Source organism: Triticum aestivum, chromosome 1A, assembly GCF_018294505.1.
Source record: "Triticum aestivum cultivar Chinese Spring chromosome 1A, IWGSC CS RefSeq v2.1, whole genome shotgun sequence".
NCBI classification, from domain to species: Eukaryota; Viridiplantae; Streptophyta; class Magnoliopsida; order Poales; family Poaceae; genus Triticum; species Triticum aestivum.
Genome location: NC_057794.1, coordinates 495,321,373 through 495,393,461, shown reverse-complemented (window position 1 = coordinate 495,393,461; position 72,089 = coordinate 495,321,373). Strand labels below are relative to the sequence as shown.

The window sequence follows — 72,089 nt, the reverse complement described above, 5'->3', positions numbered from 1 at the left end:
GATCATCAAAGCTGACATCTGGGCTGTCAAACCACTCATCAATAAACTTGTTTAAGATTTCCACATCAAAGAGAGGAAGATCATTGAAGATTTCCGCCTCTTGCTTGCTCTTGATCAACTGCTCAAGAGCGTCATCACCAAGATCGTCATCGCTAGACAGATCAATGGCATCATTCTCATTTCTCAAGATAGTAGCAGGGGTCAGTGCGTGACCAGTGGGTTGCATGGGCTTTTTCGACTTGGCAGACTTGGAGATGCGTGAGAGATCTTCAGACTGCACACTGACTTCAGGAGGTGCAGTGGCCAAAGGCTTCACCCATGAGACCTTTGGTGCAGATGAGGGTTTTGAAGCCTTTGGTACTGAAGAGGGCTTTGAAGCCTTGGGTTTCATTTGCTTCACAGGCTTCGATGGTGCAGGCGATCGTCAGAATCAGTGTCGTCTGCAGGTTGATCCATGTCTGCCCCTTAAACCATTATGTGAGTGATGAGACCTTCTAAGTTGTAGAAGGGCCCAACAAGATTGGGTTCAGCTTCTCGTGTGCCGTCGGCACGTGGTGCAGAGGGGCCTGGGTTGAAGTCTAATCCCAAAGACTTCTTGTTTTCCTTGGCCGAGTTCTTTGCAAACTGATAGTTGCGCTTGAAGAGATTATCTTCTCGACACCATAACAGAGAGGATGGGTCGGCATTAGCAGGCTGAGGTCCACGAATCATGCAGGGGTAGAAGCCTTGAGCAATGGCTTCGGACTTTGACTTGGGCTGAAGACCTTTGTATATTATATCTCCCCAGGGCCCTTGACGGCACTCTTCTTAGCATATTCATCGGTGACGAATCTGTACTTGAACCATTCCTCTGCCCAATGTCTTCGAATCCATTGGATTCGGTTCTTACGTTCTCCATAGGTCTCTTCTGGATCTGACTTGTATAGCTCATAGAGATCCGGTGGCAGGTCCTTAGCAGTGTTTCCACGGCGCTGTCTACCGCCCTTCCTGGCTGATTTTTCTGTCGGCATGAAGTTTAGACTAAAAGGCTTCAACACTGTCAAAGTCTTCCGTCTACTGGTCAGACAAGAACTGGCTTCAGGAGAATTTATATGATGCTGTAAGAACTCTGCAAATGAATGCAGACTATGAGAACCAAGGGATTCTCCCACGGACATGTACCTGTGACAGCATTAAAGGTGCGAGGGAAGGGGAAGAGGTCATATGCATTCTCAGAAGACTTTCAAGATAAATCAGTTTAGAAGACATTGACCTCATAGTGCGAAGACATTCACTCATATGTAGAGAGTTGGTTCTAGATTTGTACGAATCCACGAATAAGTACAAGTGAGGAATCTAACTACTTTGTGAAGCATAAGTGAACATACTAGGCATGCTATGAGATGCATAATGAGATAGATCCAACTTGTGGGAACAGAAACCACTTGTGGTTGAAAAGGATGAATCTATTGGATCAAAAAGACTGTAAAAAGAGGTTTTATTTACCACACGAGGCCGAGCAGTTCGATCTTCCGTGCCCTAACTTGGCGATGGAGGACACCTACGGTGACGGCGGAGAAGACGATGTCCGCGGCCGGCGTGAGGATGGTGTCGGTGAGGTCGCGGCAGCTAAGCGCTTCGTCGCCGGTGTCGTCGAGGGCTAGCGGTGGCGCTAGGGTGAGGCATGTATTTATAGAGACAGGGACGGCACAGCGTTATTACGCAAGTGCCCCTGGCAGTTCACACCTGAAGGACATGTGGCGATCATGCAACACATTGGAGGTTGTTCCACATTCCCACGCACGCCTGGATTGTCGGGTGGTCGTTCCCACTTCTCCGGGTTTCAGGTAAAAAGGATTGAACATTGAAAACAGATTAATGTTTGTCTCTGTGTCTCCTGCTGACAAGGACTCAGCGAAGACATTCGACAGTTTCAATAGAATGCATATGATTTGGATAGATAGACTTGAGACGGGAGCATAGAAAGGCTAGGGTCCGATCACATTCACTTAGTTCAAAAGATTCAACGTGAAGACATAGCTATAAGTGAATGCTGTAGAGGACAGAAACCAAATCAGTACATTTGAAGATAAACATGAGGCCATGTTAACATTGAAGACAAACAAAATGCGAAGACTTGCAAATGTAACGCCATGAGAAAACCACTTCTAAAAGAAGAATTTGGTGGTAGCGTTACCCACCATATAGGAAGTATTAGACCCAGACACGGCGCACAATTATCGTGGCGCTCCGAAGTCAAAATCCACGTTAATGTATTCACACTCAGAATGTAAGTCTTCATTGATTGAAGATATACTTTACTTCATGTGTTGCACATCTAAGTCTTCAACATGCATAAGTGTTAGGATGTGTGCCGGATCACAGGACATTTGAGGATTCCAAGATATTTAGCTCACACCGTAACTTGCAAAACCTTTTCTCATCCAAGGGCTTTGTGAAGATATCTGCCAGTTGCTCTTTAGTGTTGACATGTATGATATCAATATCTTCCTTCATGACATGATCTCTGAGAAAGTGATGACGAATTTCAATGTGCTTTGTCTTCGAGTGCTGAACTGGGTTGTTAGCAATCTTGATGGCGTTTTCGTTGTCGCGGTAGAGTGGCACTTGCTTCAGATGAATGACATAGTCTTTGAGTGTTTGCTTCATCCATAGAAGCTGAGCGCAGCAAGATCCAGCAGCAATGTATTCAGATTCAGCAGTGGAGAGAGATACACAGTTCTGCTTCTTTCAAGACCAACATACAAGTGATCGTCCCAGAAAGTGACATGTGCGTGATGTAGACTTGCGATCCACCTTGTCACCAGCATAATCAGCATCCGAGAATCCAACTAGATCAAACTCTGAGCCCTTTGGATACCATAATCCTAGTGTTGGGGTGTGAGCCAAATATCGAAGAATTCGCTTCACAGCTAAGTGATGCGATTCCTTTGGTGCCGCTTGGAATCGGGCACACATGCAAACACTAAGCATGATATCTAGCCTAGATGCACATAAATAAAGCAAAGAACCAATCATGGAGCGGTATACCTTTTGATCGAACTCTTTACCATTGTCGTCGGGACCCAGATGGTGTTTAGCTGGCATTGGCGTCGTGCAACCTTTGCAGTCTTGCATTCCAAACTTCTTCAGGCAATCTTTGAGGTATTTCTCTTGAGATATGAAGATGCCGTTGCGTTGCTATTGTATTTGAAGACCAAGGAAGAACTTCAACTCTCCAATCATGGACATCTGATATTGCTCTTGCATCATGTATCCAAACTCATCACTGTATTTCTGATTAGTGCAGCCAAAGATAATGTCATCCACATATATTTGGCACACTAACAGTTCACCATCATATGTCTTCATGAAGAGTGTGGGATCTAGGGAACCAGGTTTGAAGTCTTTGCTCTTCAGGAAGTCTTTGAGAGTGTCATACCAAGCACGAGGGGCTTGTTTGAGGCCATACAGTGCCTTGTTGAGCTTATACACCATGTCAGGATGTTTTGGATCTTCAAAGCCAGGCGGTTGTGCAACATACACTTCTTCTTGAATCTTGACATTGAGAAAAGCGCTCTTCACATCCATTTGATACATAAGAATGTTATGATGATTTGCATAGGCCAGCAGTCTGCGTATAGCTTCAAGCCTAGCCACAGGAGCAAATGTTTCATCGAAGTCAATTCCTTCAACTTGAGTGTATCCTTGAGCAATGAGACGAGATTTGTTTCTGACAACTTGACCATGATCATCTTGCTTGTTGAGATATATCCATTTAGTGCCTATGATATTGTGCTTACGAGGATCAGGACGCTTGACCAGTTCCCATACATTACTCAGCTCAAATTGTTGAAGCTCTTCTTGCATAGCTTGAATCCATTCAGGTTCCATGAAGGCTTCATCAACTTTCTTGGGTTCAGATATTGAGACGAATGCGAAGTGCCCACAGAAATTTGCTAGTTGTGTTGCCCTTGAACGAGTGAGTGGACCAGGTGCATTGATGCTATCAATTATTTTCTCAATCTGTACTTCATTTGCAACACGAGGATGAACAGGACGAAGATTTTGCTCTTGCTAATCATTGTCATCGTTAGAAGGATTGTCTTCAGGCTGAGCATTGTCTTCTGGTTGATCAGGTGCAGAGATGATGAGTTCCTTCTCGGGCTGTGCTTCAGATGGTATGATTTCTCCAGTTCCCATAAGCTTGATGGATTCACTGGATGAAACTTCATCTAGCACATTTGGCAGGTGCTCTCTTTGCGAGTCGTTAGTCTCATCGAACCGCACATCCACAGTTTCAACCACCTTATAGTGAAAGAGGTTGAACACTCTGTAGGAGTGCGAATCCTTTCTGTATCCAAGCATAAAACCTTCATGTGCTTTTGGTGCAAATTTTGAAGTGTGATGTGGATCCTTGATCCAGCACCTGGCACCAAATACTCTGAAGTAACTAACATTTGGCTTCTTACGAGTGAGAATCTCATAGGATGTTTTGTTCAGAAGCTTGTGAAGATAAACACGGTTAATGACATGGCATGCAGTATCAATGGCTTCAGGCAGAACTTTCTTGGAGTCTTGTAATCATCGAGCATCGTCCGGGCCATCTCAATGAGTGTTCTGTTTTTGTGTTCCACGATGCCATTCTGGTGTGGCGTGTATGGAGCTGAGAACTCATGAGTGATTCCCAAAGTATCAAGATAAGTGTCGAGGCCGGTGTTCTTGAATTCAGTGCCATTGTCACTTCTGATGTGCTTGATCTTGACGCCATAGTTGTTCATGGCTCGATTGGCGAAGCGTCTGAAGACATCCTGCACTTCAGTCTTGTAGAGGATTATATGCACCCATGTATATCTTGAATAATCATCAACAATGATGAAGCCATAGAGACAAGCAATAGTGGTAAGAGTTGAGTAGTGAGTGGGACCGAAGAGGTCCATGTGTAGCAATTCGAAGGGTTGAGTCATTGTCATGATTGTCTTCAAAGGATGCTTGGCCCTCGTCATCTTTCCAGCTTCGCAGGCACCGCATAAGTGATCCTTCTTGAACTTGACGCCCTCGATGCCTATGATATGCTTCTTCTTTACAAGAGTGTGCAAGTTCCTCATGCCAGCATGCCCTAGCCTCCGATGCCAGAGCCATCATTCTGAAGCTTTTGCAAGAAGACATACGGCAAGTTGTGGTCCTGCTGAGAAATCTACCATGTACAAATCATCTTTCCGATACCCTTCAAAGACTAGAGACTTGTCAGATTCCATTAGAACAAGGCAATGATATTTTCCAAATATCACAATCATGTTTAAATCACAAAGCATTGAGACAGACATTAAGTTGAAACCAAGGGATTCAACAAGCATCACTTTATTCATGTGCTGATCCCTTGAGATTGCAACTCTACCTAGACCCAATACCTTGCTTTTACCAGTATCAGCAAATGTGATGTGACTCTTGTCAGATGGACGTAAGGTTGAGTCCATGAGAAGACTTCGCTTGCCAGTCATGTGATTAGTACATCCACTATCAATAATCCATTCTGAAGCAGCTAGTGTCATACCCTATAGTGCAGTTAGGGGGATAGGCTTCACTAAGAGAATTGTGAAGCATAAACATTTGACGAGCAAGTGGATTATGAAAGCTTAGATCGAGGTTAGGACTGATAGGGCAAGTAGCAAGCGACTCAGGAACAAAATACATAATAAGACCATTTGGGCATTTGATCTTGCGCCCTACAAGATGTTTAAGGTCCCCAGCAATAGCTTCAGACGCATTTGATTTTTGGCTGGAGACCCTTCCTTGCAGAAAAAAGTTAAGCTTTCTTAGCCACCCACATCTTCAAGGGTGGTTTCGAAGCAATGAGTCTAAGTGCAGCATCTGAGAACTTCGGCTTTGGAGCCCTAGCAAATAGTCTTGCAGGTGGACAATAGTACTCATAAGAATAAGCAGAGTAGTTCTTAGTCTTATGAACATGGCGGTTTGATGAAACGTGCTCATACTCATAAGCCTGAGTATGGTTTCCCTGCAAAACATTTGCGTTAGTGCGACTCAGGTGAGTCCTCTGTCTGTATGAAGCCTGTGGTCTGGGGTTTGTCTTCTTCACTTGTGGTGTCATGACGACATTCACAGGAAGATTCTCCACACACTTTTTCGGCACCCAGACTTTCTTCGTAGGTGGCCCATTCCTGCAGTTAGTACCAATATACCTAGCAAACACTTCACCATTCTGATTCTTAAACAGTTTATAGTTTGCATCAAAGAATTCATCAATGACAATGGGATTAGTACAAGTGAAGCTAGATAGGGTGGATGGATCCACTGAAGGTTCCTTTGCAGCAACCCATGTGGTTTTGGGGTACTGCTCAGGTTTCCAGTAAGAGCCATCAGCATTCATTTTCCTTTCGAACCCAACACCCTCTTTCCTAGGGTTTCGGTTCACGATCTGCCTTCTGAGGACATCACATAGTGTCTGATGCCCTTGGAGACTTTTGTAGATCCCTGTTTAAAGCAATGTCTTCAACCTAGCATTTTCATCAGCAATAGCAGTGGTATCCTCAGCAGAGGGGTTAGTTACCACATCAACATTTGAAGATATTGCAACAGTAGCAGCAGTGGAACATCCAGCAACAGAAGTAGCATTGTCACGCTCAATGCATTTAAGACATGGTGGTTCAAATCCTTCCTGAGAGGAACTGATCTGTTTGGCGCGAAGTGACTCATTTTCCTTTTGAAGATCTTCATGAGCCGCTCTCAATTTCTCAAGATCTTGCTTCCTTTGAAGATAATCATAGGAAAGCTTTTCATGAGTTGTTGAGAGCGTTTCATGACGACTTTCAAGTTCCTCATACTTAACATGAAGATTTTTAATGTCTTCAATTAAGGACTAAGATCAAGTCATTTCAGCGTCTAACAGGTCATCGCTTTTGTCTAACAGTTTTTGAATATTTTCCATAGCTTTCTGTTGTTCAGTTGCAATTTTAGCAAGTGTCTTGTAGCTGGGTTTGGAACCACAATCAGAGTCATCTTCACTGGATGTTTGATAGTGAGTAGTGCGTGAGTTTACCTTGGCACCGCGTGCCATGAAGCAGTAGGTGGGAGCGGAGTTGTCCTTATCATCAGCATCGGCATCGGTGATGAAGTCATTGTCTTCAGTGTTGAAGATGGACTTGGCAACGTAGGCTGTAGCCAGACTTGCAACGCCAGAATCGGACTCCTCCTCAGACTCCACCTCCGCCTCCTCAGAAGCAGATTCCTCCTCTGAATTCATTTCCTTGCCAACAAACGCACGAGCCTTGCCAGATGAGCTCTTCTTGTGTGATGGAGACTTTGAGGAAGACTTGGAAGAAGACTTTGAGTATTTCTTCTTCTTCTTGTCGTCGGAATCATATTCCTTGCTCTTCTTCTTCTTGTCGTCGGAATCATATTCCTTGCTCTTCTTCTTGTTGTTGTTCTCATTGTCCCACTGCGGACACTCAGAGATGTAGTGACCAGGTTTCTTGCACTTGTGGCATGTTCTCTTCTTGTAGTCATGAGCAGAAGCTTCATCATTCCTTGAGCTGGATCGTGAGGACTTTCTGCAGCCTTTCTTCTTGGTGAATTTCTGGAACTTCTTCACAAGCATAGCAAGCTCCTTTCCAATGTCTTCAGGATCATCAGAACTGCAATCAGATTCTTCTTCAGATGAGGAAACAACTTTTGCCTTCAAAGCACGAGTTCGTCCATAGTTGGGACCGTAGATGTCTCTTTTCTCAGAAAGCTGAAACTCATGTGTGTTGAGCCTTTCAAGTATGTCAGACGGATCGAGTGTCTTGAAGTCAGGGTGTTCTTGTATCATCAGGGCTAGGGTGTCAAACGAGTTGTCAAGTGATCTCAGGAGTGTCTTGACGACTTCATGCTTGGTGATCTCAGTAGCGCCGAGGGCTTGAAGCTCATTTGTGATGTCAGTGAGTCGATCAAACATGAGTTGAACATTCTCATTGTCATTTCTCTTGAAGCGGTTGAAGAGGTTGTGAAGGACACTGATTATTTGATCTCTCTGGGTTGAGACGCCTTCGTTGACCTTGGAGAGCCAGTCCCAGACTAGCTTGGATGTTTCCAGAGCACTCACATGGCCATAATGTCCTTTGGTCCAATGACCACAGATGATGTTCTTGGCAGTGGAATCCAGTTGAACGAAATTCTTGACATCAGCAGCGGTGACACCTTCACCAGCCTTGGGAACGCCATTCTTGACGACATACCAGAGGTCGACATCAATGGCTTCCAGATGCATGCGCATCTTATTCTTCCAGTAGGGATATTCAGTTCCATCAAAGACTGAGCACGCAGCGGAGACTTTGATTATCCCTGCAGTCGACATAGCAAAAACTCCAGGTGGTTAAACTGAATCACACAGAACAAGGGAGTACCTTGCTCTGATACCAATTGAAAGTGATAGTGATCGACTAGAGGGGGGTGAATAGGCGATTTTTATGGAAGTCTTCAAAACATGGAAGTTTCGAAGACAAACGATAGAAATAAACCTATTACCATGCAGCAGAAGGTAGACTACACTAAGCAAGCCATAGTCAAGTATTCAATGAAATGAAAGCACAAAGACTAATAGCAGCTAGGCAGTATAGATCAGGATGGAAGATAGTATGAAGCCAATCAGAACAAGCAGTCACACAGTGAAGACAAATAGATAATGCAAACAGGCAATGACTTCACAAGGGCCAATCTGCAAATAAAGAGATGGGAAGGATAGAACCAGTGGCTCGTTGAAGACAATGATTTGTTGGACCAGTTCCAGTTGCTGTGACAACTGTACGTCTGGTTAGGGAGGCTGAGATTCAACTCAGAAGACCACGTCTTCACCTTATTCCCCTTGAGCTAAGGACACCCAGTCCTCGCCCAATCACTCTGGTAAGTCTTCAAGGTAGACTTCCAAACCTTCACAGACTTCGTTCACCGGCGATCCACAATGACTCTTGGATGCTCAGAACGCGATGCCTAACCGGCTGGAGGATTCACAGTCCTCAAGTGTAATAAGTTTTCAGATCACACAAACAGGAAGACTTCCGTGATGCCTAACACTCTTTGGCTCTGGGTGTTTAGGGCTTTGTCCTCACAAGGAATTCTCTCTCAAAGGCTTCAAGGTGGGTTGCTCTCAAACGACAGAAGCCGTATACTAACTCTGAGCAGCCAACCAATTTATGGTGTAGGGGGTGGGCTATTTATAGCCACTAGGCAACCCGACCTGATTTGTCCGAAATGACCCTGGGTCACTAAGGAACTGACACGTGTTCCAACAATCAGATTTGAAACACACACGACAACTTTACTTGGGCTACAAGCAAAGCTGACTTATCCAGCTCTGGATAAGATTTGCTCTCATCGTCTTCGCTCGAAGACATAGGATTTTGGTTAAGCATCACATCAGTCATTCTAACTGGTTCACATGGACCCCACTTAATAGTATGATGGTTCCTATGACTCAACAAAGAAGAAAACGAAACAACGAAACAACTAAGTCTTCGCGCTCCATAGTCTTCACAAAATGTCTTCTCTTGTCATAGTCTTCAATGTGAACACCTTCACATACCACCTTTGTCTTCAATGTCTTCATACATTTTTAGGGGTCATCTCCGGTAGGTAAACCGAATCAGTGAGGGACCACTACATGTGTTATCCTGCAATTCTCACAAAAACATTAGTCCCTCAACCAGGTTTGTCGTCAATACTCCAAAACCAACTAGGGGTGGCACTAGATGCACTTACAATCTCCCCCTTTTTGGTGATTGATGTAAAACTGGTTGAAGTTTTCAACGGGGAACAAAATATGTGAAATTGTAAAGGATAGGGTATTGTTTTCATAAGTGGCAAAGGCTCCCCCAGAAGATGTGCATATAAGTAATTTGCTTTTGGAATGCAAATGCACATGGCAGGTTGTACTTGTGGAGATCCTCTTCAACTTATGATGACAATTCATCATGCAAGATTTGATATTACAAAGATAATGACAACCAGAGTGAGATCCGCACCAGAGTGGTAAGGTAATCCTGTTCTGGAGGTCATGTTAGTTGACCATGACGAACCTACGAACTATGAGGAAGCGATGATGAGCCCAGATTCCGCGAAATGGCTTGAGGCCATGAAATCTGAGATGAGATCCATGTATGAGAACAAAGTATGGACTTTGATTGACTTTCCCAATGATCGGCGAGCCATTGAGATTAAATGGATCTTCAAGAGAAAGACGGACGCTGATAGTAGTGTTACTATCTACAAAGCTAGAATTGTCGCAAAAGGTTTTTGACAAGTTCATGGTATTGACTATGATGAGAGTTTCTCACTCGTATCTATGCTTAAGTCTGTCCGAATCATGTTAGCATTTGCCACATTTTATGAAATCTGGCAAATGGATAAACAAAACTACATTCCTTAATGGATTTATTAAAGAAAAGTTGTATATGATGCAACAAGAAGGTTTTGTCAATCCTAAAGGTGCTAACAAAATATGCAAGCTCCAGCGATCCATCTATGGACTGGTGCAAGCATCTCGGAGTTGGTATATACGCTTTGATAAGTTGATCAAAGCATATAGTTTTATACAGACTTGCGGTGAAGCCTGTATTTACAAGAAAGTGAGTGGGAGCACTACAACATTTCTGATAAGTATATGTAAATGACATATTGTTGATCGGAAATAATGTAGATTATTCTGCAAAGCATAAAGGAGTGTTTGAAAGGAGTTTTTCAAAGAAAGACCTCGGTGAAGCTGCTTACATGTTGAGCATCAAGATCTATAGAGATAGATCAAGACGCTTGATAAGTTTTTTCAATGAGTACATACCTTGACAAGATTTTGAAGTAGTTCAAAATGGAACAGTCAAAGAAAGAGTTCTTGCCTGTGTTACAAGGTGTGAAATTGAGTAAGACTCAAAGCTCGACCACGGCAGAAGATAGAAAGAGAATGAAAGTCATTCCCTATGCCTCAGCCATAGGTTTTATAAAGTATGCCATGCTGTGTACCAGATCTATTGTATACCCTACATTGTTTTTTTTGGCAAGGGAGTACAATAGTGATCTAGGAGTAGATCACTGGACAGCGGTCAAAATTATCCTTAGTGGAATAAGGATATGTTTCTCGATTATGGAGGTGACAAAAAGGTTCGTCGTAAAGGGTTACGTCGATGCAAATTTTGACACTGATCCAGATGACTCTAAATCTCAATCTGGATACATATTAAAAGTGGGAGCAATTAGCTAGAGTAGCTCTGTGCAAAGCATTGTTGACATAGAAATTTGCAAAATACTTACGGATCTGAATGTGGCAGACCCATGGACTAAACTTCTCTCACAAGCAAAACATGATCACACCTTAGTACTCTTTGGGTGTTAATCACATAGCGATATGAACTAGATTATTGACTCTAGTAAACCCTTTGGGTGTTGGTCACATGTCGATGTGAACTATGGGTGTTAATCACATGGTGATGTGAACTATTGGTATTAAATCACATGGCGATGTGAACTAGATTATTGACTCTAGTGCAAGTGGGAGACTGAAGGAAATATGCCCTAGAGACAAGAATAAAGTTATTATTTATTTCCTTGTATCATGATAAATGTTTATTATTCATGCTAGAATTGTATTAACCGGAAACATAATACATGTGTGAATACATAGACAAACAGAGTGTCACTAGTATGCCTCTACTTGACTAGCACGTTGATCAAAGATGGTTATGTCTCCTAACCATAGACATGAGTTGTCATTTGATTAACGGGATCACATCATTAGGAGAATGATGTGATTGACTTGGCCCATTCCGTTAGCTTAGCACTTGATCGTTTAGTTTGTTGCTATTGCTTTCTTCATGACTTATACATGTTCCTATGACTATGAGATTATGCAACTCCCGTTTACCGGAGGAACACTTTGTGTGCCACCAAACGTAACTGGGTGATTATAAAGGTGCTCTACAGGTGTCTCCGAAGGTACTTGTTGGGTTGGCGTATTTCGAGATTAGGATTTGTCACTCCGATTGTTGGAGAGGTATCTCTGGGCCCACTCGGTAATGCACATCACTGTAAGCCTTGCAAGCATTGCAACTAATGAGTTAGTTGCGGGATGATGTATTACGAAACGAGTAAAGAGACTTGCCGGTAACGAGATTGAACTAGGTATAGAGATACTGGCGATCGAATCTCGGGCAAGTAACATACCGATGACAAAGGGAACAACGTATGTTGTTATGCGGTTTGACCGATAAAGATCTTCGTAGAATATGTAGGAGCCAATATGAGCATCCAGGTTCCGCTATTGGTTATTGACCAGAGACGTGTCTCGGTCATGTCTACATAGTTCTCGAACCCGTAGGGTCCGCACGCTTAAAGTTCGATGACGGTTATATTATGAGTTTATGTGTTTTGATGTACCAAAGGTAGTTCGGAGTCCCGGATGAGATCGAGGACATGAAGAGGAGTCTCGAAATGGTCGAGATGTAAAGATCGATATATTGGACGACTATATTCAGACATCGGAAAGGTTCCGAGTGATTCAGGTATTTATCGGAGTACCGGGGAGTTAGGGGAATTCGCCGGGGAGTGTATGGGCCTTATTGGGCTTTAGGGGAAAGAGAGAGAGGCAGGCTACGCACCCTCCCAAGGCCTAGTCCGAATTGGACTAGGGGGAAGGGCTACGCCCCCTCCTTCCTTCTCTTCTCTTTTCCCTTTCCTTCTCTCCTACTCCTACTACTTGGAAGGGCTCCTAGTTCTACTATGAAAGGGGGAATCCTACTCCCGGTGGGAGTAGGACTCCCCTAGGGCGCGCCATAGAGAGGGCCGGCCCCTCCCCTCCTCCACTCCTTTATATACGTGGCCAGGGGCACCCCATAGACACAACAATTGATTTGTTGATCTTTTAGCCGTGTGTGGTGCCCCCTCCACCATAGTCCACCTCGATAATACTGTAGTGGTGCTTAGGCGAAGCCCTGCGTCGGTATAACATCATCATCGTCACCACGCCGTCGTGTTGACAAAACTCTCCCTCAACACTCGGCTAGATCAGAGTTCGAGGGATGTCATCGGGCTGAACATGTGCTGAACTCGGAGGTGTCGTGCGTTCGGTACTTGATCGGTCGGATCGTGAAGACGTACGACTACATCAACCGCGTTGTGCTAACGCTTCCGCTTTCGGTCTACGAGGGTACGTAGACAACACTCTCCCCTCTTGTTGCTATGCATCACCATGATCTTGCGTGTGCATAGGAATTTTTTTGAAATTACTACGTTCCCCAACATCTTCAAGGGTACATGACCATAAAAGATATTACTCATATAAATAGAACAACCATTATTCTCAGATTTAAATGACTAACCGTCTCGCATCAAACAAGATCCAGATATAATGTTCATGCTCAATGCTGGCACCAAATAACAATTCTTCACGTCTAAAACTAATCACGAAGGTAGATGTAGAGGTAGCATGCCGACCGCTATCACATAGACTTTGGAACCATTTGCCACGCGCATTGTCACCTCGTCCTTAGCCAATCTTCGCTTAATCCGTAGTCCCCATTTCGAGTTGCAGATATTAGCAACAGAACCAATATAAAATACCCAGGTGCTACTGCGAGCATTAGTAAGGTACACATCAATAACATGTATATCACATATACCTTTGTTCACCTTGCCATCCTTCTTATCCGCCAAATACTTGGGGCAGTTCCGCTTCCAGTGACTAGTCCCTTTGCAGTAGAAGCACTCAGTCTCAGGCTTAGGTCCAGACTTGGGTTTCTTCACTTGAGAAGCAACTTGCTTGCCGTTCTTCTTGAAATTCCCCTTCTTCCCTTTACCCGTTTTTTTGAAACTGGTGGTCTTGTTTACCATCAATATTTGATGCTCCTTCTTGATTTCTACCTCCGCAGCCTTTAGCATCGCGAAGAGCTCGGGAATTATCTTATCCATCCCTTGCATATTATAGTTCATCACGAAGCTCTTGTAGCTTGGTGGCAGTGATTGAAGAATTATGTCAATGACACTATCATCCGGAAGATTAACTCCTAGTTGAATCAAGTGATTGTTATACCCGGATATTTTGAGTATATGCTCACTGACAGAACTATTCTCCTCCATCTTGCAGCTGTAGAACTTATTGGAGATTTCATATCTCTCAATTCGGGCATTTTCTTGAAATATTAACTTCAACTCCTGGAACATCTCATATGCTCCATGACGTTCAAAACGTCGTTGAAGTCCCGGTTCTAAGCCGTAAAGCATGGCACACTGAACTATCGAGTAGTCATCAGCTTTGCTCTGCCAGACGTTCATAACATCGGGCGTTGCTCCTGCAGCGGGTTTGGCACCTAGCAGTGCTTCCATGACGTAATTCTTCTGTGCAGCAATGAGGATAATCCCCAAGTTACGGACCCAGTCCCTATAATTGCTACCATCATCTTTCAACTTTGCTTTCTCAAGGAACACATTAAAATTCAACGGAACAAAAGCACGGGCCATCTATCTACAACAACATAGACATGCAAAATACTATTAGGTACTAAGTTCATGATAAATTAAAGTTCAATTAATCAAATTACTTAAGAACTCCCACTTAGACAAACATCCCTCTAATCATCTAAGTGATCACATGATCCATATCAGCTAAACCATGTCCGTCATCACGTGAGATGGACTAGTTTTCAATGGTGAACATCACTATGTTGATCATATCTACTATATGATTCACGCTCGACCTTTCGGTCTTAGTGTTCCAAGGCCATATCTTCATGTGCTAGGCTCGTCAAGTTTAACCCGAGTATTCTACGTGTGCAAAACTGGCTTGCACCCATTGTATGTGAACGTAGAGCTTATCACACCCGATCATCACGTGGTGTCTCGGCACGACGAACTTTCGCAACGGTGCATAATCAAGGAGAACACTTATACCTTGAAATTTAGTGAGAGATCATCTTATAATGCTACCGTCGATGTAAGCAAAATAAGATGCATAAAAGATAAACATCACAAGCAATCAATATAAGTGATATGATATGGCCATCATCATCTTGTGCCTTTGATCTCCATCTCCAAAGCACCGTCATGATCACCATCGTCACCGGTGCGACACCTTGATCTCCATCGTAGCATCGTTGTCGTCTCACCAACTATTGCTTCTACGGCTATCGCTGCCGTTTAGTGATAAAGTAAAGCAATTACATGGCGGTTGCATTTCTTACAGTAAAGCGACAACCATATGGCTCCTGCCAGTTGCCGATAACGCTGTTACAAAACATGATCATCTCATACAATAGAATTTAGCATCATGTCTTGACCATATCACATCACAGCATGCCCTGCAAAAACAAGTTAGACATCCTCTACTTTGTTGTTGCAAGTTTTACGTGGCTGCTATGGGCTGAGCAAGAACTGTTCTTACCTACGCATCAAAACCACAACAATATTTCGTCAAGTATGTGATGTTTTAACCTTCACAAGGACTGGGCATAGCCACACTCAATTCAACTAAAGTGGAGAAACTGACACCCGCCAGCCACCTGTGTGTGAAGCACGTTGGTAGAACCAGTCTCGCGTAAGTGTACGTGTAATGTCGGTCCGGGCCACTTCATCCAACAATACCACCGAACCAAAGTATGACATGCTGGTAAGCAGTATGACTTGTATCGCCCACAACTCACTTGTGTTCTACTCGTGCATATAACATCTACGCATAAACCATGCTCGGATGCCACTATTGGGGACGTAGTAATTTCAAAAAAATCCTACGCACACGCAAGATCATGGTGATGCATAGCAATGAGAGGGGAGAGTGTCGTCCACATACCCTCGTAGACCGTAAGTGGAAGCGTTATGACAACGTGGTTGATGTAGTCGTACGTCTTCATGATCGATCGATCCTAGTACCGAACGTACGGCACCTCCGTGATCTGCACACGTTCAGCTCGGTGATGTCCCACGAACTCACGATCCAGTAGAGATTCGAGGGAGAGTTCTGTCAGCACGACGGCGTGATGACGGTGTTGATGAAGCTACCGACGTAGGGCTTCGTCTAAGCACCGCTACGATATGACCGAGGTGGATTATGGTGGAGGGGGCACCGCACACGGCTAAAAGATCAATGATCAACTTGTGTGTCTATGGGGTGCCCTCCTCCCCGGTATATAAAGAAGTGGAGGAGGGGGAGGGGGCTAGCCTCCTAGGCGCGCCCTAAGGGGAGTCCTACTCCCACCGGGAGTAGGACTCCAACCCTTCCAAGAGTAGGAGTAGGAGGGAAGGAAGGAGGAGAGAGGGGGAAGGAAAAAGGGGGGTGCCCCCCTACCTTGTCCAATTCGGACTAGAGGGGGAGGGGGCGCGCGGCCTGCCCTGGCCGCCCCTCCTCTTCTACACCAAGGCCCATGAGGCCCATTACACTCCCCGGGGGGTTCCGATAACCCCCCGATACTCTAATATTCATCCGAACTTGCCCGGAACCCTTCCGAAGTCCAAACATAGTCATCCAATATATCGATCTTTATGTCTCAACCATTTCGAGACTCCTCGTCATGTCCGTGATCATATCCGGGACTCCGAACTACCTTCGGTATAACAAAACACATAAACTCATAATACCGATCGTCACCGAACGTTAAGCGTGCGGACCCTACGGGTTTGAGAACTATGTAGACATGACCGAGACACATCTCCGGTCAATAACCAATAGCTGAACCTGTATGCTCATATTGGTTCCTACATATTCTACGAAGATCTTTATCGGTCAAACCGCATAACAACATACGTTGTTCCCTTTGTCATCGATATCCTACCTGCCCAAGATTCGATCATCGGTATCTCAATACCTAGCTCAATCTCGTTACTGGCAAGTCTCTTTACTCATTCTGTAATACATCATCCCGCAACTAACTCAGAAGTTGCATTGCTTGCAAGGCTTATAGTGATGTGCATTACCGAGAGGGCCCAGAGATACCTCTCTGACAATCGGAGTGACAAATCCTAATCTCGATCTATGCCAACTCAACAAGTACCATCGGAGACACGTGTAGAGCACCTTTATAATCACACAGTTATGTTGTGACGTTTGGTAGCACAAAAAGTGTCCCTACGGTATTCAGGAGTTGCATAATCTCATAGTCATAGGAACATGTATAAGTCATGAAGAAAGCAATAGCAATATACTAAACGATCAAATGCTAAGCTAACAGAATGGGTCAAGTCAATCACATCATTCTCTAATGATGTGATCCCATTAATCAAATGACAACTCATGTCTATGGCTAGGAAACTTAACCATCTTTGATTCAACGAGCTAGTCAAGTAGAGGCATACTAGTGATGCTCTGTTTGTCTATGTATTCACACATGTACTAAGTTCCTGATTAATACAATTCTAGCATGAATAATAAACATTAATCATGATACAAGGAAATGTAAATAACAACTTTATTATTGCCTCTAGGGCATATTTCCTTCATTCAGTTGTATAATAATGGATTCACTTGTGTATATCATGTTCTTATCAATTGCGTCTATTTTGTGTATGCAAAGTTTCTTTGTGGATACATATCATGATTATGATTGGCCACTCCAAAATTTCTTATACATGAGAAGTTCATATCTTTCCTTGATATCATTTATTCCTTGCCGGCCACTTCGTTTGTTTCCTCTTATTATTATGGTGGCTTCGGTAAGAGGTTGTGTCATGAGTGCTTGTATGTGTGGCATATAATCTTGCGCACTCATGTGTTTTGACTATTTTCCTCACATGTCTAATGCTTGTTTTCATATCTTCATATCTGGTTGCATTCTATAGATTCTGAGCTCCTCAAATTGTTCATTATTGAATATGTGCATTTGCGTTCACTCACATTTTGTGATATGCACACATCAAGGAGGAACTCATACTATATTGGTCTTCTAGATGTTTTGTCTTCCATTTTGGCATTTGTTGCCGATGGGGGAGAAGTTTAGAGGGTTTAAGATAAATATCTTTTGAAGTTCTTGTTGTCATTCATGCATATCCACCCTAGTCATATATGCTTGTTGCATGAATGAATATATAGAGAAATCTCCAACTAGTTTATATCAACCAATATATGCAATGAAATTCAAAGTTCATTCACGCATGCATATATTGTGGGGGAGCTTGCTCTATATATTGCAGTCTTACTAACATCAAATGTTTGTGTAGTATTTTGATGTTAGTATGACTAGTTTTGATAAACATCAAGTTTCTTTGTGATAATTGATGATATCAAAATCACCACAAGTATACAATTTATCCTCGAAAAAATTGTGATTCATTATGTAAACCCTCTTGTTGAGATTGTCATCGATTACCAAAATGGGGGAGATTGAAAGTACATGTAGTCCCCATGTGTGGTTTTGGTAATTAATGACAATCCTTATGGACTAATGTTTGCACTGAGATATACATTTGAAGGTTAGTCCCATTGGAAAATGATTGAATAATAATGGAAGACAACTCCTTTGAAGCAACAATTACATTGAGATGATCAAAATGAAGTTCATTGGAGTATCTTAAGGGTTGCCATGCCTAGAGCTATGGTTTGAGCCATAATGGATCAAGATCTTAAAAGGATGATTTGAATGATGAATTCTAGGAGTGGCTCAAAGATATGATCATAATGGACTCATGTGTTGAGTCATGATTGATCAAGTATTCAAGCAAGCTATTCAAGTGAAGAATTCAATATACCCTTCAAGACGTCAAGATTAAACATGAAGTAGAGATATAGGTTGACCAAGATGAAGCTCAAAGACTGAACTCTAAATGGTCAACACACGAGCGCAAATGATGCACCACATAGGATCTTGTGGTATGATAAGAAATTATCAATTGCACTCTGTGTACTAACCCATACTATGTGTTGTCTATGTTTTTGAGGGTTAGGTGATTCTCATGGGCTCGCACCGTGAGAGAGAGAGAGATATATTTCAAGTGTCTATGAGAGGATGACATCAAGTGTTGGTGATCATGGTTGACAAGGTCAAGTTCAAGATAACCATCCAAAAGGATTACATGATTGAAGCTTGTGGATGATCACATGATGGACAAGTGAAGATTAATGCAAAGCAAAGCTTCCCACATTGTGTATGGGGGGGAGACTTGAAGACTTCACCAATGTCTTTCCTTCATCTTGAGCCAAGAAGAACATCAACATCAAGCTCAAGTGAACGGCTCGTATCAAAGGTATTAGTTCCTTTGACGTTAGTGTTGTGGAGTGATGACCACCAAAGAAACATATACACTCAAGAATGGATTCTCGATAGCTATGTAGTGTAGATCTTTTATGATTCTTGAGTTATAGGGATCCCGCACTATTAAGAGGGGGATCAAAGGGGTTTGTGATGGATTTGCTCAAGTCAACATCTTTTATACACAATTCCACTCATATCCTATATACCAAAGAAAAGCCAAAGCCAAATAGTTTCCCAAAATATATGATCTAACATTTGCATACTTTGCACCCTCCATTTTGGTTTATCTTGGGTGGTTCTCTATGTGAGGACCTGGAGTTTTCCATAGCTTCAAAACGAGCCCAAGATCATCAAAATCGGAGTCCGTATGTAGAAGTTATGCTTGTTTCAGTTTCAGGTTGCGTGCTGTTTTCTTACTGGCCGGATCATCCGGGTTCCCTCCCGGATCATCCGGGCTCCTCGTCATAGAAGCCTATTCTAGCTAGCCGGATCATCCGGGTTCCATCCCGGATCATCCGGGTTGCCAAAAACAATCATCACAGAACCTTATCCTAGCTAGCCGGATCATCCGGCTACCTATCCGGATCATCCGGGCATTGTCCGGATCATCCGACTACGTCCCCGGACATACAGGTTTCCGCTTCACCATATTGTATATTGACCTTCCCAGACATCCGGACATTGCCCGGATCATCCGGGTGTGCGTCCAGATCATCCGGGCAGGTCAACAACTGCAGGAAACGGCTCTATTTTCTTGGGGGTATAAATATCCCTCTCCCACTCTGGGAGAGGGTTGACCACTCCATACAAAATCGCCCCGAGAACACAAGCGGCTCCCTCTCACTTCTCCTACACCAAATCTTAGATCCCGGAGAGATTAGTGTGTGTTCTTGAGAGTTGTTCCAATCAAAAGACAGATTATCCCCCTCTCCCTCTTGTGACCAAAGCAATTCGTGATTTGAGCAAGTCTTGAGCATTTCCCCCTTGATCTTGTTACTCTTGGAGGTTGGAGACTCCTAGGCGGTAGGAATGCTCCGGTGAGGAATCAACTTGTGATTTGTCCCCCGGAAAGTTTGTGAAGGTTTGGAGGCCGCCTCAAGGTCTACCACTAGTGGTTGGGAATCGCCTTCGTGGTGATATCTCAAGGAGAATAGGGTGAGCCTTCATGGCGTTTGTGTGCCTTCGTGGTAACATCCACCTCTCTAACGGTGACTAGCTTCCCTCCAAGGAAGTGAAAATCGGGATACATCATTGTCTCCGTGACTTCAGTTATCCCTAACCCTAACTCCTTACTTGTGGTTTACCTTGGTCAGTGTTGGGGAACGTAGTAATTTCAAAAAAAATCCTACGCACACGCAAGATCATGGTGATGCATAGTAACGAGAGGGGAGAGTGTTGTCCACGTATCCTCGTAGACCGAAAGCGGAAGCGTTAGCACAACACGGTTGATGTAGTCGTACGTCTTCACGATCCGACCGATCCAAGTACCGAACGCACGGCACCTCCGAGTTCAGTACACATTCAGCTTGATGACGTCCCGTGAACTCCGATCCAGCAGAGTTTCACGGGAGAGTTCTGTCAGCACGACGGCGTGATGACGGTGATGATGTTGCTACCGACGCAGGGCTTCGCCTAAGCACCGCTACGATATGACCGAGGTGGAATATGGTGGAGGGGGGCACCGCACACGGCTGGGAGAGATCAACAGATCAACCTGTGTGTCTTGGGGTGCCCCCTTGCCCCAGTATATAAAGGAGCAAGGGAGGAGGAGGCCGGCCCTAGGAGGGGCGCGCCAAGGGAGTAGGATTCCTACTCCTAGTAGGATTAGGTTTCCTCCTTTCATAGTCCAACTAGGAGAAGGGGGAAAGGAGGGGAGTGGAGAAGGAAGGGAGAGGGGAGCCACGCCCCAAACCCCTTGTACAATTTGGACTGGGCTTGGGAGGGGCGCAAGCCACCTCCTGGCTGCTGCCTCTCCTTCCCACTAAGGCCCATTAAGGCCCAATACTATTTCCCCGTATTCCCCTAACTCCCCGGTACTCCAAAAAATACCCGAATCACTTGGAACCTTTCCGATGTCCGAATATAGTCGTCCAATATATCGATCTTCACGTCTCGACCATTTCGAGACTCCTCGTCATGTCCCCGATCTCATCCGGGACTCCGAACTACCTTCGGTACATCAAATCACATAACTCATAATACAAATCGTCACCGAAACTTTAAGCGTGCGGACCCTACGGGTTCGAGAACTATGTAGACATGACCGAGACATGTCTCTCGTCAATAACCAATAGCGGAACCTGGATGCTCATATTGGTTCCTACATATTCTACGAAGATCTTTATCGGTCAAACTGCATAACAACATACGTTGTTCCCTTTGTCATCGGTATGTTACTTGCCCGAGATTCGATCGTCGGTATCTCAATACCTAGTTCAATCTCGTTACCGGCAAGTCTCTTTACTCGTTCCGTAACACATCATCCCGCAACTAACTTATTGGTTGCAATGCTTGCAAGGCTTAAGTGATGTGCATTACCGAGAGGGCCCAGAGATACCTCTCCCACAATTGGAGTGACAAATCCTAATCTCGAAATATGCCAACCCAACAAGTACCTTCGGAGAAACCTGTAGAGCACCTTTATAATCACCCAGTTACGTTGTGACATTTGGTAGCACGCAAAGTGTTCCTCCAGTAAACGGGAGATGCATAATCTCATAGTCATAGGAACGTGTATAAGTCATGAAGAAAGCAATAGCAACAAACTAAACGATCAAGTGCTATGGTAACGTAATGGGTCAAGTCAATCACTTCATTCTCTAATGATGTGACCCCGTTAATCAAATGACAACTCATGTCTATGGCTAGGAAACTTAACCATCTTTGATTCAACGAGCTAGTCAAGTAGAGGCATACTAGTGACACTCTGTTTATCTATGTATTCACACATGTATTATGTTTCCGGTTAATACAATTCTAGCATAAATAATAAACATTTATCATGAAATAAGGAAATAAATAATAACTTTATTATTGCCTCTAGGGCATATTTCCTTCAGTCTCCCACTTGCACTAGAGTCAATAATCTAGTTCACATCGCCATGTGATTTAACATAAATAGTTCACATCACCGTGTGATTTACACCCATAGTTCACATCGTCATGTGACCAACACCCAAAGGGTTTACTAGAGTCAATAATCTAGTTCACATTGTTATGTGATTAATACCTAATGAGTACTAAGGTGTGATCACGTTTTGCTTGTGAAGGAAGTTTAGTCAATGGGTCTGCCACCTTCAGATCCGTATGTATTTTGCAAATTTCTATGTCAACAATGTTCTGCACTGAGCTACTCTAGCTAATTGCTCCCACTTTCGATATGTATCCAGATTGAGACTTTGAGTCATCTAGATCAGTGTCAAAACTTGCATCGACGTAACCCTTTACGACGAACCTTTTGTCACCTCCATAATCGAGAAACATATCCTTATTACACTAAGGATAATTTTGACCAATGTCCAGTGATCTACTCCTAGATCACTATTGTACTCCCTTGCCAAACTCAGGGCAGGGTATACAATAGGTCTGGTACACAGCATGGCATACTTTACAGAACCTATGACTGAGGTATAGGGAATGACTTTCATTCTCTCTCTATCTTCTGCCGTGGTCGGGTTTTGAGTCTTAATCAACTTCACACCTTGTAACACAGGCAAGAACTCCTTCTTTGATTGTTCCATTTTGAACTACTTCAAAATGTTGTCAAGGTATGTACTCATTGAAAAACTTATCAAGCGTCTTGATCTATCTTTATAGATCTTGATGCTCAATATGTAAGCAGCTTCACTGAGGTCTTTCTTTGAAAAACTCCTTTCGAACATTCCTTTATCATTTGCAGAATAATTCTACATTATCTCTGATCAACAATATGTCATTCACATATACTTATCAGAAATTCTGTAGTGCTCCCACTCACTTTCTTGTAAATACAGTCTTCACCGCAAGTCTGTATAAAACTATATGCTTTGATCAACTTATCAAAGCGTACATTCCAACACTGATATGCTTGCACCAGTCCATAGATGGATCACTGGAGCTTGCATATTTTGTTAGTACCTTTAGGATTGACAAAACCTTCTGGTTGCATCACATACAACTCTTCTTTAATAAATCCATTAAGGAATGCAGTTTGGTTTATCCACTTGCCAGATTTCATAAAATGCGGCAATTGCTAACATGATTCGGATAGCCTTAAGCATAGATACGAGTGAGAAACTCTCATCGTAGTCAACACCTTGAACTTGTCGAAAACCTTTTTGCGACAATTCTAGCTTTGTAGATAGTAACACTAATATCAGTGTCCGTCTTCCTCTTGAAGATCCATTTAATCTCAATGGCTCGCCGATCATTGGGCAAGTCAATCAAAATCCGTACTTTGTTCTCATACATGGATCTCATCTCAGATTTCATGGCCTCAAGCCATTTCGCGGAATCTGGGCTCATCATCGCTTCCTCATAGTTCGTAGGCTCGTTATGGTCAAGTAACATGACCTCCAGAACAGGATTACCGTACCACTCTGGTGTGGATCTCACTCTGGTTTACCTACGAGGTTTCGGTAGTAACTTGATCTGAAGTTACATGATCATCATCATTAGCTTCCTCACTAATTGGTGTAGTAGTCACAGGAACAGATTTCTGTGATGAACTACTTTCCAATAAGGGAGAAGGTACAGTTACCTCATCAAGTTCTACTTTCCTCCCACTCACTTCTTTAGAGAGAAACTCCTTCTCTAGAGAGGATCCATTCTTAGCAATAAATAACTTGCCTTCAAATCTGTGATAGAAGGTGTACCCAACATTTTCTTTTGGGTATCATATGAAGACGCACTTCTCCGATTTGGGTTTGAGCTTATCAGGTTAAAACTTTTTCACATAAGCATTGCAACCTCAAACTTTAAGAAACGACATCTTAGGTTTCTTGCCAAACCATAGTTCATACGGTGTCGTCTCAACGGATTTAGATGGTGCCCTATTTAACGTGAATGTAGCTGTCTCTAATGCATAACCCCAAAACGATAGTGGTAAATCTGTAAGAGACATCATAGATCGCACCATATCTAATAAAGTACGGTTACGATGTTCGGACACACCATTACACTGTGGTGTTCCAGGTGGCGTGAGTAGTGAAAATATTTCACATTGTTTTAACTGAAGGCCAAACTCGTAACTCAAATATTTTACTTCTGCGATCATATCGTAGACACTTTTATTTTTGTTACGATGATTCTCCACTTCACTCTGAAATTCTTTGAACTTTTCAAATGTTTCAGACTTGTGTTTCATCAAGTATATATACTCATATCAGCTCAAATCATCTGTGAAGATCAGAAAATAATGATACCTGCTGCGAGCCTCAATATTCATCGGACCACATACATCAGTATGTATGATTTCCAACAAATCTGTTTCTCGCTCCATTGTTTCGGAGAACGGAGTCTTAGTCATCTTGCCCATGAGGCATGGTTCGCAAGCATCAACTAATTCGTAATCAAGTGATTCCAAAAGCCCATCAGCATGGATTTTCTTCATGCGCTTTACACCAATATGACCTAAACGGCAGTGCCACAAATAAGTTGCACTATCATTATTAACTTTGCATCTTTTGGCTTCAATATTATGAAAATGTGTATCACCATGATTGAGATCCAACAAACCATTTTCATTGGGTGTATGACCATAGAAGGTTTTATTCATGTAAACAGAACAACAATTATTCTCTAACTTACATGAATAACCGTATTGCAATAAACATGATCCAATCATATTTATGCTCAACGCAAACACTAAATAACATTTATTTTAGGTTTAACACTAATCCTGAAAGTATAGGGAGTGTGTGATGATGATCATACCAATCTTGGAACCATTTCCAATACACATCGTCACTTCACCCTTAACTAATCTCTGTTCATTCTGCAACTCCCGTTTCGAGTTACTATTCTTAGCAACTGAACTAGTATCAAATACTGAGGGGTTGCTATAAACATTAGTAAAGTACACATCAATAACATGTATATCAAATATACCTATGTTCACTTTGCCATCCTTCTTATCCGCCAATTACTTGGGGTAGTTCCGCTTCCAATGACCAGTCTCTTTGCAGTAGAAGCACTCAGTTTCAGGCTTAGGTCCAGACTTGGGTTATTTCACTTGAGCAACAACTTGTTTGCCATTCTTCTTGAAGTTCCCCTTTCTTCCCTTTGTCCCTTTACTTGAAACTAGTGGTTTTGTTTACCATCAACACTTGATGCTTTTCTTGATTTCTACCTTCGTCGGCATCACGAAGAGCTTGGGAATCGTTTCCGTTATCCCTTGCATATTATAGTTCATCACGAAGTTCTACTAACTTGGTGATGGTGACTAGAGAATTCTGTCAATCACTATTTTATCTGGAATATTAACTCCCACTTGATTCAAGCGATTATAGTACCCAGACAATCTGAGCACATGCTCACTGCTTGAGCTATCCTCCTCCATCTTTTAGCTATAGAACTTGTTGGAGACTTCATATCTCTCAACTCGGGTATTTGCTTGAAATATTAACTTCAACTCCTGGAACATCTCATATGGTCCATGACATTCAAAACGTCTTTGAAGTCCCGATTCTAAGCCGTTTAAGCATGGTGCACTAAACTATCGAGTAGTCATCATATTGAGCTAGCCAAACATTCATAACATCTGCATCTGCTCCTGCAATAGGTTTGTCACCTAGCGGTGCATCAAAGACATAATTCTGTTGGAAATATGCCCTAGAGGCAATAATAAAAGTGTTATTATTATATTTCTTTGTTCATGATAATAGTCTTTTATTCATGCTATAATTGTATTATCCGGAAATCGTAATACACGTGTGAATACATAGACCACAATATGTCCCTAGTGAGCCTCTAGTTGACTAGCTCGTTGTGATCAACAGATAGTCATGGTTTCCTGGCTATGGACATTGGATGTCGTTGATAACGGGATCACATCATTAGGAGAATGATGTGATGGACAAGACCCAATCCTGAGCATAGCACAAAGATCGTGTAGTTCGTTTGCTAGAGCTTTGCCAATGTCAAGTATCTCTTCCTTCGACCATGAGATCGTGTAACTCCTAGATACCGTAGGAGTGCTTTGGGTGTATCAAACGTCACAATGTAACTGGGTGACTATAAAGGTGCACTACAGGTATCTCCGAAAGTATCTATTGTTTTATGCGGATCGAGACTGGGATTTGTCACTCCGTGTAAACGGAGAGGTATCTCTGGGCCCACTCGGTAGGACATCATCATATGCGCAATGTGACCAAGGAGTTGATCACGGGATGATGTGTTACGGAACGAGTAAAGTGACTTGCCGGTAACGAGATTGAACAAGGTATCGGTATACCGACGATCGAATCTCGGGCAAGTAAAATACCGCTAGACAAAGGGAATTGTATACGGGATCGATTGAGTCCTTGACATCGTGGTTCATCCGATGAGATCATCGTGGAACATGTAGGAGCCAACATGGGTATCCATATCCCGCTGTTGGTTATTGACCGGAGAACGTCTCGGTCATGTCTGCATGTCTCCCGAACCCGTAGGGTCTACACACTTAAGGTTCGATGACGCTAGGGTTATAAAGGAAGTTTGTATGTGGTTACCGAATGTTGTTCGGAGTCCCAGATGAGATCCCGGACGTCACGAGGAGTTCCGGAATGGTCCGGAGGTAAAGATTTATATATAGGAAGTCCTATTTTGGCCATCGGGACAAGTTTCGGGGTCATCGGTATTGTACCGGGACCACCGGAAGGGTCCCGGGGGTCCACCGGGTGGGGCCACCTATCCCGGAGGGTCCCATGGGCTGAAGTGGGAAGGGATCCAGCCCAAAGTGGGCTGGGGCGCCACTTCCCTCATGGCCCATGCGCCTAGGGTCAAGGGGGAACCCTAAGGAAGAGTCCTAGGAGGGGAAGGCACCTCCTAGGTGCCTTGGGGGGGAGGGAATCCTCCCTTGGCCGCCGCCCCTTTCCCATCTAGGGCTGGCCGCACCCCTTGGGGTGGGAAACCCTAAAGGGGGCGCAGCCCCCCCTTCCCCCTATATATAGTTGAGGTTTGGGGCTGCCATACAGATGAGTTCTCTCCCTCTTGGTGCAGCCCTACCTCTCTCCCTACTCCTCCTCTCCCCTGGTGCTTGGCGAAGCCCTGCGGGATTGCCACGCTCCTCCACCACCACCACGCCGTTGTGCTGCTGTTGGATGGAGTCTTCCTCAACCTCTCCCTCTCTCCTTGCTGGATCAAGGCGTGGGAGACGTCACCGGGCTGTACGTGTGTTGAACGCGGAGGTGCCGTCCGTTCGGCACTTGATCATCGGTGATCTGAATCACGACGAGTACGACTCCATCAACCCCGTTCACTTGAACGCTTCCGCTTAGCGATCTACAAGGGTATGTAGATGCACTCTCCTTTCTACTCGTTGCTGGTCTCTCCATAGATAGATCTTGGTGATTCGTAGGAAAAATTTTTGAATTTCTGCTACGTTCCCCAACAGTGGCATCATGAGCTAGGTCTATTGCGTAGATTCTTTGCACGAGTAGAACACAAAGTAGTTGTGGGCGTTGATGTTGTTCAATATGCTTACCGTTACTAGTCCAATCTTGTTTCGACGGTATTGTGGGATGAAGCGGCCCAGACCGACCTTACACGTACTCTTACGTGAGACAGGTTCCATCGATTGACATGCACTTGGTGCATAAGGTGGCTAGCGGGTGCCAGTCTCTCCCACTTTAGTCGGAACGGATTCGATGAAAAGGGTCCTTATGAAGGGTAAATAGCAATTGGCATATCACGTTGTGGTCTTGCGTAGGTAAGAAACGTTCTTGCTAGAAACCCATAGCAGCCACGTAAAACATGCAACAACAATTAGAGGACGTCTAACTTGTTTTTGCAGGGTATGCTATGTGATGTGATATGGCCAAAAGGATGTGATGAATGATATATGTGATGTATGAGATTGATCATGTTCTTGTAATAGGATTCACGACTTGCATGTCGATGAGTATGACAACCGGCAGGAGCCATAGGAGTTGTCTTTATTTATTGTATGACCTGCGTGTCATTGAAGAACGCCATGTAAACTACTTTACTTTATTGCTAAACGCGTTAGTCATAGAAGTAGAAGTAGTCGTTGGCGTGACAACTTCATGAAGACACGATGATGGAGATCATGATGATGGAGATCATGATGATGGAGATCATGGTGTCATGCCGGTGACAAGATGATCATGGAGCCCCGAAGATGAAGATCAAAGGAGCTATATGATATTGGCCATATCATGTCACTACTCTATTTGATTGCATGTGATGTTTATCATGTTTATGCATCTTGTTTGCTTAGAACGACGGTAGTAAATAAGATGATCCCTTACAACAATTTCAAGAAGTGTTCTCCCCTAACTGTGCACCGTTGCTACAGTTCGTCGCTTCTAAGCACCACGTGATGATCGGGTGTGATGGATTCTTACGTTCACATACAACGGGTGTAAGACAGTTTTACACAGCGAAAACACTTAGGGTTAACTTGACGAGCCTAGCATGTACAGACATGGCCTCGGAACACGGAGACCGAAAGGTCGAGCATGAGTCATATAGCAGATACGATCAACATGAAGATGTTCACCGATGATGACTAGTCCGTCTCACGTGATGATCGGACACGGCCTAGTTGACTCGGATCATGTAATCACTTAGATGACCAGAGGGATGTCTATCTGAGTGGGAGTTCATAAGATGAACTTAATTATCTTGAACATAGTCAAAAGACCTTTTTGCAAATTATGTCGTAGCTCGCGCTTTAGTTCTACTGTTTTAGATATGTTCCTAGAGAAAATATAGTTGAAAGTTGACAGTAGCGATTATGCGATCAGTAGAAAGCTTATGTCCTTAATGCACCGCTTAGTGTGCTAAACCCCAAACATCGTTTGTGGATGTTTCGAACATCGAACATACACGTTTTGATAACTACGTGATAGTTCAGTTAAATGGTTTAAGTAGAGGCACCAAAGACGTTTTCGAAACGTCACGGAACATATGAGATGTTTCGAGGGCTGAAATTGGGATTTCAGGCTAGTGCTCACGTCAAGAGGTATAAGACCTCCGACGATTTTCTTAGCCTGCAAACTAAGGGAGAAAAGCTCAATCGTTGAGCTTGTGCTCAGATTGTCTGAGTACAACAATCACTTGAATCAAGTGGGAGTTGATCTTCCAGATGAGATAGTGATGTTTCCCCAAAGTCATTGCCACCAAGCTGCTAGAGCTTCGTGATGAACTATAACATATCAAGGATAGAGATGATGATCCTTGAGGTATTCGCGTTGTTTGACATCGCGAAAGTAGAAATCAAGAAGGAGCATCAATTGTTGATGGTTGATGAAACCACTAGTTTCAAGAAGGGCAAGGGAAAGAAGGGATACTTCATGAAACGGCAAATCAACTGCTGCACCAATGAAGAAACCCGAGGTTGAACCCAAACCCGAGACTAAGTGCTTCTGTAATAAGGGGAACAACCACTGGAGCAGGATTACCCTAGATACTTGGTAGATGAGAAGGCTGGCAAGGTCGATAGAAGTATATTGGATATACATTATGTTAATGTGTACTTTACTAGTACTCCTAGTAGCACCAGGGTATTAGATACCGGTTCGGTTGCTAAGTGTTAGTAACTCGAAATAAAAGCTACGGAATAAAACGGAGACTAGCTAAAGGTGAGCTGACGATATGTGTTGGAAGTGTTTCCAAGTTTGATGTGATCTAACATCGCACGCTCCCTCTACCATCAAGATTAGTATTAAACCTGAATAAGTGCTCTTGCACCTAAAGGAATGGTTTATTGAATCTTGATCGTAGGGATACACATTTTCATGCCAAAAGATATAAGATAGTAATGATAGTACCACTTACTTGTGGCACTGCCATGTAAGTCATAATGGTATAAAACGCATGAAGAAGCTCCATGTTGATGGATCTTTGGACTCACTCATTTTTTGAAAAGTTTGAGACATGCGAACCATGTCTATTGGTATATATGCATGAAGAAACTCCATGCAAATGGATCGTTTGGACTCACTTGATTTTGGATCACTTGAGATATGCAAATCATACCACATAGGCAAGATGACTGAAAAGCCTCGGTTTCAGTAAAATGGAACAAGATAGCAACTTGTAGGAAGTAACACATTTTGATGTGTGCAGTCCAATGAGTGCTGAGGCATGCAGTGAATATCGTTATGTTCTTACTTCACAGATGATTCGAGTAGATGTTGAGAATATTTACTTGATGAAACACAAGTCTGAATTATTGAATGGTTCAAGTAATTTCAGAGTGAAGTAGAAGATCATTGTGACAAGAGGATAAAATGTCTATGATACGATCATAGAGATGAATATCTGAGTTACGAGTTTTGGCACACAATTAAGACATTGTGGAAATTGTTTCGCAATTAATACCGCCTGGAACACCATAATGTGATGGTGTGTCCGAACATCATAGTTGCACCCTATTGGATATGGTGCGTACCATGATGTCTCTTATCGAATTACCACTATCGTTCATGGGATAGGCATTAGAGACAACCACATTCACTTTAAATAGGGCACCACGTAATTCCGATGAGATGACACTGTATGAATTATGGTTTAGAGAAACCTAAGTTGTCGTTTCTTAAAAGTTTGGGGCTGCGACGCTTATATGAAAAAGTTTCAGGTTGATAAGCTCGAACCCAAAGCGGATAAAATACATCTTCATAGGACACCCAAAACAGTTGGGTATACCTCCTAATTCAGATCCGAAAGCAATATGAATTGTTTCTAGAATCGGGTCCTTTCTCGAGGAAAGGTTTCTCTCGAAAGAGTTGAGTGGGAGGATGGTGGAGACTTGATGAGGTTATTGAACCGTCTGTTCAACTAGTGTGTGACAGGGCACAGGGAGTTGTTCCTGTGGCACCTACACCAATTGAAGTGGAAGCTTATGATAGTGATCATGAAACTTCGGATCAAGTCACTACCAAACCTCGTAGGATGACAAGGATGCGTACTACTTCAGAGTGGTACGTAATCCTGTCTTGGAAGTCATGTTGCTAGACAACAATGAGCCTACGAGCTATGGAGAAGCGATGGTGGGCCCAAATTCTGACGAATGGTTAGAAGCCATGAAATCCGAGATAGGATTCATGTATCAGAACAAAGCATGGACTTTGGTGGACTTGCCCGATGATCGGCAAGCCATTGAGATAAATGGATCTTTAAGAAGAAGACGGACGCGGATGGTAATGTCACCATCTATGAAGCTCGACTTGTGGCGAAGAGTTTTTCACAAGTTCAAGGAGTTGACTACGATGAGATTTTCTCATACGTAGCGATGCTTAAGTCCGTCAGATTCATGTTAGCATTAGCTGTATTTATGAAATCTGGCAGATGGATATCAAAACGAGTTTCCTTACCAGTTTTCGTGAGGAAAGATTGTAGGTAATACAATCAGAAAGTTTTTGTCGATCCTAAGGATGCTAAAAGGTATGCTAGCTCCAGCGATCCTTCTAAGGACTGGAGTAAGCATCTCGGAGCTGGAATGTACGCTTTGATGAGATGATCAAAGATTTTGGATTTATACAAAGTTTATGAGAAACTTGTATTTCCAAAGAAGTGAGTGGGAGCACTATAGAATTTCTGATGAGTATATGTTGTTGACATATTGATGATCAGAGATGATGTAGAATTTCTAGAAAGCATATAGGGTTATTTGAAAGGTGTTTTTCAATAGAAAACTTGGATTAAGCTACTTGAACATTGAGCATCAAGATCTATAAGGATAGATCAAAATGCTTAATAATACTTTCAAATGAGCACATACCTTGACATGATCTTGAAGGTATTCAAGATGGATCAGTCAAAGAAGAAGTTCTTGCCTGAGTTGTAAGGTACGAAGTTAAGACTTAAAGCTCGACCATGGCAGAATAGAGAGAAAGGACGAAGGTCGTCTCCTATGCTTAAGACATAGGCTCTACAGTATGCTATGCTGTGTACCGCACCGAAAGTGTGCCTTGCCATGAGTCAGTCAAGGGGTACAAGAGTGATCCATGAATGGATCATAGGACAGCGGTCAAAGTTATCCTTAGTAACTAGTGGACTAAGGAATTTTCTCGATTATGGAGGTGGTAAAAGAGTTCGTCGTAAAGGTTACGACGATGCAAGCTTGACACCTATCCGGATAGCTCTGATCAGAGATACCGGATACGTATAATGGAGCAACAATTTAGAATAGCTCCAAGTAGAACAGTTATTTGGAATGGCTCCAAATAGAGCGTGGTAGCTGCATCTAGGAGATGACATAGAGATTTGCAAAGCACAGACGGATCTGAAAGGTTCAGACCCGTTGACTAAAACCTCTCTCACAAGCAACATCATCAAACCCTAGACTCTTTGGGTGTTGGTCACATGGTGATGTGACCTGTCAGTGTTAATCACATGGTGATGTGAACTAGATTATTGACTCTAGTGCAAGTGGGAGACTGTTGGAAATATGCCCTAGAGGCAATAATAAAAGTGTTATCATTATATTTCTTTGTTCATGATAATAGTCTTTTATTCATGCTATAACTGTATTATCCGGAAATCGTAATACACGTGTGAATACATAGACCACAATATGTCCCTAGTGAGCCTCTAGTTGACTAGCTCGTTGTGATCAACAGATAGTCATGGTTTCCTGGCTATGGACATTGGATGTCGTTGATAACGGGATCACATCATTAGGAGAATGATGTGATGGACAAGACCCAATCCTGAGCATAGCACAAAGATCGTGTAGTTCGTTTGCTAGAGCTTTGCCAATGTCAAGTATCTCTTCCTTCGACCATGAGATCGTGTAACTCCTAGATACCGTAGGAGTGCTTTGGGTGTATCAAACGTCACAACGTAACTGGGTGACTATAAAGGTGCACTACAGGTATCTCCCAAAGTATCTATTGTTTTATGCGGATCGAGACTGGGATTTGTCACTTCGTGTAAACGGAGAGGTATCTCTGGGCCCACTCGGTAGGACATCATCATATGCGCAATGTGACCAAGGAGTTGATCACGGGATGATGTGTTACGGAACGAGTAAAGTGACTTGCCGGTAACGAGATTGAACAAGGTATCGGTATACCGACGATCGAATCTCGGGCAAGTAAAATACCGCTAGACAAAGGGAATTGTATACGGGATCGATTGAGTCCTTGACATCGTGGTTCATCCGATGAGATCATCGTGGAACATGTGGGAGCCAACATGGGTATCCAGATCCCGCTGTTGGTTATTGACCGGAGAACATCTCGGTCATGTCTGCATGTCTCCCGAACCCGTAGGGTCTACACACTTAAGGTTCGATGACGCTAGGGTTATAAAGGAAGTTTGTATGTGGTTACCGAATGTTGTTCGGAGTCCCGGATGAGATCCCGGACGTCACGAGGAGTTCCGGAATGGTCCGGAGGTAAAGATTTATATATAGGAAGTCCTATTTTGGCCATCGGGACAAGTTTCGGGGTCATCGGTATTGTACCGGGACCACCGGAAGGGTCCCGGGGGTCCACCGGGTGGGGCCACCTATCCCGGAGGGTCCCATGGGCTGAAGTGGGAAGGGATCCAGCCCAAAGTGGGCTGGGGCGCCACTTCCCTCATGGCCCATGCGCCTAGGGTCAAGGGGGAACCCTAAGGAAGAGTCCTAGGAGGGGAAGGCACCTCCTAGGTGCCTTGGGGGGGAGGGAATCCTCCCTTGGCCGCCGCCCCTTTCCCATCTAGGGCTGGCCGCACCCCTTGGGGGTGGGAAACCCTAAAGGGGGCGCAGCCCCCCCTTCCCCCTATATATAGTTGAGGTTTGGGGCTGCCATACAGATGAGTTCTCTCCCTCTTGGTGCAGCCCTACCTCTCTCCCTACTCCTCCTCTCCCCTGGTGCTTGGCGAAGCCCTGCGGGATTGCCACGCTCCTCCACCACCACCACGCCGTTGTGCTGCTGTTGGATGGAGTCTTCCTCAACCTCTCCCTCTCTCCTTGCTGGATCAAGGCGTGGGAGACGTCACCGGGCTGTACGTGTGTTGAACGCGGAGGTGTCGTCCGTTCGGCACTTGATCATCGGTGATCTGAATCACGACGAGTACGACTCCATCAACCCCGTTCACTTGAACGCTTCCGCTTAGAGATCTACAAGGGTATGTAGATGCACTCTCCTTTCTACTCGTTGCTGGTCTCTCCATAGATAGATCTTGGTGATTCGTAGGAAAATTTTTTGAATTTCTGCTACGTTCCCCAACAAATTCTTCTGTGCAGCAATGAGGATAAATCTCAGATCACGAATCCAATCCGCATCATTGCTACTAATATTTTTCAACTTAGTTTTCTCTAGGAACATATCAAAAATAAAACAGGGGAGCTAAACGCGAGCTATTGATCTACAACATAGATATGCTAATACTACCAGGACTAAGTTCATGATAAATTTAAGTTCAATTAATCATATTACTTTAAGAACTCCCACTTAGATAGACATCCCTCTAATCCTCTAAGTGATCACGTGATCCATATCAACTAAACCATGTCCAATCATCACGTGAGATGGAGTAGTTTCAATGGTGAACATCACTATGTTGATCATATCTACTATATGATTCACGCTCGACCTTTCGGTCTCCGTGTTCCGAGGCCATATCTGTTATATGCTAGGCTCGTCAAGTTTAACCTGAGTATTCCGCGTGTGCAACTGTTTTGCACCCGTTGTATTTGAACGTAGAGCCTATCACACTCGATCATCACATGGTGTCTCAGCACGAAGAACTTTCGTGCATACTCAGGAAGAACACTTGTACCTTGATAATTAGTGAGAGATCATCTTATAACGCTACCGTCAAACTAAGCAAAATAAGATGTATAAAATATAAACATCACATGCAATCAAAATATGTGACATGATATGGCCATCATCATCTTGTGCCTTTGATCTCCATCTCCAAAGCATCGTCATGATTTCCATCGTCACCGGCATGACACCATGATCTCCATCATCTTGTTCTATATCAATGTGTCGTCACATGGTCATCTCGCCAACTATTGCTCTTGCAACTATTGCTAGCGCATAGCGATAAAGTAAAGCAATTATTTGGCGCTTGCATCTTATGCAATAAAGAGACAACCATAAGGCTTCTGTCAGTTACCGATAACTTCAACAAAACATGATCATCTTATACAACAACTTATATCTCATCACGTCTTGACCATATCACATCACAACATGCCCTGCAAAAACAAGTTAGACGTTCTCTACTTTGTTGTTGCAAGTTTTACGTGGCTGCTACTGGGCTTAGCAAGAACCGTTCTTACCTACGCATCAAAACCACAATGATAGTTTGTCAAGTTGGTGCTGTTTTAACCTTCGCAAGGACCGGGCGTAGCCACATTCGGTTCAACTAAAGTTGGAGAAACTGACACCAGCCAGCCACCTATGTGCAAACCACGTCGGTAGAACCAGTCTCGCGTAAGCGTACGCGTAATGTCGGTCCGGGCCGCTTCATCCAACAATACCGCCGAACCAAAGTATGACAACATACGTTGTTCCCTTTGTCATCGGTATGTTACTTGCCCGAGATTCGATCGTCGGTATCTCAATACCTAGTTCAATCTCGTTACCGGCAAGTCTCTTTACTCGTTCCGTAACACATCATCCCGCAACTAACTCATTAGTTGCAACTCTTGCAAGGCTTAAGTGATGTGCATTACTGAGAGGGCCCAGAGATACCTCTCCGACAATCGGAGTGACAAATCTTAATCTCGAAATACGCCAACCCAACAAGTACCTTCGGAGACACCTGTAGAGCACCTTTATAATCACCCAGTTACCTTGTGACGTTTGGTAGCACACAAAGTGTTTCTCTGGTAAACGGGAGTTGCATAATCTCATAGCCATACGGATATGTATAAGTCATGAAGAAAGCAATAGCAACAAACTAAGCGATCAAGTGCTATGCTAACGGAATGGGTCAAGTCAATCACATCATTCTCTAATGATGTGACCCCGCTAATCAAATGACAACTCATGTCTATGGCTAGGAAACTTAACCATCTTTGATTCAACGAGCTAGTCAAGTAGAGGCATACTAGTGACATTCTGTTTGTCTATGTATTCACACATGTATTATGTTTCTGGTTAATACAATTCTAGCATAAATAATAAACATTTATCATAAATTAAGGAAATAAATAATAACTTTATTATTGCATCTAGGGCATATTTCCTTCAGTCACTTGACCGTGCATTCACTATTCTTGTTGACCTCATTATATTGTGTTGGTTACCATATCATAGAGATTATTTAGGCCAACACTTTATAGTCCGCAATTCATACTTCCTACTATTGTTCTATCTTGTGTTTAGTGTGAATTGCTAGCTTCTAACATTCATTTCCATATCTTGTAACATAACTTGTGTAAGCTTGTAGTGCTTACTTGAGTTTGCTTGTATCATTCAATTCCATATATTGTGATACAATTTGTGTAAGTTTGTATTGCCTAGTTGTGGGTGTGTGTATTATTCATTTCCATATCTCGTGATATACATTGAGTAAGTTTGTGTAACTTGCTTGTGCTTACTCATATCCTCGTTGTTCTCATCTTGTTTATGCTAAGTTGTTGGTGCACTTAGTGAGCCTAGTATATTTAGGATTTGTGCTTGAAAAGTATCCGCTTAGTTTATTTCCGCATTAGGATATAGCCAAATCCGTAAAAGATTTTAAAACGCCTATTCACCCCCCCCCCCCCTCTCTAGGCGACATCGTGGTCCTTTCACGCGCGGGGCGGCAGCAGCGGAGGGTGGCCACGGCCGGGCGCGGGCGCTGAGCAGCTATAGCGCGGGGCCAGCGGAGGCGAGGAGCGGGACTACGGGCAGGCGGGTGTGCGCACGCGAGGCAGGGGCGCGACGAGGTGCTGCATGGACGCGCTGCTGGAAGGCGACGCGTTCGACGGCCTCGCTTGGGGGTGGAAACGGCTGGAGATTTTTTTCATCTCCAAGCCAAAAATTTCGCCGGCAGCCCCCCAAATGGCGAAAAAATGCCTTCTGGGGGCTCAATAGCTGGAGATGCTCTTAACTACCAGTATATACTAGGGCTTGAGCTGCACCTCTATGTCTCACTTGCAGACGAAATACACGATCATCCTGAGCTCTTTCGTGCTCTTTGCCCGTTCAAATAGGGCGACGAATTTCTTCCAGCCAATACAAATCCACCTCATACCATTCTTATCTATTACTAGTGTGGCTGGCTGCTCCGTCGTGCTTCCCTCCGACTGAAGCACGAAACACATTCTTCTGTTTATGTGTGGAATGTATCTTGAACCGTATTCCTTGCGGACGTCCTGATCAGCAGACATGCACATGTGTTGCATGAGAGATCAAAATTTCAGATCAATGTCTACTTTAAGTGGAATGAATGATTCACACGTACAGTACAGTCGGTGTTTATGTATTAATAGATGAATTTTGCTGTACTTTTAGATGAGAAATTGGTCGTGCACAGGGTTTTCTAATGTAGTGATTACACAAGTAGGTCTCAAGATTATTTCGTTAACAAATCAACGCAATCTATCTACAAGCAATAGGTCAAAGAGTATGTATTTGAACTCACCAAATGTTGGCATTAATCCGTCTTTTGGTCATTACTGCCACAAAGATAGGAAGTTTAGATTGAATCGCTTGAACTTTCTTCTTCTCCACACTAGTTAGAGGTGTCCTTTCGTCAGATAAAACGTAGGGATGCTCAGAAGGCCCCTTGAGATTGCTGGTGGAGCTATGAGGTTCCAAATCGATCCCAAACTCCACAGATGCTCGCTCATTCAGCATGTGAGCTTCATATCCTGAAAAGCTTGCACGACCCTCATAAGATAAGCATAACATAACCAGAAGCAATTTGGAAGTTGATAAAAGGAAAAATACACACGTAAATATAGCGCTATAACCTAATTTAGCAGCAGATGGGGAGGATGCTGAAGCCATCTTTTGAGCTTTTGCACAGTGACTAGGTGCCTGCTTCTGCTGCCTACATGATTTCCTAGTGCCTTCTTCCACAATATAATGAGCATTGGAACAACTCACATAGTAGCATGATTTTCTAGTGCCTTCTTCCACAATGTCACCAGCATCAGAACTACTCACATAGTAGCATGATTTTCTAGTATCTTCTTCCAGAATGTCATCATCATTAGAACTACTCACATAGTAGTCTGTACGAGGGGCTGGTTGTACTTGTTCTACATATCAAATACATTGTTACAATGACCAGAAAAGCATAGTACTCCCTCCATTTTTATTTACTCCGCATATTAGTTTTGGTCAAAGTCAAACTTTACAAACTTTGACAAAGTTTATAAACAAAAATATTAACATATACAATAACAAATCAATAGCATTAGATACGTTGTTGAATGTACTTCCACATCATATAGATTTGTTATGCTAAATATTTGTATTCTTTTCTATAAATTTGATTAAATTTTACAAAGTTTGACTTCACTCAACTCTAATATGCGGAGTAAATAAGAACGGAGGGAGTACAAGTAGTATTCGACTTTACAATTCCAATTAATCTTACCATTCAGCTCATGGCGATCGCAAGTAGCGGCAGGTGGAACACCTCCAAAGCTCTGAGAAGATGGTTGACAATAGGCCTTCTCATGACCGTTGGGATTAAATATATGAACCTTAAATGTAGAGTTCCCACGGTATATGTCTGACTTGCGGACGAAATAGACGTTCATCTTGAGCTCTTTTGTGCTCTTTAAATGTTCAAAGAGGGCGATACCCCCCTCCCGCACGTCATTGTCGGCGACGAATTTCTTCCGGCCACTACGAATCCACTGATCTATACGCATCTATTACCAATGTGGTTGCCTGCTCCGTTATACTTCCCTATGCTTGAAGCACGAGAGCCTTTTTTTTCTTTATAGGTGGAATATATCTTGAACCGTATTCCTGGCAGAAGCGCTGATCAAACATGCACAAGTGTTACATGAGAAATCAAACTTTAAGATCAATGTTTAGTTCAGTGGAATGATCCACACAATCGGTGTTTATGTATTAACAAATTTTGATGCATTTTTAGATGAGAAATTAGTTATGCGCAGGATTTGTAATGTAATTGCAGAAGTGGGTCCCAAAATTTCGTTAACAAATCAACGCAATCTAAAAACAGTAGGTCAAAGATTATGTATTTGAACTCACCAAACTAGTGTTATTAACCCAGGTTGTGGTCATTACTGCCACAAAGATAGAAAGTTCAGTTTGAATTGCTTGGACTTTCTCCTCAACTTTCTTCTTCTCCGCAGCACCTAGAGTTATCCCTGCTTCAGCTAAAATGTAGGAATGCTGGGCTTTGAGATTGCTGGAGCTATGAGGTTCCAAATTAACCCCAAACTCCATAGATGCTCATTCAGCCTGTGAGTTTCATATCCTGAAAGCTTGCACAATTCTCATAAGATAAGAATAGCATAACTAGAAGCAATTTGGAAGTTGATAAAAGGAAAAACGCACGGGTAAATATAGCGCTATAACCTAATTTAGCAGATGGGGAGGATGTCTAAGCCACCTTTTGAATTTTTGCACAGTGACTAGGTGCCTGCTTCCGCCCACATGATTTTCTCAAACACATTAGTACAATTTTATACTAAGTTAGTACAAAATTAAGACATTTATTTTAGAACGGAGAGAGTATCAAACTAAAAATAGCACTAATGATAGATCAGCCGTGTGCTAATTATCTCCGTAAGATAGCGTGCTTGGGTGTGTTGCCACCGCAAAACCCTCATAAAAATTTGTACCTCCTCCGTTCTAAAATAAGTGTCTCAATTTTGTACTAAGGTTGAGACATTTATTTTGGAACGGAGCGAATAGGAGAGAGCATGCTCATCAAAAAAAGTGGATTGATGAGAGAAAGGGCTAAGTTAACTGACCATATTGCGCGTGAAATCACCCGAAGCCACGGCAAAGTTCTTCTTGTCATCGAATTCGCATTCCCGCCACGGCCGATGATCCGGCGAGCGAGCCGCCGCCTCCTCCCGGCCATCCCACACCGCACGCTCCCGCCCCGCCGCGGCCTCGCGGCCAGCGCGGCGCTGCAGTGGCTGGACGACGAGCTCACCTCGCTCGCCCTCCCCAAACCCGGGCCCGGGGTCGACTCGCACGCGTGCGCCAGGCTCCTGCAGGGCTGCGTCGCGCGCGGCGACTCCCGCGGCGGCCGCGCCGCGCACGGCCACGTCCTGCGGGGCGGCGGCCCGGACCTCTTCTGCGCCAACGTCCTGATCAACCTCTACGCCAAGGCCGGGCCCTTCGCCGGCGCGCGCAGGGTGTTCGACGGGCTGCCGGACCGGAACACCGTGTCTTTCGTCACGCTCCTCCAGGCCCACGCGCTGCGCGGGGAGCTCGAGGCCGCGGCGGCGCTGTTCCGGAGGCTGCGGCTGGAGGGGCACGAGGTGAACCAGTTCGTGCTCACCTCGGTGCTCAAGCTCGTCGTCGCCATGGACGCTCTGGGGCTCGCCTGGGCCGTGCACGCTTGCGCGTGCAAGCTGAGCCATGACCGGAACGCCTTTGTCGGGTCTGCGCTCATCGATGCCTACTCCATGTGCGCGGCTGTCCCCGATGCAAGGCGCCTGTTTGAAGGGATCGTGGGTAAGGATGCTGTGGCTTGGACTGCTATGGTTTCTTGCTATTCTGAGAATAACTGCCCGGAGAACGCGCTTCAGGTTTTCCGGGAGATGAGGGTGGCGGCTTCTAAGATCAACCCCTTTGCTCTGACCAGCGTGCTCAGGGCTGCCGTGTGCTTGTCGTCAGTTGCGCCAGGCAAGGGTATCCATGCCTCTTCAGTAAAAACACTTTATGATGCCGAGCCTCGCGTTCGTGGTGCGCTGCTTGATATGTATGCCAAATGTGGGAATATTGAGGATGCCTGCTTGGCTTTCGACATGGTTCCCCATGATGATGTGATACTTTGGAGTTTTATGATATCCCTGTACGCACAGAGCAATCAGAACGAGCAGGCCTTCGAGCTGTTCATCAAAATGATGCGGTCTTCTGTGGTGCCTAATGAATTCAGTCTATCAAGTGTTCTGCAAGCTTGTGCTAATATACCCCTCTTGGACCTAGGCAAGCAAATTCATAGCAATGCTATGAAGATTGGTCACGAGTCTGAGTTATTCGTTGGAAATGCACTGATGGATCTCTATGCCAAGTGCAGCAACATGGAAAGCTCACTCAAGATCTTCTCATCATTGCGGGATGCCAACGAGGTGAGCTGGAACACAATTATTGTTGGTTACAGCCAGTCTGGTTTTGGAGAAGATGCTTTGAGTGTATTCCGTGAGATGCGTGCTGCTAGGGCGCCTTCAACTCAAGTTACATACTCGAGCGTGCTCCGGGCTTGCGCGAGCACAGCATCCATCAATCATGTTGGCCAGGTTCACTGTTTGGTTGAGAAATCCACATTCAACACTGACACCATTGTAAGTAATTCACTTATTGACTCATATGCAAAGTGTGGATGCATCAGGGATGCTCGCAAGATATTTGAAACTCAGAAAGAACACGACATAATTTCATGGAATTCCATAATCTCAGGATATGCTGTTCATGGACATGCTGCACATGCCCGAGAACTTTTTGACAGGATGAACAAGAGCAGTATTGAAGCTAACGATATCACTTTTGTTGCTCTCCTGTCTGTCTATGGTAGCTCGGGTTTAGTGAGCCAAGGACTCTCTCTGTTTGATTCCATGAAGCTTGATCATGGCATCAAACCATCCATGGAGCATTACACTTGCATTGTTAGGCTTCTAGGACGTGCTGGCCGTCTGCATGATGCTCTAAAATTTATTGGAGATATCCCTTCAGCACCATCTGCTATGGTTTGGCGTGCATTGCTTAGCTCCTGTATAGTGCATAAAAATGTGGATCTGGGGAGATTTTCTGCAGAGAAGGTGCTTGAGATTGAACCACAAGATGAAACAACTTATGTCCTGCTATCAAACATGTATTCTGCAGCTGGAAATTTAGATGAAGTTGCTCTTTTGAGGAAATCAATGAGGAATATAGGTGTAAGGAAGGAGACTGGTCTTAGCTGGGTTGAGATGAAGGGTGAAATTCATGCCTTTTCAGTAGGGTTGGAAGACCATCCAGATATGCGAGTGATACATGCTATGCTAGAATGGCTAAACCTGAAAGCCACTAGGGCAGGTTATGTTCCTGATACTAACGTAGTGTTGCATGACGTAGATGAGGAACAAAAGGCTCGCATGCTGTGGGTGCATAGCGAGAGATTGGCTTTAGCATATGGGCTTGTGATGACACCTCCTGGGCATCCAATTCGGATAATGAAGAATTTGCGCTCCTGCTTGGATTGCCATGCCATGTTTAAGGTGATCTCCAAAATAGTCGAACAAGAAATTATTGTGAGAGACATCAATCGGTTTCATCATTTTGACAAGGGAACATGCTCATGTGGTGACCATTGGTGATGTTCCATTGTCCATTCATGTATTGAAGGGAGCTGCTCATTGATTCGCATCACCTTTAATATACTGGATTGCTGGTTGAAATGATTATGTTGACGATTTGATGGACATAAAAGAGCAGTCTTTGCTCAGCTGAATCATGTGCCACGTGCCAGGTACACTTTGTGAACTCATGTCCTGTGTTGATCTCTCAATAACATCTGTGCTCATCAGTTCTACCTTAATGTGCTAGGTTGGCATCAATCAGCAGGGTAATTTGAAAGAAAAAAAGGCTTGCTTGATCTGGACTGAGCAAAGGTAAGCATGCCAGTTTTTTCCCTGTACATATCTGTGTGATGTATATGTACATAATCTTTTTCTTTAGGGAAAACACAAAAGGCTTGCGATGTATTGAAAAGGTAGAAAGGTTAGTACAGCCCAGGAGGGCAAGATACAACGCACATTAGGAAAGGAGACAGAGAGAAATATTAGTGCACATCCCAATCAACTGGGTTTAGGAGCACCTGCACGAGCCGAATGGCATGCCTCCCTCCGTAAAGAGTAGTGATCTAAACACTCTTATATTTCTTCACAAGAGGGAGTAGATAGCAAACATCCTAATTTCACACGTCTGAATGATGAAACAAATTAGCGATGAAAGGCAAGGGCCCCCCTCTCCCCTTACCTTTTCCTCCTTTGCGCGGAAGGTCTACCAGAGACAAATGGTTGAAGCAAATCATTTACAGCAATTATGCTCTACCATCTCTTAAGAATACACATATGCCGACCAACAACTAAAATTAAACAATATCACCAATATGACCCGAACACATATACAGCAATGTACAAACCAAACGACACAGAGTAGCTAACTTGAACTCGCGAGACCTATTTCTTTCCACCGATCATAGGTTGACCACCACCCTTTGGACTAGGCACATTTGTCGATCTGCTTGTCTTGCCTGCTGCGCCGAAACTCTTCACATCGATCAAATCACCAAACAGATTGTCTGGCATGTAGTAGGGTTTGGGTGCTGTCGCTGGTGCTTCTTTTGGTCTTTGGTTTCCATTCGTTCGAGCATCTGGAACAATGGCAAGGGCGTTGTTTGCATGAGAAACAAAAGAGCTTTGCTGTTGCATAGGACTGGGACTTGGGGTTGGAGATGGCACATGTTGCATCAGTGGAGAAGCATAAGGTGTTGAAGGAGCCGGGTAAGGTGTTGAGGCAACAGAAGCAACAGGAGGATTCGGCGTTTGGTATGTGGCAGGCTGAAAAGGATTTACAGAGTTGGCACTTGTAGGCATGGCCCATGGCGGTGCCGGATAGGTTGATGTATATTGTGGCTGTGCCGGATAGGTTGATGTATATTGTGGAGGCTGAACTGGATATGCTCCAGTCTGTGCACTCTGTTCACTTTGGGCCCAGGGCGCAACATAATTGTTGTATGGAGTGTACCCCTGATTTATTGGATATGCCTGGTGGTTGGAAGGGTAATGTTGTCCATTCGATGTTGCAGGCTCATAGTTCGGCGGTAATTGTGACCCATTTGACACGGCGGTCTGCTGACTGTCATTTTGGCTCTGAGTTGAAGAATCTGTAGATGCTTCAGGAGGACTGTACAAGGTAAGGCTTAGAAGGTCGATCATATCCTGCTCTTTTGTCCGAGTACCACTGACAGAAGCTGACTCAACAGGAACTAGGGCATTGCTCGCAACAGAAGATGATGCTTCAGAAGTTGCATCGTCAATAGGTATAAGGGCATGATCACCAACACTTGATGATGCCTCATCGCTGCTTACCACAGATTTGTTCTTTCTACAGATACAGAACATATCACAAATAATTAGTTGTGGTTCAGGAATAAGCAGATTGCACATCAAAAGCTATTTTCAGTTACCTTTTTGCTAGCTGAGCAAACTCATCCTCTTCATCCTCTTCAACGGGGGTCTCATTTTGTGCAACCGGAGGTGCAGATGGCTGTGGTGTTGGATCCTCTCTGGGTATCTCATCTCTCCTTGGCATTTCAACAGGTAAAGGAGAACCAGAAGCGATGGCATCGTGTTTTGCAAGTACACTTTGTAAGCGGTCATTTATTTCTAGGCCTTGTTTCAGTAGCTCCTCATTCCTAAACAACAGGAACCATAAGAAGTCACACATTACATTCTGTGGCAGTGTGGCCTGAACTGCACTGTCATTTAGACGGCACAGAACTGGAAAAGAAAATGTGTGCCACGCTAATGCATGTGCATGCTAGTTCTTATGCGAAACTTCAAATTCACTTGAGGCGAACACCACGGTACACTAAGATAGGGGAAATATTCTTTGTACGTCTGTGGGAGACATGAGCTTACCCTGTTGAACTGACAAATCCCATGAGCTTTTGTTGATTTGAACGACTTTGGCTGACAAGCTCAGTAACAATTTCATCTTTAACAGCCTGGCATCACCAATAATTGAATAGGTTATTTCATGCAATTCACCAAACTAGCCATGCAATTTTCTTTTAAATATTCGGTTTACCATGCGATCAGCAGGATTCAAAGCATTCACCATATCACTCAGTAATTCTGTTGCATCTCTAATATTATCCAGATCCCCTGAACTGGAGCAGAAAAGAGATAACAAGTTATAACCATTAAATGGAGCAATAGAACAGATAGCTCAGGCAAGAAAAGCTCAAGGAGTTGAATATGGAGTACTAGAGAAGAAATGCAACCTCAGCGTTTCAACATCAGATGCCATTCTGTCATTTAGACTTCCAGTGGGATATGCAGGTGAACCATATGGCTGAGACTGATGCGTCACAGGAGGAGTAAATATTGGAGGGGCATCCATAGGACGGCGTGGGAACATTACTCCTGACCTCTGTAAAAGATGTCACCTTAGCTGATATAATTAAAGCCCAGTAGCTTGTCCCCAAAATAGTAAGACGTGAGCATTATCTGAGGCTGAACTACTTGTACTTTAAACTTTTCTCTCAGGGCATGTTCTTGGCTCCACAGAAATGTATACTGGACTGGTTCTGTTGAAAAGTGTGAGGTTTACACTGGGGGAAAATTTGCAGCCATACCTTTAGTTCAATGTATGACCAATAATACTGTGGATATTTGCCCCCAGGTCCACCAAATGCTTCTTGCCATGAGTCCAGCAGTATCAATATCTTATCCTTCACTTGCATATCGTGCTGGATATTCAGAAAATAAGCATTCCAAAAGACTTAGGACTACGTTTGATTGTTTTCCATTAGTACAAAGAAACAGAAGACAGAAATCAAAGTAAGAAATATAACCACAAAATGGCAACGCAAAATATATGATCCATTATGGATGAATCGCAGACATGACTGTTACCATGTTACCCAATAACAGTTAGCAAGTTCACCTGAAGAAGAGTGATGGTTGAGACTCAAACACACAAAATAACAGGGATTGGCCAAAAGGGTTCTTATTGTATTTGTGATTTTACCAAGTATGTCTAACATGAGAGTTCATAACATTCATTCATAAAGTTCTAAATGACATGACAAAATTATCTGTCACTAAATATTTTTTGGATAACCAAGTAAACAAGCATACAAAAATGGATGTAGCCAAATTGTGTTGAACACTGAGAAATATCTGGAAATGACTTAGAAGGATGAAGGATCAAAGGAGGGTATACCTTCTTCTGAACAATTTTAACCATTTCTTGTAAAACATGCAGCTCAGCAACTTCAGAATGAACATATTCACCACAGTTCTTCATCATTGTCTCCAAGAGCTGCAAAGAATTTTATAACCAGTGTCAACAATAAAAGTAGCCCATGAAGTTATCTTGGTGGGATAAATAACTTGACTTATTGCTTTCTTAAGTTAACAATCTTACAGTGGCAGATAAGTATAATAGTATCTGAATTACTTCTAACAAACTAAAACTGACCAGAAAAACAAATCTAGAGTTTTCACAGCAAATCATTACAGAAAACTACCAATAACACATATTATTAGAAATACGCACCGTCAAAGTGAAAAACTGAACTTTCGGGTCCTTATTCTGCAGCCGCTTCTTTACTGCTTTTACCGCATCTTTTGTTTGCCTGATAAAGGATTTGCAAATATATTAGCATCCGGTAAGGTAAAGCTTCTCTGCGAATACATAAGTTAATCTGGATGTCCTCCAATCAGTACATTTACACAAACACACCATAATCCAAAGGTTTATTTATTTGGAATCCTCTATTGAAACATAATGGCAATAAATCATAAGCAATTATATAGTAATCTGGATGCCTTCCCACATATGAATACCCCAGCACAATAGAAGTTCAAACACATTTCCATCATGAACAGCTGTGGTGCAGTTTGGTTCCGACAGATCATTGCCCAACAGGCTAGGCTAGGCATCAAAATTAGACAGGAAGTTTCTTAGTGCTATGGATAGCTTATCAATCATATTTTCTCGACCACAGAACTACTCCCTCCGTTCCATATTAGTTGTCGCCTCAAACGGATGTATCTAGCACTGAAATACATCTAGATACATCCATTTCAGAGACAACTAATATGGAACGGAGGGAGTACTACCATTAGAATCGATATCTTGATTGGCATGAATGGCAAGCAAGCTACTGTGCACACCATTGCTGGAGCCATATAATGAACGGTCCTGTATGCATATTCCGTCATAATCCTTGGCGACATCTCACCTGACGCTCCAAAAGGACCATACCTGAGCTCGAGCTTCAGTTTCTCAGCTCAGCCTAAGTTGAAGAAACTATGAAACGTGCCACCGCAAGCTAAAAGTAACCTACACGCGTCTGCTTAGTACTTGCAGCCCATATTATAGTTGCATAACAGAGTAATAACTAATAACCACTAGAAAATTGTCCGAGGTAACAACAGGCTAGAGGCCACTTCCTACCAATCAACTCAAGCCACCTCGAATCAATTAGCTAGCAAGAATTCCCAAATAGATTGCAATTTTGACCCAAAAGCCGCCCCAATCGATCGGGTCAACGGCCCCCCGAAGCCAAAAACCCCGCCGCCAGCCACGAGCGACGCAACAACAGCAAGGACAAAGCAACAAGCCTCGCGCGCGGGACAAATCCCAAATCCCCCACCACCGTAATTCTCCCCACTCAGCGGCAAGCACCAAAAGCGAAACAACCATAGCAGGAGGCGGGCGGGGGGAGAAGGGAAGGGGAGGCGACGATCAGTAGCAGTAGTCACCATCGGTCGGCGTTGAGGGTGTCGCATATTTCGAGGTTGACGGCCCAGTCGGGCCCCTGCAGCAGATGGCTGGTGGCCTTGTCCACCCGCGACGCCGCCGGCAGCCGCGACCCCGGCCGCGGGGCCGTCCCCACCGGGTACATCGCCGGAGGCCCCTTAGCTTGCCTAGCTTCGCGAAACCGCCTCCCGCGGGCAGCCTGGTCCTTCCGGCGGCGGCGGTCGCTTGGGGCTTGGGGAAGCGCAGCTCCTCTGACGTATTCTCGGCGCCTCCTTTTACGAGGAGAGGAGGAGGGGAGGCGAGGATGGCAGGTGGACTAGCCAAATTGGAGGAGGCGACGAAAAGCGGATTGGGCGCGTTTATCCACCTGAGGCCGCGCGGGTGTACGTCCATGACGGGTGGGTCCGGAGGCCACGTGGCGGCGGTTGCGCGGGGTGGTCGGGGCTCGGAAGGTGCCGGAGGCGAGGCGAGGCGAGACGGACTGGGGTTACTTACCGGTTTGGGTTTAAGCGGGTTTTTGCTTTGGCTCGGTCGGTCGTCTTGTGCGGGAACGGGGTTTATCCGCGCACGCGCTGACGGTCCTTGCGTTGCGTTGCCGTCTTTGGTTAGACCGATGAAAAGTACGCAAAAGGGGCTTCTGCACTGAGAGCTTTTCATTGATCAGCAGATGGTTAAAGGCTTAAAAAAGCTCGTATAGAAGTTTTTTTAACATAATATAGACGCAAGTGCTCATATATACGCGCATATACTTATCCGTATGACTATAAATGCACACACGCACACACTACATTTATGAGCACCTTCGAGGCACTGAGCCGGCATGTCATCCCGAGATTTTACTAGGTCACACCGTAGGCATCTCATAGTCGAGGGAAACATCTCCTCCTACTGAAGGCATATCGATGAAAATCCTAAAATAATTTGGAATAAGAGCATCTATAGCCGAACCTCTCAAACCCGCCTCATACACCCCGACGGGCTGCCCGGTCATGATTTTTTGACCCAGACGGGCCTCTTAAACGGCCCTCAAACGCTCGGGCTGACCGGCACCTTCTATATTCAGCCCAAATATGGGGCGAATATGGGGACGCCAGGGCACGCCCACCATGTCGGACTGGCGAAGGGGGCCCAGCCGGAAACGCTCTCAAACCGACGGTCCGAAGCTCGTCTCCTCCGTTAGATCGGCGGCGCCGCGTGGTGTAGCTCCGGCGGGCCGCGTAGTGCATTGCCCGACTATTTAAGTCGCTCGGCGGCACCTAAACCCTACCATCCATCCACATTTTCCTCCTCCTGTCCGCCGCCATCGCCACTTTACCCGTCCGCCTAGTAGCCATGCCCCTACGTCGTCGGGTGAGGAGCGAGCCATTTCTGACGTCGAAGCGCCGGCTCGAGCTCCTTGAGCGGATCCGGGCTAGGCGTGTAGCCCGGGTAGCCGCGGGGCTACCTCCGGATGCAGTGGATCCGGAGGAGGAGATGGAGGAGGAGGAGGATGTGGGGGACGCTGGCGATGGGGATCTGCAGGCGAAGCAGCAGGTCATCCTTGATTCCCTCCGGTCGGAGTCGGCAGCGGAAGCGGTCGTCATCAGGAGATGGAGACGCAAGAGGCCGTAAAGGAGGCGGGTATATCCACCTACATGGATGAGGTCGGGCAGGAGGAGGATGAGCCGGAGCCCTCCTACCCGCCCGTCCAACCGGCGCCGGGCACCGTCGTCGTGGACATCTCCAACGACGAAGAGTAGCTAGAGTAATACGTAGGATTCCTTTTACATGCTTTGTATGAATCTATGGAACGAAATATGGGAGATGTGGATATAAACTGGCTAATTTGAGGCGTAACCGGTCAGTGTACATGGACGCGTTCGCGAATGTTTGAAAGACCAAATTTGTAAAGTTCGACTATGAATGCTTTAAATGCAAGCCTCAGGATTTTAACCATAGGTTGGTTCGCAGCTCGTTTAGAAGTTGGGCGTGGCCAAAGTCTCGCGGTCGTGTGCGTCCATGGCAAGTAAACCTGGCTACGCCGTACATACAGCATCTATTTTTCTTGAACGTACGTCTAATTCTTCGACACGAAGGCTTTTTGCGAAAGGCTGGCAGCTCGTCCGTACGCGCGAAACACACGTAGGAGAATCCGTGAATGTTGGGTCGCCCATGCACAGCAAATGCACTCCTTTCTTTTTGCTGAACACCGCCCCCTAAACCCTAGTAGTAGGCATGGATGGAATCGATAAAGAATGCAGACGTCCACGTCTCAGCCAACCAGTCAAAGGGCCCAACATTCACGGGGCCGACACGTAACCGTCCTTTCCAAGCCTCCGTCCAGCCGGGAGGATTCCTGCTGCGGCGCTGCCTCCTTTTGCTTAATCCGATCATCGAATCGAATACTAGCTAAAGTATTCTGTACGTTGCCGGTCGGGTGGAGCATCCGGCCGTCATCATCACGCGTTTCATTCCCAACTAATCAGCTGATTAATGAGCTACGACCAGAGAATGATTGACTAATCAAACTCGAGAAATTAATTCGCTCGCAGTGGGACAGAAGGAGACGGCTCTCTTTTTTTTTCGGGGAAGAAGAAAGAGCGCCGTTGACCCTGTGAACAGCATCGACGGGAGAACGACAGGCAGCGGGATATTTTTTTTCATTATTGATTGAAATGAACACCCCGATTTCATAATCACACCGGCGAAGCAAAATCGCTGGCCATCGCAACGTTTTACATCCAGCAGGACTGACCACCCAGATGCATGCGAGGAAATTCAATGTGATGGGATTGTTGCTTTCGCCACGTGCATATGACGACTTCTCCGGCCGCCAAACCAGAACGAGTTCGTCGGTCCATGCGATCCGCCTCCGTTAAGTCGTCCGCTTTATCTTGACGTGATTTTTTTAACTGGAACATGCATTGCATAACTTAACCGGAACGCGCCCAAAGAAAACATGGTTAGAATCTTAGCCAGAACGCATCCAAAAAAAACATGGTTAGAATCTTCTAAGTCGGCACAAAGAGCACAACAATCGGACCTTGGACCATTCCTTTTGCGAGGTAGCCTGCCCCTGATAGCCTGCCATAAAAAAATCTTAATCTTGGGAGGCATACTAGCCGCCCAAACCGGCTTGAACTTCTAAGTAGGAGTGCCCGAGATGGGTCTAGAATGCAGAGATTTGACCGAAAATCTCCTAGACGATACGTGAGGCCAGACAATAGTGTACTCCTCCGAGAGCAAAGGGGACGAAACGGCAAGACGATGGCACTCGTCCAACTCTATCGGAGAGAGGGATCTCCTGAAGCCCAGATCCCAATTGATGCGAGAGAGCTCAAAGATTGAGATCTCAAGGTTAGAACAATACGAAAACAGAACATAAAAGGTAACAGTTAAAGTAGAGTCACCAGTCTACCAATCCAACCAAAAACGAGTGAAATCACCATTTCCAATGAGAAACTTAACATGTTCCTGAAACACATCACAAACTTTGACCAAATCTTTCTAGAACTGAGACCCGTGAGAAGCCGAGGCAAATAGGGGACTGCCCGAAGGGAAATATTTAGCTTTGAGAAGCCAAAACCATAAGGTGTCAGGGCCAGTCGCCATAATCCTTCACCATCATTTAATAATCAAGCACTTGTTCATCGTTGTGATGTTTAGAATGTCCACCCCCCAGGATTTTTGGGCTTGCACATGATATTCCATTTAACTAGCCTGTATTTGTGCCTGTTGTACGTTACATTTCAGTAAAAATCATCTATGTACTTGTCGAAACCATCATGGGCCCCTTGAGAAAGACGATAAAAAACCTATGGTGAACATGGAAATAGAGGAGAGACAAGCATTGATAAGGCAAACCTTCTCCACGTTCGTGTTGTATCTACCACACCATGACATCACCCGATTACCGGCTTTAGTGACTTTTTCTAGAAATGGAGGAGGCCCCCCGGCCTTTGCACCTGGACGATGCATGCAACCACTTTATTAATTATTCACACAAGACCTTACAAAGTCATACAAAAATAAGACTAAATCCACCGTCTAGGCAACATCTATCGCTACTTCTATCCAGTTGATGAAGGGATGCTGATAGTCTGGGCCTAATACACATACCTCGCAGCCAAACCTAACATCTAAGACCTGAGGTCCCAACCAGAACGCCTGCCGGGTATGGGGCACCCACCAGTCCGTCACACTCCTCAACCAGGACGCTTGCCTTGTATGAGGCCGCCGCAGCCACCTGTCACCAATCCATCTTTAGCGCTGTACTACTGCATGTACCTTGCCCGGACTAGCTGCCGTCGATGCCACCACGACGCCAAACAACGCCACCATCCTGCGCTCGTCCATCATCACACGCTCACCGGCGAGACCCCGCTTCTCCATGCCGCTGAGACCCGCCGTTGTCGACGTGTCAGATACCACGCCGCTCCTCCTCTTGTCCCCTCCAGCCAACACTTGATCCAAAACGACGCCCGCGGGAGGGAGAACGACATCAAAACGTCGCCATCATCCGATCCGGTAGATTCAGATCTAGAGTTTCCTCTGGAACCTTCCGATCAGGTTGGCGTGACCTGCAACGACGATGCCTCGAGAAAGGAACGACGTTCGAGATGCCGCCATCGTCCGCCATGACCGCAGTCAGGCGCGATTTTCACCGAAAGCCACGTCGTCCTGATCTCGCGGTTTGCTGGAACCGAGCGGAGTCTCGCCGCGAAGATGAAAGCCGCCGTCGGTAAACCAGCGAAGATCCGACATCCCCTCACCGGTCCCTCCACGCGCCACCGGTCGATGGAAGGCCACGCCGCGGTGGATCTGATCGGGGCCTTGGATCCGCAGTCGCTGCCGCCACCATCTCTGCACAAATCAGGCACCCCGTCGAATGGGGCGCTGCCATCACCGCCGTCCATCGTAGGGCCGCCGCTCTGCCAGATTATGACGCTTCGGCCATCGCCGCACGGCAAGGGATCGCCGCCCCAGCCGCCTCCTTCGGATCCCACAAGAAGGGCCACCCCTGCCGCCTTAGATTAGATCTCACCGCTTCCACCCGCCCAGGTGCCTTCGGCGCCGGGCCCGCCGCCACCACGGCCCTCGCCGGCAGCAGCGGCGGCAGAGGGAGGCGCGAGAGGAGGCCTGTGGCGTTAGAGTTCGGGGGCCCCTGGCGACGCCTAGGGGGAGGTGATGCGAGAAGGAGGGAGGGTTTCTCCTCGCCCTTTTACCGACTTAATTCCCGGTGCCTCGCTTCCAAACCGTGCATCATACCGTACCAATCCAGAGGAGATGAGTCAAGTACAGGAGTTGCTCGACAAAGGTTATATACGCGAATCGCTTAGTCCTTGTGATGTTCCTATTATACTAGTGCCAAAAAAGGATGGTACGTGGCGTATGTGTGTTGATTGTAGAGGCATTAATAATATTACTATTCGTTATCGTCATCCTATTTCTAGGCTAGATGACATGCTTGATGAATTGAGTGGCTCTACAATATTCTCCAAAGTTGATTTGCGTAGTGGATACCATCAGATTCGTATAAAATTGCGAGATGAATGGAAAACAGCATTTAAACTAAGTTTGGATTATAGGAGTGGTTAGTCATGCATTTTGGGTTAACTAATGCACCTAGTACTTTCATGAGATTAATAAATGAAGTTTTGCGTGCTTTCATTGGATGATTTGTGGTAGTTGTTGGAAATATGCCCTAGAGGCAATAATGAATTGGTTATTATTATATTTCCTTGTTCATGATAATCATTTATTATCCATGCTAGAATTGTATTGATAGGAAACTCAGATACATGTGTGGATACATAGACAACACCATGTCCCTAGTAAGCCTCTAGTTGACTAGCTCGTTGATCAATAGATGGTTACGGTTTCCAGACCATGGACATTGGATGTCGTTGATAACGGGATCACATCATTAGGAGAATGATGTGATGGACAAGACCCAATCCTAAGCCTAGCACAAAGATCGTGTAGTTCGTATGCTAAAGCTTTTCTAATGTCAAGTATCATTTCCTTAGACCATGAGATTGTGCAACTCCCAGATACCGTAGGAATACTTTGGGTGTGCCAAACGTCACAACGTAACTGGGTGGCTATAAAGGTACACTACAGGTATCTCCGAAAGTGTCTGTTGGGTTGGCACGAATCGAGACTGGGATTTGTCACTCCGTGTAAATGGAGAGGTATCTCTGGGCCCACTGGGTAGGACATTATCATAATGTGCACAATGTGACCAAGGAGTTGATCACGGGATGATGTGTTATGGAATGAGTAAAGAGACTTGCCGGTAACGAGATTGAACAAGGTATCGGGATACCAACGATCGAATCTCGGGCAAGTATCGTACCACTAGACAAAGGGAATTGTATACGGGATTGATTGAATCCTCAACATCGTGCTTCATCCGATGAGATCATCGTGGAACATGTGGGAGCCAACATGGGTATCCAGATCCCGCTGTTGGTTATTGGCCGGAGAGTTATCTCGGCCATGTCTGCATGACTCCCGAACCCGTAGGGTCTACACACTTAAGGTTCGATGACGCTAGGGTTATAGGGAATAGATATACGTGGTTACCGAATGTTGTTCGGAGTCCCGGATGAGATCCCGGACGTCACGAGGAGTTCCGAAATGGTCCGGAGGTAAAGATTAATATATAGGAAGTATGGTTTTGGCCACCGAAAGTGTTCCAGGCATCACCGGTAGTGTACCGGGACCACCGGAGGGGTCCGGGGGTCCACCAGGTGGGGCCACCAGCCCCGGAGGCCTACATGGGCCAATAGTGGGAAGGGACCAGCCCCTAAGTGGACTGGGGCGCCTCCCCACCAAGGCCCATGCGCCTAAGGGGAAGAGGGGGCAAACCCTAAGGGCAGATGGGCCTTAAGGCCCATGCCTGGTGCGCCTCCCTCTCCTCCTCCCCTTGTGGCCGCCACCCTAGATGGGGTCTAGAGCTGCTGCACCCCTTGGGGTGGGAACCCTAGGTGGGGGCGTAGCCCTCCCTCTCCCCCTATATATAGTGGAGGCAAAGGGGCAGCCCAACATGCGATTCAATCTCCATGTTGGCGCAGCCCTACCCCTCTCCCTCCTCGTCTCTCGTAGTGCTTGGCAAAGCCCTGCTGGAGTCCCGCGCTCCTCCTCCACCACCACGCCGTCGTGCTGCTGCTGGATGGAGTCTTCCCCAACCTCTCCTTCTCCCCTTGCTGGATCAAAGCGTAGGAGACGTCACCGGGCTATACGTGTGTTGAACGCGGAGGTGTCGTCCGTTCGGCACTAGGATCATCAGTGATTTGGATCACGACGAGTACGACTCCATCAACCCCGTTCACTTGAACGCTTTCGCTTAGCGATCTACAAGGGTATGTAGATGCACTCTCCTTCCCTCATTGCTAGATTACTCCATAGATTGATCTTGGTGATGCGTAGAAAATTTTGAATTTCTGCTACGTTCCCCTACAGTGGCATCATGAGCTAGGTCTATGCGTAGTTTCTATGCACGAGTAGAACACAAAGTAGTTGTGGGCGTCGATTTTGTCAATTTACTTGCCGTTACTAGTCTTATCTTGATTCGGCGGCATTGTGGGATGAAGCGGCCCGGACCAACCTTACACGTACGCTTACGTGAGACCGGTTCCACCGACTGACATGCACTAGTTGCATAAGGTGGCTGGCGGGTGTCTGTCTCTCCCACTTTAGTCGGATCGGATTCGATGAACAGGGTCCTTATGAAGGGTAAATAGAAATTGGCAATTCACATTGTGGTTTTGGCGTAGGTAAGAAACGTTCTTGCTAGCAACCTATAGCAGCCACGTAAAAACTTGCAACAACAATTAGAGGACGTCTAACTTGTTTTTGCAGCAAGTGTTTTGTGATGTGATATGGCCAAAAGAATGTGATGAATGATATGTGATGTATGAGATTGATCATGTTCTTGTAATAGGAATCACGACTTGTATGTCGATGAGTATGACAACCGGCAGGAGCCATAGGAGTTGTCTTAATTTATTTATGACCTGCGTGTCAACATAAACATCATGTAATTACTTTACTTTATTGCTAACCGTTAGCTGTAGTAGTAGAAGTAATAGTTGGCGAGACAACTTCATGAAGACACGATGATGGAGATCATGATGATGGAGATCATGATGTCATGCCGGTGACGATGATGATCATGGAGCCCCGAAGATGGAGATCAAAAGGAGCAATATGATATTGGCCATATCATGTCACTATTTGATTGCATGTGATGTTTATCATGTTTTTACATCTTATTTGCTTAGAACGACGGTAGTAAATAAGATGATCCCTCACTAAAATTTCAGGAGAAGTGTTCTCCCTAACTGTGCACCGTTGCGAAAGTTCGTCGTTTCGAAGCACCACGTGATGATCGGGTGTGATAGATTCTTACGTTCGAATACAACGAGTGTTGACGAGCCTAGCATGTACAGACATGGCCTCGGAACACATGCGAAACACTTAGGTTAACTTGACGAGCCTAGCATGTACAGACATGGCCTCGGAACACAAGAGACCGAAAGGTCGAGCATGAGTTGTATGGTAGATACAATCAACATGAAGATGTTCACCGATGTTGACTAGTCCGTCTCACGTGATGATCGGACACGGCTTAGTTGACTCGGAACATGTAATCACTTAGATGACTGGAGGGATGTCTATCTGGGTGGGAGTTCATAAGATGAACTTAATTATCCTGAACATAGTCAAAAGGTCTTCGCAAATTATGTCGTAGCTCGCGCTTCAGTTCTACTGTTTAGATATGTTCCTAGAGAAAAATTAGTTGAAAGTTGATAGTAGCATTTATGCAGACAGTAGAAGGCTTATGTCCTTAATGCACCGTTCAGTGTGCTGAACCTCGAACGTCGTCTGTGGATGTTGCGAACATCTAACATACACGTTTTGATGACTACATGATAGTTCAGTGCGTAATGCTAAATGGTTTAGAATTGAGGCACCAAAGATGTTTTTGAAACATCGCAGAACATATGAGATGTTCCAAGGACTGAAATTGGGATTTCAGGCTAGTGCCCATGTCAAGAGGTATGAGACCTTTGACAAGTTTCTTAAGCCTGCAAACTAAGGAGAAAAGCTCAAACCGTTGAGCATGTGCTCAGATTGTATGAGTACAACAATCGCTTGAATCGAGTGGGAGTTAATCTTCCAGATGAGATAGTAATGGTTCTCCAAAGTCAATATCACCAAGCTACTAGAGCTTCGTGATGAACTATAACATATCAGGGATAGATATGATCCTTGAGCTACTCGCGACACCGCGAAAGTAGAAATCAAAAGGGAACATCAATTGTTGATGGTTAGTAAAACCACTAGTTTCAAGAAGGGCAAGGGCAAGAAAGGGATACTTCATGAAACAACAAATCAGTTGCTGCTCTAGTGAAGAAACCCAAAGTTGAACCCAAGCCCGAGACTAAGTGCTTCTGTAATAAGGGGAACGATCACTGAAGCAGAACCACCCTAGATACTTGGTAGATGAGAAGGCTGACAAGGTTGACAGAAGTATGTATTGGACATATATTAAATGTGTACTTTACTAGTACTCCTAGTAGCAGCAGGGTATTAGATACCGGTTCAGTTGCTAAGTGTTAGTAACTCGGAATAAAAAGCTACAGAATAAACGGAGACTAGCCAAAGGTGAGACGACGATAGGTGTTGGAAGAGTTTCCAAGGTTGATGTGATCAAACATCGCACGCTCCGTCTACCATCGGGGTTGGTGTTAAACCTAAATAATTGTTATTTGGTGTTTGCGTTGAGCATGGACATGATTAGATTATGTTCATCGCAATGCGGTTATTCATTTAAGGAGAATAATGGTTACTCTATTTATTTGAATAATACCTTCAATGGTCTTACACCTAAAATGAATGGTTTATTGAATCCCGGTCGTAGTGATACACATGTTCATGCCAAAACATATAAGATAGTAATGATATTACCACATACTTGTGGCACTGCAATTTGAGTCATATTGGTATAAAACGCATGAAAAAGCTCCATGTTGATGGATCTTTGGACTCACTTGATTTTGAATCACTTGAGACATGCAAATCATACCACATGGGCAAGATGACTGAAAGGCCTCATTTTCAATAAGATGGAACAAGAAAGCAACTTGTTGGAAGTAATACATCTTGATGTGTACAGTCCAATGAGTGCTGAGGCATGTAGTGGATATCGTTATGTTCTTACTTCACAGATGATTTGAGTAGATGCTGAGTACATTTACTTGATGAATCACGAGTCTGAAATATTGAAAGGTTCAAGTAATTTCAGGGTGAAGTTGAAAGATCGTCGTGACAAGAGGATGAAATATCTATGATATGATCATAGAGATGAATATCTGAATTACGAGTTTGGCATAGAATTAAGACATTGTGGAAATAGTTTCACAACTAATACAGCCTGGAACACCATAGTGTGATGGTGTGTCCGAACATCATAACTGCACCCTATTGGATATGATGCATACCATGATGTCTCTTATCGAATTACCATGATTGTTTATGGGTTAGGCATTAGAGACAACCACATTCAGTTTAAATAGGGCACCACGTAATTCCGATGAGATGACACCGTATGAACTATGGTTTAGAGAAACCTAAGCTGTCATTTCTTAAAAGTTTGGGGCTGCGACGCTTATGTGAAAAATTTCCAGGCTGATAAGCTCGAACCCAAAGCGGATAAATGCATCTTCATAGGACACCCAAAACAGTTGGGTATACCTCCTGTCTCAGATCCGAAAGCAATAGGGATTGTTTCTCGAATCGGGTCCTTTCTCGAGGAAAAGTTTCTCTTGAAAGAATTGAGTGGGAGGAAGATAGAACTTGATAAGGTTGTTGAACCTTTACTTCAACCAGAGAGTAGCGCAGCACAGGAAAAATGTTTCTGTGGCACCTGCCTCAGTTGAAGAGAAAGCTAATGATGATGATCATGGAGCTTCAGATCAAGTTACTATCGAACCTCATGGGTTGACAAGGGTGTGTACAACTTCTAAGTGGTAACCCTGTCTTGGAAGTCATGTTGCTAGACAACAATGAACCTACGAGCTATGGAGAAGCAATGGTGGGCCTGGATTCCAAAATGGCTCGAGGCCATATAATCCGAGAAAGGATCCATATATGAAAACAAAGTGTAGACTTCGGAAGAACTACTTGATGGTCGTAAGGCTGTTAGGTACATATGGATTTTAAAAGGAAGACGGACAATGATGGTAAGTATCACCATTAAGGAAGCTCGACTTGTCGTTAAGATGTTTTCCGACAAGTTCAAGGAGTTGACTACGATGAGACTTTCTCACTCGTAGCGATGCTAAGAGTCTGTTGGAATTATATTAGCGATTACTGCATTATTTATGAAATCTTGCAGATAGGATGTCAAAACATTGTTTCCTCGATGATTTTCTTGAGGAAAGGTTGTATGTGATACAACCGGAAGATTTTGTCAATCCTGAAAGATGCTAACAAATATGCAAAGCTCCAGCAATCCTTCTAAGGACTGGAGTAAGCATCTCAGAGTTGGAATGTATGCTTTGATGAGATGATCAAAGATTTTGGGTGTATACAAAGTTTATGAGAAACTTGTATTTCCAAAGAAGTGAGTGGGAGCACTATAGAATTTCTGATGAGTATGTGTTGTTGATATATTGTTGATGAGAAATGATGTAGAATTTCTAGAAAGCATATAGGGTTATTTGGAAAGTGTTTTTCAATGGAAAGCCTGGATTAAGCTACTTGAACATTGAGCATCAAGATCTATAAGGATAGATCAAAACGCTTAATGGTACTTTCAAATGAGCACATACCTTGACATGATCTTGAAGGTGTTCAAGATGGATCAGCCAAAGAAGGAGTTCTTGCCTGAGTTGTAAGGTATGAAGTTAAGACTTAAAGCTCGACCACGGCAGAAGAAAGAGGAAGGACGAAGGTCGCCCCCTATGCTTTTGTCATAGGCTCTATACGGTATGCCATGCTGAGTACCGCACCTGATGTGTGCCTTGCCACATGTCTGGCAAGAGGGTACAAAGGTGATCTAGGAGTAGATCACCAGATAGTGGTCAAATTATCCTTAGAGGAATAAGGATATGTTTCTCGGTTATGGAGGTGATAAAGAGTTCGACGTAAAGAGTTACGTCGATGCAAGCTTAACACCTATCCGAATAGCTCTGAGTAGAGATACCGGATACGTATAATGGAGCAACAATTTAGAATAGCTCCAAGTAGAACAGTTATTTGAAATGGCTCCAAATGTAGCATAGTAGTTGCATCTACAAGATGACATAGAAATTTGTGAAGTACATACGGATCTGAATGTTGCAGACCCGTTGACTGAAACCTCTCTCACAAGCATAACATGATCAAACCTAGAACTCTTTGGGTGTTAGTCACATGGGGATGTGACCTTGAGTGTTAATCACATATCGATGTGAACTGGATTATTGACTCTAGTGCAAGTGGGAGACTGTTGGAAATATGCCCTAGAGGCAATAATAAATTGGTTATTATTATATTTCCTTGTTCATGATAATCGTTTATTATCCATGCTAGAATTGTATTGATAGGAAACTCAGATACATGTGTGGATACATAGACAACACCATGTCCCTAGTAAGCCTCTAGTTGACTAGCTCGTTGATCAATAGATGGTTACGATTCCCAGACCATGGACATTGGATGTCGTTGATAACGGGATCACATCATTAGGAGAATGATGTGATGGACAAGACCCAATCCTAAGCCTAGCACAAAGATTGTGTAGTTCGTATGCTAAAGCTTTTCTAATGTCAAGTATCATTTCCTTAGACCATGAGATTGTGCAACTCCCGGATACCGTAGGAATACTTTGGGTGTGCCAAACGTCACAACGTAACTGGGTGGCTATAAAGGTACACTACAGGTATCTCCGAAAGTGTCTGTTGGGTTGGCACGAATCGAGACTGGGATTTTTCACTCCGTGTAAACGCAGAGGTATCTATGGGCCCACTCGGTAGGACATCATCATAATGTGCACAATGTGACCAAGGAGTTGATCACGGGATGATGTGTTACGGAACGAGTAAAGAGACTTGCCGGTAACGAGATTGAACAAGGTATCGGGATACCGACGATCGAATCTCGGGCAAGTATCGTACCACTAGACAAAGGGAATTGTATACGGGATTGATTGAATCCTCGACATCGTGGTTCATCTGATGAGATCATTGTGGAACATGTGGGAGCCAACATGGGTATCCAGATCCCGCTGTTGGTTATTGGCCGGAGAGTTATCTCGGCCATGTCTGCATGACTCCCGAACCCGTAGGGTCTACACACTTAAGGTTCGATGACACTAGGGTTATAGGGAATAGATATACGTGGTTACCGAATGTTGTTCGGAGTCCCGGATGAGATCTCGGACGTCACGAGGAGTTCCGGAATGGTCCGGAGGTAAAGATTAATATATAGGAAGTATGGTTTTGGCCATCGGAAGTGTTCCGGGCATCACCGGTAGTGTACCGGGACCACCGGAGGGGTCCGGGGGTCCACCAGGTGGGGCCACCAGCCCCGGAGGCCTACATGGGCCAATAGTGGGAAGGGACCAGCCCCTAAGTGGACTGGGGCGCCTCCCCACCAAGGCCCATGCGCCTAAGGGGAAGAGGGAGCAAACCCTAAGGGCAGATGGGCCTTAAGGCCCATGCCTGGTGCGCCTCCCTCTCCCCCTCCCCTTGTGGCCGCCACCCTAGATGGGATCTAGGGCTGCCGCACCCCTTGGGGTGGGAATCCTAGGTGGGGGCGCAGCCCTCCCTCTCCCCCTATATATAGTGGAGGCAAAGGGGCAGCGCAACACGCGATTCAATCTCCATGTTGGCGCAGCCCTACCCCTCTCCCTCCTCGTCTCTCGTAGTGCTTGGCGAAGCCCTGCTGGAGTCCCGTGCTCCTCCACCACCACCACGCCGTCGTGCTGCTGCTGGATGGAGTCTTCCCCAACCTCTCCTTCTCCCGTTGCTGGATCAAGGCGTAGGAGACGTCACCGGGCTGTACGTGTGTTGAACGCGGAGGTGCCGTCCGTTCGGCACTAGGATCATCATTGATTTGGATCACGACGAGTACGACTCCATCAACCCTGTTCACTTGAACGCTTCCGCTTAGCAATCTACAAGGGTATGTAGATGCACTCTCCTTCCCTCGTTGCTAGATTACTCCATAGATTGATCTTGGTGATGCGTAGAAAATTTTGAGTTTCTGCTACGTTCCCCAACAGTAGTCTATTTTGATGATATACTGATTTATAGCAGATCTTTGGAGGAACATTTGGAACATTTACGTGGGCTGTTTTTATTGCTCTACGTGATGCACGTTTGTGTGGCAACCTTGGGAAGTGCACCTTTTGCACCGATCGAGTATATTTTATTGACTATGTTGTTACTCCACAGGAAATTGAAGTTGATAAAGTCAAGATTGAAGCTATTGAGAGTTGGCCGCAGCCCAAAATGGTCACACAAGTGAGGAGTTTTCTTGGCCTCGCTGGATTCCATAAGCGTTTTGTGAGAGATTTCAGCACCATTGATGCACCTCTCAATGAGCTTACAAATAAGGACGTGCCTTTTGTTTGGGGTACCGCACAGGAAGAAGCCTTCACAGTATTGAAAAATAAGTTGACAGATGCTTCTTTAATCCAACTTATTGATTTTAATAAGACTTTTGAGCTTGAATGTGATGCTAGTGGAATTGGATTAGGAGGTGTGTTATTACAAGATGGCAAACCTGTTGCATACTTTTCTGAAAAATTGAGTGGGCCTATTTGAATTATTCTACTTATGATAAATAATTATATGCTCTTGTTCGGACTTTAGAAACATGACAACATTATTTATGGCCCGAAGAATTTGTTATACATTCTGATCATGAATCTTTGAAACATATTAAAAGTCATGCTAAACTGAATTGTAGACATGCTAAATGGGTTGAATTCATTGAGACTTTCCCTTATGTCATTAAACACAAGAAGGGTAAACAAAATGTTATTGCTGATGCATTGTCTCATCGCAATACTATGCTTTCACAACTTGACTTCAAAATATTTGGTTTGGAGACCATCAAAGATCAATATGTGCATGATGCTAATTTTAAAGATGTAATGCAGAATTGTAAAGAAGGAAGAACATGGAACAAGTTCGTCGTTAATGATGAATTTGTGTTCATGTTAACAAGCTATGCATTCTAGCTACTTCTGTTCGTCTTTTGTTGCTGCAGGAGGTGCATGGAGGAGGATTATTGGGACACTTTGGCGTGAAGAAGACGTAGGACATACTTGCTACACATTTCTTTTGGTCAAAGATGAGACGGGATGTTGAGCGTTTTGTCGCTCGCTGCACTACATGTCAAAAAAACTAAGTCACAACTCAATCCTCATGATTTATATATGCCTTGCCCGTACCTAGTGTTCCTTGGGAGGATATACCTATTGAATTTGTTTTAGGTTTACCTCAAACAAAGAAGGAGAGGGATATCATATTTGTTGTCGTGGATCGATTCTCGAAAATGGCACACTTTATACCATGTCATAAAAGCGATGATGTTGTTAATGTTGCTGATTTGTTCTTTCGTGAAATTATTCGCTTGCATGGTGTGCCAAATACTGAAGGAAATATGCCCTAGAGGCAATAATAAAGTTTTTTTTATATTTCCTTATATCATGATAAATGTTTATTATTCATGCTAGAATTGTATTAACCGGAAACTTAGTACATGTGTGAATAAATAGACAAAACAGAGTGTCCCTAGTATGCCTCTACTTGACTAGCTCGTTAATCAAACATGGTTATGTTTCCTGACCATAGACATGTGTTATCATTTGATGAACGGGATCACATCATTAGAGAATGATGTGATGGACAAGACCCATCCATTAGCTTAGCATAATGATTGTTTAGTTTTATTGCTATTGCTTTCATCATGACTTATACATGTTCCTCTGACTATGAGATTATGCAACTCCCGAATGCCGGAGGAACACCTTGTGTGCTATCAAATGCCACAACGTAACTGGGTGATTATAAAGATGCCCTACAGATGTCTCCGAAGGTGTTTGTTGGGTTGGCATAGATCGAGATTATGATTTGTCACTCCGTGTATCGGAGAGGTATCTGATACCTCTTGAGCATGCTTTGGTTTCCCTTGAAGAGGAAAGATTGATGCAGCAAAGTAGCGTAAGTATTTTCCTCAATTTTTGAGAACCTAGGTATCAATCTAGTAGGAGACTACATGCAAATAGCCTAGTACCTGCACAAACAAATAAGAACCTTTCAACCAACGCGATAAAGGGGTTGTCAATCCCTTCACGGCTACTTGCAAAAGTGAGATCTGATAGAGATAATAAGATAAATATTTTTGGTATTTTTGTTGTATAGATTGGAAAATAAAGATTGCAAAATAAATAGTAAACTAGAATTGTAGATTGGAAACTTATATGATATGAAGTAGACCCGAGGGCCATAGGTTTCACTAGTGGCTTCTCTCAAGATAGCATATATTACGGTGGGTGAACAAATTACTACCGAGCAATTGATAGAAAAGTGCATAGTTATGAGAATATCTAGGCATGATCATGAATATAGGCATCACGTCCATGTCAAGTAGACCAAAACGATTCTGCATCTACTACTATTACTCCACACATCGACTGCTATCCAGCATGCATCTAGAGTATTAAGTTCATAAGAACAGAGTAACACATTAGGCTAGATGACATGATGTAGAGGGATAAATTCAATCAATATGATATAAACCCCATCTTTTTATCCTTGATGGAAACAATACAATACGTGCCTTGCTGCCCTCTGCTGTCACTGGGAAAGGACACCGCAAGATTGAACCCAAAGCTAAGCACTTCTCCATTGCAAGAAAGATCAATCTAGTAGGCCAAACCAAACTGATAATTCGAAGAGACTTGCAAAGATATCAAATCATGCATAAAAGAATTTAGAGAAGAATCAAATATTGTTCATAGATAATCTTGATCATAAACCCACAATTCATCGGATCTCGACAAACACACCACAAAAGAATTACATCAAATAGATCTCCAAGAACATCGAGGAGAACTTTGTATTGAGATCCAAAGAGAGAGAAGAAGCCATCTAGCTAATAACTATGGACCCGAAGGTCTGTGGTAAACTACTAACACATCATCGGAGAGGCTATGGTGTTGATGTAGAAGCCCTCCGTGATCGAATCCCCCTCCGGAAGATCGCCGGAAAAGGCCCTAGACGGGATCTCACGAGTACAGAAGGTTGCGGTGGTGGAAAAGGTGTTTCGTGGCTCTCGTGGATGTTTTCAGGGTATAAGATTATATATAGGCAAAAGAAGTAGGTCGGTGGAGGTACGAGGGGCCCACGAGGGTGGGGGGCGCCTACCCCCCTGGGCGCGCCGCCCTACCTCGTGGCCGCCTCATTGCTTCCTTGACCTCCATTCCAAGTCTCCTGGATTGCGTTTGTTCAAAAAAAGATCCTCGTGAAGGTTTCATTCCGTTTGGATTCCGTTTGATATTCCTTTTCTACGAAACACTGAAATAGGCAAAAACAGCAATTGGCACTGGGCCTCCGGTTAGTAGGTTAGTCCCAAAAATAATATAAAAGTGCATATTAAAGCCCATTAAACATCCAAAACAGATAATATAATAGCATGGAACAATAAAAAATTATAGATATTTTGGAGACGTGTCAGCATCCCCAAGCTTAATTCCTGCTCGTCCTCGAGTAGGTAAATGATAAAAATAGAATTTTTGATGTGGAATGCTACCTAACATAATTTTCAATGTAATTTCCTTTATTGTGGCATGAATATTCAGATCTGAAAGATTCAAAACAAAAGTTTAATATTGACATAAAAACAATAATACTTCAAGCATACTAACTAAGCAATCATGTCTTCTCAAAATAACATGGCCAAAGAAAGTTATCCCTACAAAATCATATAGTCTGGCTATGCTCTACTTCATCACACAAAATGTTAAATCTTGCACAACCACGATGACAAGCCAAGCAATTGTTTCATACTTTTGATGTTCTCAAACTTTTTCAACTTTCACGCAATACATGAGCGTGAGCCATGGACATAGCACTATGGTGGAATAGAATGGTGGTTGTGGAGAAGACAAAAAGGAGCAGATAGTCTCACATCAACTAGGCGTATCAACGGGCTATGGAGATTCCCATCAATAGATATCAATGTGAGTGAGTAGGGATTGCCATGCAACGGATGCACTAGAGCTATATGTGTATGAAAGCTCAACAAAAGAAACTAAGTGGGTGTGCATCCAACTTGCTTGCTCACGAAGACCGAGGGCAATTTTGAGGAAGCCCATCATTGGAATATACAAGCCAAGTTCTATAATGAAGAATTCCCACTAGTATATGAAAGTGACAAATTAAGAGACCCTCTATCATGAAGATCATGGTGCTACTTTGAAGCACAAGTGTGGTAAAAGGATAGTAACATTGTCCCTTCTCTCTTTTTTTATTTTTATTTGGGCCTTTCTCTATTTATTTGGCCTCTTTTTTGTCCGGGATGTGTAATGAATCAAGAGTGACATGTATGAAAAAATTATGAACGGTGGCTTTGCCACAAATACAATGTCAACTACATGATCATGCAAGGTAATATGACAATGATGGAGCATGTAATAATAAACGGAACAGTGGAAAGTTGCATGGCAATATATCTCAGAATGGCTATGAAAATACTATAATAGGTAGGTATGGTGGCTATTTTGAGGAAGGTATATGGTGGGTGTATGATACCGGCGAAAGGTGCGCGGTATTAGAGAGGCTAGCAATGGTGGAAGGATGAGAGTGCGTATAATCCATGGACTCAACATTAGTCATATAGAACTCACATACTTATTGCAAAAATCTATTAGTTATCGAAACAAAGTACTACACGCATTCTCCTAGGGGGATAGATTGGTAGGAAAAGACCATCGCTCGTCCCCGACTGCCACTCATAAGGAAGACAATCAATAAATAAATCATGCTCCGACTTCATCACATAATGGTTCACCATATGTGCATGCTACGTGAATCACAAACTTTAACACAAGTATCTCTAAAATCCACAACTACTCAACTAGCATGACTCTAATATCACCATCTTCATATCTCAAAACAATCATAATGAATCAAACTTCTCATAGTATTCAATGCACTTTATATGAAAGTTTTTATTATACCCATCTTGGATGCCCATCATATTAGGACTAATTATATAACCAAAGCAAATTTTCATGCCGTTCTAAGGGAATCTCAAAATAATATAAGTGAAGCATGAGAGATCAATGATTTCTATAAAATAAAACTACCAACGTGCTCTAAGAAGATATAAGTGAAGCACTAGAGCAAAATTATCTAGCTCAAAAGATATAAGTGAAGTACATAGAGTATTCTAATAAATTCCGAATCATGTGTGTCTCTCCCTAAAGGTGTGTATAGAAGGGATGATTGTGGTAAACTAAAATCAAAGACTTAAATCATACAAGACGCTCCAAGAAAAACACATATCATGCGGTGAATAAAAATATAGCCTCAAGTAAAGTTACCGATAGACGAAGACGAAAGAGGGGATGCCTTCCGGGGCATCCCCATGCTTAGGCTTTCAGTTGTCCTTGAATTTTACCTTGGGGTGCCTTGGGCATCCCCAAGATTAGGCTCTTACCACTCCTTGTTCCAAAATCCATCAAATCTTTACCCAAAAACTTGAAAACTTCACAACAGAAAACTCAACAGAAAATCTCATGAGCTCCGTTAGTATAAGAAAACAAACCACCACTTTAAGGTACTATAATGAACTCATTCTTTATTTCTGTTGGTGTTAAACCTAATGTATTCCAATTTCTCTATGGTTCATACCCCCCGATACTAGCCATAGATTCATCAAAATAAGCAAACAACACACGAAAAACAGAAACTGTCAAAAACAGAACAGTCTGTAGCAATCTGGATAGTTCGAATACTTCGGCTTCTCCAAAAATTCTGAAAAATTGGGATAACCAGGAAAATTCGTATAATGATCTACTGCAGTTGGACTCAGTATTTTATCACTCTTTGGTAAAAGATGAGAATTATTTTCGTGGGCGCATACTTTCTGTTTTTATCAGCAAGATCAAACAACAATCACCCAAGAAAGTCCTAAAGGCTTTACTTGGCACAAACACTAATCAAAACATAATAAACACAATCATAACATAGGCTAGATGATTTATTTATTACTAAATAGGAACAAAAAGCAAGGAACAAAAATAAAATTGGGTTGCCTCCCAACAAGCGCTATCGTTTAACGCCCCTAGCTAGGCATAAAAACAAAAATAGATCTAGGTATTGTCATCTTTGGTATGCAATCCATAAGTAGACCTCATAATAGATTCATAAGATAATTTAATTTTCTTCCTAGAAAAGTGTTCCATGCCTTTCCTTAATGGAAATTGGAATCTAATATTTCCTTCTTTCATATCAATAATTGCACCAATCGTTCTAAGGAAAGGTCTACCAAGAATAATATGACATGGAGGATTGCAATCTATATCAAGAACAATGAAATCTATGGGCACATAATTCCTATTTGCAACAATAAGAACATCATTAATTCTTCCCATAGGTTTCTTAATGGTGGAATCCGTAAGATGCAAATTTAAAGAACAATCATCAAATTCATGGAAACCTAACACATCACACAAAGTTTTTGGAATCGTGGAAACACTAGCACCCAAATCACATAAGGCATAGCATTCATGATCTTTAATATTAATTTTAATAAGAGGTTCCCACTCATCATAAAGTTTTCTAGGGATAGAAACTTCTAGATTAAGCTTTTCTTCATAAGATTGCATTAAGGCAGCAACGATATGTTTAGTAAAAGCTTTATTTTGTTCATAAGCATGAGGAGAATTTAACACAGATTGCAACAAGGAAATAAAATCTATCAAAGAGCAATTATCATAATTAAATTCCTTGAAATCCAAAATAGTGGGTTCATTGCTATGTAAAGTTTTGACCTCTTCAATCCCACTTTTAGTAATTTTAGCATCAAGATCTAAAAACTCCGAGTCATTGGGACGCCTTTTAACTAAAGTTGACTCACCTTCAGTCCCATATTTATCAAGATTCAAATTAGAAAACAAAGATTTAATAGGGGACACATCAATCACTTTTAGATCTTCATCATAATTATCATGTAAACTAGAAGAACACTGTTATGCCTCGAGACCGATGCGCCAGCTGTCTTCCAGTTATTCGCCGATGTTGTCATGTCATTTGCTTGCGTGTTGCATCTTGTCATGTCATCATGTGCATTGCATCATCATGTTTTCAAAACTTGCATTAGTCCGGGCCTCCCAGTTCCTTCCGTTGTCCGTTCTGAGCCCAGACACACTTGCACGCACCCGTGGCATGTCCAAAATAGTATTTTATAAGTGGCCGGAAAATGTTCTCGGATTGGGTTGAAAGTTGGCGTGTGGTCTTATTATAGTGTAGATAGATTGCCTGTCAAGTTTCATCGCATTCAGAGTTTGTTTGATAGCCCAACCGTTAAACTATAGCGGCATTATAGCCGGTCTAACGTCGAACATTTTCGGTCTCCGAAAACAGTCGCCCGGGCCTCCCTCCCTTCTCTTCTCCCAGCTCGAGACCGTCTACACAGTCCACTACCTACCGCCAGGCCTAGCCGAAGCTCTCTCGTCAGCCCGCGGACCTCCTCAAGCGCGCGTCCGAAAGCTGTCCCGGACCCGACCCGGATAGTCGTTACCGTTGTGTCCGGATCATCCCCAAACATCTACAAAACGTCTCCGTTTTGTTAATTGGACTTCCTAACATATTTTTCCCTGTTCGTCCGATTACGATCAAAGGGACGAGATAGCCCCTAGCCTAACCTACCCGCTATATATAGTAGTCTAAACCGAGACCAAATCCCTAATTTCTAGGGATCCTACCTAGCGCCGCCGCCACTCTCTCTGGTTCCCCTCGGGATCACTAGCGAACCAACCAGCGCCTCCCCTGGTCTCCTCCTCATTTTCCCCATCGACCCAATCCCCTAGCATCGCCGCCATCTTCCCCTTGTTTTCAGCGCCACCCAATCAGTAGTGCAGCCCGCTCCTGTCCGATCCATCCAATCAATCCAGCCGCCGCCGACCTCCTTCATCTCATCCCAGCGTCGGACGTGGAGCCGTGACTCCTGCCGGACCTCCTCACTGCCCGAGGCTGCTGCCTCCCCATCGTCTTCCTCAAGCAGGAGCTCACGCTCGAGCTCCATCGCCACCCATTGTCCCTCGCCGGAGCAACACCACCCGGACCCCGTCTCTCTCTCGATTTCGCCATGGTCGTCCGTCCATGGAGATGAGCCACGCCATCCTATTCACCTGCGACCTCGGGTCGCCTCTACGTCGTCCTCACCGCCCACTGGAGACGAGGCCATTGCCTCCTCAATTCGTCGCGCCGCCTCCAATTCCGCCGGATCCGCCGCCTCCACGCCCTTCCTGGCCGGATCCCGCCGCCGCGCTACCGCTCCTTGCCCACAGCTCCGCCCAGCCGCCGCCATCTTCTTCCCGGAGTTCCACCGACGCTGCAAGTCCCATTGCCGCCTGCTTCCTCTCATCAGAGACGAACGAGCGCTCGCCCGCGTGCGTTGACCGCGTCCGTGCGGACCAGGCCTCGATCGCCTCCAGCCCAACAGCCCGCGTCCTGCGCGAGTAGACCAACCCAGCACCGACCGAGCCAAGAGCCCATGGTGAGGCACTCACATCCTGCGCCCAATCCGCCCAATCAGATCCGGCCCGTATTGTGTTCTTTTTCCATAGAAGGCTTTACTATTTTTCCAGGGAACGTCAGTTTTGCAGAAAAGCCCCTAGAGTCCATGCATTTAATAAATCACCAACCAGGCATCTTTTGTAAAAACTTAATATATGAAACTTGCTTAGAATTTTGTGTAGATTAATAATTTGCAACTTTCATCTATGTTTAAAATGGTTAAAATGATGTTTGCCTATATTTTGCCATATTGCCATGTAAAATGATTTAATTCATAACTAATTAACCGTAGCTCCGAACTTAATAATCTTTATATGTAAATGGGGTAGAAAAATGCCTAGTTTATCATGGTGGCTTTACTTTGCATGTTTAATAACTCTAAAATTTTGTTTAGGGCAGAACAGTACCAAACCTAAAATATTGCACATGAGGTTTTTCCGGACTTGTTGCTTGTTGTTCCGGCCTCATTTAAACTTGCCTAGATAGTTAGTTTCATTATGCTTCACCTCTTGCCATGCTAACAACTTTTAATATTGTTGGGTACATAAACAAGATTGAACTAAATAAGTCACATGGTGTTTCGTCAATATGCAACGGAGTTGCATATTGAGCTCCATTTAATTTGTAGGATTGTTTGTGCATTTTGCCATGCCATGCCTCATTAATCCGGACATGCATCATATTTGGTTGTGCATCATGTCATGCTTATGTGGTGGTTGTTCACTATGTTGTTTGCTTTGTTTTCGGTGTACTTCTTCTCGGTAATCCAGTAACGTTGCGTTTGTGAGGATACGTTGGCTACGTTCGTTTGTCTTCTCCATGGACTCGTTCTTCTTCCTTGCGGGATCTCAGGCAAGATGACCATACCCTCGAAATCACTTCTATCTTTGCTTCCTAGATGCTCGCTCTTTTGCTATGCCTATGCTATGATACCTACCACATGCCCTATCATGCCTCCCATATTGCCATGCCAAGCCTCTAACCCACCTTGTCCTAGCAAACCGTTGTTTGGCTATGTTACCACTTTGCTCAGCCCCTCTTATAGCGTTGTTAGTTGCAGGTGAAGATTGGAGTTGTTCCATGTTGGAACATGGATTGTTGTTGGGATATCACAATATCTCTTATTATATTAATGCATCTATATACTTGGTAAAGGGTGGAAGGCTCGGCCTTATGCCTGGTGTTTTGTTCCACTCTTGCCGCCCTAGTTTCCGTCATACCGGTGTTATGTTCCTTGATGTTGCGTTCCTTACATGGTTGGGTGTTATGGGGACCCCTTGATAGTTCGCTTTGAATAAAACTCCTCCAGCAAGGCCCAACCTTGCTTT

The 72,089-nt window shown here is 44.2% G+C and overlaps 2 protein-coding genes across 2 annotated transcripts; one reads left to right on the top strand and one right to left on the bottom strand.

Moving 5' to 3' along the window:
- The first annotated feature begins 40,214 nt into the window (after positions 1–40,214).
- LOC123060003 (putative pentatricopeptide repeat-containing protein At5g13230, mitochondrial) lies at positions 40,215–43,477 on the top strand. Its single transcript, XM_044482566.1, has 2 exons — positions 40,215–42,941; positions 43,019–43,477. The coding sequence occupies exon 1, from the start codon at positions 40,309–40,311 to the stop codon at positions 42,787–42,789; it is 2,481 nt and encodes an 826-aa protein (XP_044338501.1). The 5' UTR covers positions 40,215–40,308; the 3' UTR covers positions 42,790–42,941; positions 43,019–43,477.
- A 14-nt stretch (positions 43,478–43,491) lies between these two features.
- On the bottom strand, positions 43,492–48,295 carry LOC123060012 (TOM1-like protein 6). Its single transcript, XM_044482576.1, has 9 exons — positions 47,974–48,295; positions 46,763–46,841; positions 46,427–46,525; positions 45,837–45,950; positions 45,483–45,631; positions 45,287–45,368; positions 45,118–45,203; positions 44,664–44,891; positions 43,492–44,581 (listed from the first exon to the last, which is right to left on the bottom strand). The coding sequence occupies exons 1-9, from the start codon at positions 48,114–48,116 to the stop codon at positions 43,654–43,656; spliced, it is 1,908 nt and encodes a 635-aa protein (XP_044338511.1). The 5' UTR covers positions 48,117–48,295; the 3' UTR covers positions 43,492–43,653.
- Between the last annotated feature and the right edge of the window lie 23,794 nt (positions 48,296–72,089).

Bases quoted from the DNA above. Each gene is read 5' to 3' on its own strand.
- LOC123060003 (XM_044482566.1), top strand. From the start codon at position 40,309: ATGATCCGGCGAGCGAGCCGCCGCCTCCTCCCGGCCATCCCACACCGC.
- LOC123060012 (XM_044482576.1), bottom strand. From the start codon at position 48,116: ATGTACCCGGTGGGGACGGCCCCGCGGCCGGGGTCGCGGCTGCCGGCG. The intron at 45,951-46,426 runs GTATACCCTCCT...CTGAATATCCAG, and splicing joins TTAAAATTGTTCAGAAGAAG to CACGATATGCAAGTGAAGGA. The intron at 45,632-45,836 runs GTATGGCTGCAA...CATCTTTTACAG, and splicing joins GGTCATACATTGAACTAAAG to AGGTCAGGAGTAATGTTCCC.